The 71,106-nt window shown below is 39.8% G+C and overlaps 5 protein-coding genes and 1 pseudogene across 9 annotated transcripts in view; 2 read left to right on the top strand and 4 right to left on the bottom strand.

The window, feature by feature from the left end:
- The window catches only part of LOC140934354 (uncharacterized), a 7,153-nt gene extending 4,045 nt beyond the window's left edge, over nucleotides 1-3,108 (bottom strand). Inside the window, exon 1 of the mRNA XM_073383995.1 lies at nucleotides 2,502-3,108. Coding sequence (XP_073240096.1) covers nucleotides 2,502-2,918 — 417 coding nt within the window. The 5' untranslated portion in view covers nucleotides 2,919-3,108. The remainder of the gene's footprint in view (nucleotides 1-2,501) is intronic.
- Nucleotides 3,109-6,450: 3,342 nt separating this feature from the next.
- On the bottom strand, nucleotides 6,451-6,825 carry LOC140935670 (late histone H2B.L4-like). The gene has a single exon (XM_073385273.1). The coding sequence runs from the start codon at nucleotides 6,823-6,825 to the stop codon at nucleotides 6,451-6,453; it is 375 nt and encodes a 124-aa protein (XP_073241374.1).
- Nucleotides 6,826-8,354: 1,529 nt separating this feature from the next.
- Nucleotides 8,355-17,025, top strand: LOC140943097 (retinal rod rhodopsin-sensitive cGMP 3',5'-cyclic phosphodiesterase subunit delta-like). The gene is made up of 6 exons (XM_073392157.1): nucleotides 8,355-8,629; nucleotides 10,150-10,212; nucleotides 11,829-11,854; nucleotides 12,478-12,603; nucleotides 14,642-14,747; nucleotides 15,482-17,025. Exons 1-6 carry the CDS (start codon nucleotides 8,370-8,372, stop codon nucleotides 15,561-15,563), a joined length of 663 nt encoding a protein of 220 aa, XP_073248258.1. The 5' UTR covers nucleotides 8,355-8,369; the 3' UTR covers nucleotides 15,564-17,025.
- Nucleotides 17,026-18,614: 1,589 nt separating this feature from the next.
- LOC140943062 (uncharacterized) lies at nucleotides 18,615-35,159 on the bottom strand. Of its 5 annotated transcripts, none has more exons than XM_073392125.1 (11): nucleotides 34,636-35,157; nucleotides 31,348-31,410; nucleotides 30,820-30,949; nucleotides 28,661-28,715; nucleotides 28,186-28,233; nucleotides 26,731-26,911; nucleotides 25,360-25,628; nucleotides 24,374-24,409; nucleotides 23,444-23,506; nucleotides 22,238-22,366; nucleotides 18,615-21,628 (listed from the first exon to the last, which is right to left on the bottom strand). In XM_073392125.1, exons 1-11 carry the CDS (start codon nucleotides 34,676-34,678, stop codon nucleotides 20,867-20,869), a joined length of 1,779 nt encoding a protein of 592 aa, XP_073248226.1. In that variant the 5' UTR covers nucleotides 34,679-35,157; the 3' UTR covers nucleotides 18,615-20,866. The 5 variants fall into 5 exon arrangements, with proteins under 5 accessions (XP_073248226.1, XP_073248218.1, XP_073248242.1 ...); XM_073392117.1 differs by having other exon boundaries at nucleotides 25,360-25,631; nucleotides 34,636-35,155; XM_073392141.1 differs by lacking the exon at nucleotides 34,636-35,157 and adding an exon at nucleotides 33,935-34,189 and having other exon boundaries at nucleotides 25,360-25,631.
- Nucleotides 35,160-39,452: 4,293 nt separating this feature from the next.
- Nucleotides 39,453-47,211, bottom strand: LOC140943058 (organic cation/carnitine transporter 2-like). Its single transcript, XM_073392103.1, has 9 exons — nucleotides 46,735-47,211; nucleotides 45,236-45,470; nucleotides 44,475-44,670; nucleotides 43,795-44,022; nucleotides 43,331-43,465; nucleotides 42,249-42,331; nucleotides 41,367-41,487; nucleotides 40,581-40,647; nucleotides 39,453-40,119 (listed from the first exon to the last, which is right to left on the bottom strand). The coding sequence occupies exons 1-9, from the start codon at nucleotides 47,044-47,046 to the stop codon at nucleotides 39,925-39,927; spliced, it is 1,572 nt and encodes a 523-aa protein (XP_073248204.1). The 5' UTR covers nucleotides 47,047-47,211; the 3' UTR covers nucleotides 39,453-39,924.
- Nucleotides 47,212-52,529: 5,318 nt separating this feature from the next.
- LOC140934346 (uncharacterized) lies at nucleotides 52,530-53,816 on the top strand (annotated as a pseudogene).
- Nucleotides 53,817-71,106: the final 17,290 nt, after the last annotated feature.

Here is a 71,106-nt window from a genome sequence, read left to right as displayed (position 1 = left end):
CTTTTGGTATAGTTTTCTTCTGTGAAGCTTTGTGTCATAGCTTTCAAGTAAGACATTGATACAAATGGAAGATGTCAATAAAACTTGATCTCGAAGAAGTGTGTAAAACGTCCAAAGTAACTTCGATTCTTCGCTCTGGACTGGCAAAACTTGTTCGCTATATCGAGGTTTCGTTACATCGAGGTTTTTTCCGTATATTTTACTATTACTGAAGCAAAACCACAATTTCCGTTATGTGCTATTCAGTTAGCTTTTCAATTAAAAACTTGTTGAATATTGAAAAACTTGGCATTTGCCGCAGGTTTATTTTTATTTTTAATTGCCGTAAGACAAGATAGTATCACGACCGCAAATCATGACAAATTACACAAACAATTTTACACGCGTGTTCAGTTAATCATTTCCCGCCTTTCAGTTGTATTGCTGCACCGGCTCGTGCCACCCGAACATAGATGAGACCACAGGGACATAAATTAGCATAATAAAGCCAGATTTTGACACGTGCTTTACATGTAAACAGGTGCTGTGTCACATCACATTGAAAAGATTTCTTTAATGCACTTGTCCGTTGATTCTTGTACTTATCCGATTAATCCGGCTCAAATGAACAAACGGGAAATGAACCATGTAGTTCCTTCAAAATAGATGTCGAGTGCGCTTTGTTCGGTCAGAAAATGCTCTTATCTTGCTTCGCTTTTTCTGTAGTCATCAATAGAACAATTTGCCTGATTCCCTTTTGTGTAATGACTGAGTACCTGAGAGACGAATTACAAATTTCCCGCAATCTTTCAGAGTTAAGTTATCACTCGAATGCGGACTACATTCACATAGCATTGTTAACTGTAAATCTTGGAAAATGGACTCCATTCATCTGGTTGTTTCCAGCAAAAGTGTGATCCGTTAAAACCTTTCCGGTTTCATCTTAGTAAATGCAGTAAATGCTAGTCCGGCGTTATTCAATAAACAACAACCATTTGAGTATCTGATTGTATTTACTCCCAAATTTTCACATGTCTTGAACAATTCACCGTTATCAATCAAAGTCATAGCCAAGAATTCCGCAATTTTCATCGGTATTGTCACTTGCCGCGGGTCAATTAAATTTTGTGTACATTCGACAAATAGATTGTTATTCATGTCAGCGGGATACTGTTAACAACATAATCAATCGGATGTTTTGAGATAACCGAGTGAGAAACTTAACCAAAAATCCTTGGTTTCAATTATTGATTTCAATAGCAAATTCACCATGACACGACAATAGAGAAACAAAAGGTCGCGTGGCAGAATATAATATACAATTTTGCCTCGCTGCCGGTGAGTTTTTAAGATATACTTTTTGGGTTTTTGGTTTAGCAAATGTTAAAGGAGTTGGACGATTCTTTAAGTTAAAAATGTGATAGATGCATGCTTTCAGTGGGATATAAAACGAAAAAGCTTATTACTAGGTTTTTAAGCAGAATTAAGAAATTCCTCTGTTTGTCGATGAAAGTAGAACCTTAAAATTAACAATGATACCGGAAAAACAAATTCTTCCTTAAAATTATGCGTATCGTGATACATCTTCTATATTTTTGGTCTGGGTTTTAGTCTTTTGACTCCCTTTTCGCTCAAGGTGAACGGTGGTCGTGTTAACACAATAGCGTATATGGACTGTATAGGAAGACACAAACGGTTTCTTTCAAGCATAGAACGTTCTTTTGTCTTCACAGTTCAAAATTTTGACAGTGATACACCACAACTGCGCGGCTTAGAAAACAACGTTTCCAAAACGGAGCACAAGTTCTGAAAGGCCAATCGAGTGAAAAAACAACATATAATCTTCAAGAAAGTGTGTTTTCATTTAGCGCATGTATGTCCAAAACGTTTTTACCTTTCAAGATACAGCGCGAACTAAATTCAAATCGTTTTGATTTTACTTCAAATTAAGTTTAGAGGGTATTTTTGCTAAACCTGATTTATTTCTTGTTTATATTTCCTCTGAAGAGCTTTCTTCAGTGCCACATTTTCCAACTTAAGTTCAAACCTTGTTTTTAGTTTCCATTATTAAGTTTAGTCTAACCCGGAAACAAAGGAACTTTTAACTAATCATATACAAATAACTCGTTTCACTTGAAAAGATCCTACAAATTTTTGGGGTGTGGTAAAAGTTCCCTTAATTTACGTTATGGATAAAAAAATATGACGAACCGTAATCCACTTCAGACATAATGTCGATTCATATTCCAATGTTTATGGGCTGTGGCGATTTTAGGAGTTTTTGTCTTATTTGTTAACAGGAGTGGCTAATTCCATTCAAAGTCTTGTTTGACCCGCGTATAATCCCTGATCGAGATTACCTTCTCAAGTGAAGCTGATTTTTTTTTCTTCAAGAATATAGCCAAACAGATTGAAGGACTATCAGTGTAAGGCCCTCGATATCGCACTGAATTACCTAATTGAAGAAAACCTGACTTCCAGTGGGAGTTTGAAACTTTCAGGTGAAATAAAAGACCACAAACCTGAATCTTAAAAATTCCTTCTTCTTCGATATCGTCGTATTCTTGGTCTTGAGATCTTCCGTTCTTTGGTTGTGGCTGTAACTCATTGTTCAGCTTCTTGTCCTCTCTGCTTGTCGTCCAATAATTTTTGACCATCGTGCGGGGACTGAATCTCCCTTTACTCAAACTTTGTTGTTTCTGTTCACGGTCCATGGCCACAGACCAAGGCCGATTGCTAATCTCTCCAAGAGTTTGCCTGTTCTTCCGCGAAATACTTGGTCCTCTTTTCTGATCGATCGGCTCGCTAAGATTGTGGTAGATCTCGCTTGGAAAGGGGCTCCTTGTCTTTGCGTAGAAGTTCTCATCATTTTGAGACGTTTTGCCCTTCAGAAAGTTGTAGGCTTTTGAGAACAAAGACGTAGAACTTGGCGCCCTCATCTTATAAAGTAGTAAACGTTTTCCTGGTTCACCAAACTTCAAGAGCAAACTCAAGGTTCATCTGTAATTGATAGCAGCGATGGATGCGAAACATAGGTTCTCTGCTGCGGTGTGGAAAGTTTTTATGAAGCTGTCGAAGATATGTTCGGTATGAGAGCTCTTTGAAGTTCACTATCGAACCATACATCTGCCGAAATAAACCTCGTGTCTTTGTTTTTGTGACCCTGACAGAATGCGAATAATTAACGAGCTTTATGAATGAAAATGCAAATAAGCGCGCGAAAAACACCGGTCACGGCAATAAACCTGCCGATCTGGGAACCTCACTTAAAATTCAGTGCCCAAAGCGATTTCAAAAACTAAAAGCATTGCGCCGTACTTTTAACAGGCGTCAAAATTGCGAGCATACGCGTACAATTCTGCTAATTGAATCTGTTTAGCGAATTAGGATGTTGTGCATTTACTTAAAAAGAATATAAACAGTAATTTTCGCTTTTCTTTTCAACTTCAAATTCACTGCCGACACGTGTTCTTCTTGCGAACAACAGCGAGCCACACTTTAATAATATAGCACGTGCAATATAGGAAAGGAAAGGTTTTTTTGTTAAACATTTAGTTATTGTACACAACGTGGTTTTTCTTTCTCGTGCTCTTTTACCTAAAATGTACAATTGAAGAATATTCCATTTGAAGCCTCGGTAACACTGGTTAATCGTTCATTTCTCTACTATAGTAAGGAAAAACCAGCATTTCTTTTATCAAAAAAATACCGAACATAATACCTTTCCAACTCTGGCGATTGGCAAGGAGTTTTATCATGGAAAGAAAATTTTCAATTTTTCTGCAGTTTGTTTAGCTAGCCGGCAGGTCACTTCTGCCTCCGTCTGCCCCCCCCCCCTCCCCCCCCCCCTCCCCTCCTGCAATCTGCACTATTTTACCAAGTGGGGAACAGTATCCCGGGCACTGGCGGCGTATCAGAACCAGGCTATATTGTTCTGCTTTGCTGCCGCCTTGCATGGGAGTTCGCATAGCACAGGCATACCGGCGGAAACGACCTACGATGTTTGTTGCCGGCGGTGTATGTATACCCGGTATGTTTTTATATGTTGGTACAGTATACCATGCAGTACAGGCGACCATATAGCAAGCAGAACAGGTGTTATTTTTTGGTTTTCCGGGCAAACGAATTGCGAAGCGGGCGTGGAGCGCGGGGTACCTTTCCCCGTCGGGCGTGCATGTCTGGCGCTCCTCGCTCGCTTTTCCCTTTCCCGTTCGCTCCCCTGAAAAACGCGAAAAAAATAACGCCTGTACTATGGGAAAGATTTACCGTATTTATTCGAATAAGCGCCCAACCTCGAATTCGCGCCCACCTCGAATAAGCGCTCATCCTAAAGGCAGAAAAAGTTAATAAGCGCCCACCCCTCCCCCTTCCACTCAAACTCAAATGAGCGCCCACAACCAAAACCCAACCCCCTTTCTTCTTCCACCCAACAAAAATGAATAAGTACTAATAACAGACTTTTCTGAAGACGCAGTTTTCTTCAGAGTATTTTACAGAAACCTTGCTTTGTTACATCTTCGCGTTTTGTTATTGCCTTTTTTGATTTGTTGCAAAATAAACATACTACACTTGCTGAAAATAGTAAAAAATTTATTAAGCGCCCAGCCTCGAATAAGCGCCCACTCTCAAGGTCCAAACATTTAATAAGCGCCCAGGGCGGTTAATCGAATAAATACGGTATTTATTTATTTTATTTATTTATCAGCTTTTCTGGACACAGGCCTGTCCAGGGGAACGTGCACGAAGGGGACTCATTGGTCCCATGCAGGGTGCCATCCCTACCCAATCCCACAACCCGTAAAGGTTGATCACACCACCGGGGTCTACGACCCCTGCTCTTTTCGAATAGTGATGTGCGTTACTTTACGTCCCACAAGAACAAATCAGTGAAAGTGCTGTGAGACGGGACCTACGGGTTTTCGTCCTTATCCGAGCAGACCGGCGCTCTGTTAACTGAGCTAACCAGGCGGCGGCACCATATGGAAACCACACTTCACTCATTCGTTGGAAATATACCATGATCCTCCTAGCTAGAGGAAAAAAAGCAACAGAATGAAACAAATTCTGGTCGAGAAATGATCTTGGACATTTTCTCACTGATTCCTGTTTGGCAAGGTCCTTCACAGCCTCGTACCCAGGGCAGTTCGCGCTATCCGAGTTACCAGAGGAGGCTTGGATGTACCGACACATCTGAAATCGCCGAGGACGACTGAGAACGAGGCTGGGCCCTTCACTCATTCACCTGCTCATTCGCGTAGCGCGAATGAGCCTGGAGAACAGCGACTAGCAGGGTCTGGTCTGCAATTATGTCATCAGGGGCGGATCCAGAAAATTCAGTGTGAGTGGGCCGGGATGCTTACCAATCTAAGTAACAAAAAACAGGGGTCATACAAAAAAAATGAAACAATTTTTTAAGGACTTTTCAAGGACCACATTCGATTTTCAAGGTCCACCTACCAGGAATGTAATTTTGCACATTGTAAAAAAAAAATGCACATTCTCAGTCCATTCTAACAGGACTATAAGGCTTGAACTGTTTCCTCCACCAGCTTCTCTACATTTTTCAGTTCACTTGTCTTAAATTAATAGTTATTCTTGCATAACACAAAAAACGCTTAAAGTAAATCACTTTGAACGTCTCTGAGCTATGATTTATATTCTGTCTTGGAAAACCAAAAAGCTTTAAAAAATACTTTCCAGGCCACCAAATTCAAAGTTGAAGAAAATTCAAGGACTTGCAGAGAAATTTAGGGACTTTTAAAGGAAAAGTGTAATTCAAGTACTTATCAAGGACTCTCCCTAAAATTCGAGGACTTTTCAAGGCTGTGCGAGCCCCGTTCACAGAAAAATCGCGAAATCCGCCTATGGTCATTAAATCGTATTAAGTCACAAACCGTAAATTTCGAAAATAAGCCCCTCCATGTATAAGCCCCCCAAATTCGTAAGACAAAAAACCTTCCGTGAAATCGCCCCTCCGAATATAAGCCCCCCGGGAGGCTCGTACTTGGAAATTGCCCTCAAATACAAATTAAAACGAAGCAAAAAGGGTAAATTGCCTTCCAACTATAAGCTAGCCCAATCGATTTTGAAACGCAAACTTCCCTCCGTACATATAAGCCCCTCAAAAAGGGCCTTTGAAAAATATAGGGGCCGGGGCGTATTTTCGGAATTTTACGGTATCTGTCTTGACTGGGGTCTCATGAAGAGTAACGAGCAACCTCTCAGACCTCTTCTTGAGAGTTTTCTACGAGTTCCTGCCGAGATTTGGAATTCCTTCACCTTTGAATAAAGTTTTGTTCTGATATTGACAACCCTTGTTTTTCCGATTTATGAAAGAGCCAAATTAGCCGCGGAAAAGCGTTTTTTTTTTTAAAAAAAAGAGGAAGCAGATTGAGAATTTGCAATTGACTTTTGACAGATGTGGTGGCTCCTAAAAGAGCCGTTGTTTTTAGAACTGTCCGGAAGATCGCTTCACTTTTTACTACTGGTGTACTTGGTCACAGCCTTGGTTCCTTCACTGATAGCGTGTTTGGCCAATTCACCCGGTAAAAGCAGCCGGACCGCGGTCTGAATCTCACGCGAGCTCATGGTCCTTTTCTTTCCGTACTTGGTCAGGCGAGAGGCTTCGGAGACAATTCGCTCGAAGAGGTCGTTCACAAACGAATTCATGATGCTCATGCCTTTTTTACTAATGCCAGTGTCTGGGTGAACTTGCTTCAGAACTTTGTGAATGAAATAAGCGTAAGTTTCATGGGTTTTCTTCACGGTGCGTTTCTTGACAGGACCAACTGGCTTTGTCTTGCTGACTTTCTCTGCGCTTTTCTTTCGTCGAACACTTCGCGCCATGACTATTAAAATCTTCTGCAATTACTGTTCTAACTCAGATCAAGAAACCTCTGCTACGAAAGCCACCTGCAAAAGTGAACAAGAAGTTTCGTTCTTCTGTATTTATCGTTTTTATGGCAGAGTCTCAAATTTCGTACGGATCGAAATTCTTACGCTCTGATTGGTCAAGTTGCAAACCGATCTACCCCTGAAATCTACCATGTCGCAGTCAAAGGTCACCTTAAAGGTTTCTATTGGTGGTTTTCGATCCTTTCACATGAGGCCATGAGCTACAGGGTGTACGAACAAGAAATATGGATTTTTTTCTGAAATAAAGTTGAACAGTAGCATTTTGTCTCTTCTGAACATTCTTCTCTTTCCTGAAAACGCGTCGCTGATTCAAACCTGCTCTAACATGCAATAGTCAGCTACTGTTTTATAGTGTTAATAAAACTATTTTCCGTGACCGAAAAACGCTAAAGCCCCTCCAAAAACACAGTGATAAAGCAAAACCTGAGTATCAGGCCTTTTTGACGGGCCAAGGGAGAGATTCAGGCTAGCCAGCGAAACAAGTGAGAAGAGATGGATCTTATTCGGCGGGGTACTCCCCTACAAAAGCCACATAATTATGCGCCCCCCATCGGGTAGTCTTTTTGGTCCTTTTTGGTCTGAAAGGGGATATTCACTTTGCTAATTTTGGTCTGGAATTGGGTATGGTTTTCAACAGGACCATGGGAGTGTATGAACGTATTTATCGTTTCAGTTTCAAATGAGTAAGAAAGAAAGAGAAAGATGCGAATTCGATTTTTTTTGTTTGCGTTCTAATCTAGGTAATGATAATATAATTTCTGCTAAAAAGCCAGGTCTGAAAACGGGTACCGTAAAATTCCAAAAATAAGCCCCGGGGCTTATATTTTTCAAAGGCCCTTTTTGACGGGCTTATTTTTGTAGGGGCTTATATTCAACCTCATCCCCAGGGAGGAAAAAGCCGTGGGGAAGAGGTTGGCTTATATTCGGAGTTGATATTCGAAGGGGATTATTTGTGTTTCAAAATCGATTGGGCTAGCCTTATAGTTGGAAGTATATTTACCGTTTTGGCTTCGTTTCACTTTGTATTTGAGGGCAACTTTCCAGTTACAAGCCCCCGGGGGGCTTATATTTGGAGGGGCGATTTAACGTAGGGTTTTTTGCGTTACCGGTTTGGAAGGCTTATATTTGGAGGGGCTTATTTTCGGAATTTTACGGGATGGAATTTAGAGGTCTGGTCTGAAAACGGGCGTGGAAAATTAGATTTTTTGGTCTGAAATAGGGTCAGGATTTGGAGAACCGGGCGGCACACCCCCACCGAGAATTCTCAGGAGTACCCCCCCAGGGGGTCTTATGTAGACCTGGATCTTTTTTCTTAGCAGCAAAACGGTAAACTTATTCTGACGGCAAGAAGATTGAGACAATAAAGGAGAGGGAAAGAAAGAATGAAGAAAAATCGACTATAAATTATTTTCCCTACTTTGTACTCCCTAGTCGGGACCCAGTTTTCCTGTCTGGGTACGCGGTCACTTGACCACATGACGCATGATTTACCCAGAGTTCACCTAGAAACGTTTGCATTCTGCTCTGCTTGCTTGGTGCTACGGTTATTTATCGGTGCATCGTTGGAGGTGTCGCTGCTACTTTTTACCATTTTAGTGGTATTGACGAGGAATTCTGCTCTTGGTTGTCTAAAAGTCGTTGGATTTGATAACCTTGTGGCTGCTGGCAGCGAGTTTTTTTTCAGTATGAGCACTCAAGAGGGAAGAAAAGACCAAATACTGAAGGGATTCAAATTGTATCCTTTTTATGACTGAGGGATTATGTATGCAAGTTTAGATGTAAGTTTTTAGATTGGCTATAAGCTTATCACATCCTCTTCAACCTTAATGTAAATTTGTTGTTAATATGATATAAATTTACTTGATCAAGTTGACTTCAGCCGCGTCGGAGGATTAATGCGGTCGGTTGGTGATAATTTGAGCGTTTGGGAATTAAAGTTCGAACTTGCATATGTTTTGAACTGGCACCCAAGAACTTTCTGCAAGCGTACCGAGGTTGTTTATGTGCCAGTAATTTACTGTCTCTTATTCTATTCCAGTATTGTAACAAGAGTTGTAAGAATATTACTATTTTTACTGTATATATGTAACTTTTTTGCAATTACATTAAGCTTTAATCCAACTAAGAACTAAAACAATTTCATCTTACTCTGTCGAGTGCTTAGCTATTTTCCATGTTGTTGCGTTTGTAAGTTATATGCAACGGTGAAAATTCAGCGATCGATTAGATTACTAAGACAGACTTATCACGGCCGAACAGGATTTTTTGTGTGTCTTTTTATATTGAAATCAAGTAAGTGAGATTAATTGATTTTGTACAGTTCGGACGCAATACCAGGTGAATCTAGTGATTTATTTACTTTTAGTAGTTGTTTAGACAAGACTTAATAAAATTTTAACTTTTTTCAGCCTCATTAGAAATGAATTATCCCTGAATGAAAAGAAGTAAGAAAAATTGATTATGGCAATTTTTTAATCTTGGTTGGACCAAGTAGATAAGACTTGATTATTGCTTGTGTTTCTTGAGTGATAGAATCCACCCGGTCCGATATCTTATGCAAACTAAGTTTTGTCAAGCTGTCTGAGTTTCAAAGCTCTAGTCAGGAATCTCCTTAATAAAGGCTTACAAGCATGTATTCATGTATTTGTTGTCTAAAAAAGTAAGGTATCATGGTGCAAAGAAAGTCAGTTTTACAGCTTGCCATTTGGGCAAGTTGTTGCTAGTGTGTACTAGCCCAAGAGTCATTTTAACTAGGCCAAAAAATTTTGTGATAAGTAGCATTGATTACAGTTCTTCTGTAATTTCAATTTCTCAAAAAACTTCACTCGCCCTTTTGGCAAGAACAGAATTTACCAGCCTGATTGCAAAATCCATTAGCCCCAGGCTAACAGACACGACTTTCTTTGCACACTGGGTATCAAATTCCATCTCGTGATTAATGGCAGCAAGTTATCAATGTTATGGGGGCGTGATATGGGTTTATACTTCCTTATTCTTGTGTTGTTTTTTTTGGATAACTGGGTAAGTGATCACTGATTGGCTCAGAGAACAATACTGTGTTCTCTTGCCTCAAGGGAATAATAACTATTATTAGTTTGAAATGATTCCAATAATAAGTCTGTAGTGCCATTGGTTTGTAAACTGATGCAGAATGACAGCTACATAACTGGTTTTTTTTTAAGTTTTGGAGATAAAACAGCTTTCATTTACAGTAAGATTAAGCATTCAATGGTTTAATCCTTTACAATAATGCAGAAACTGGATGAATCTTCGTGATGCGGATAATGGAAAAGTACTGTGGCAAGGAAGTGATGACTTGTAAGATTGCTTACTGTAAAACTAACAATTTCATGAACACTGGAATTATAGGCAAATTATGATGGTGTCATGACCAGTCACATTAGAGATCTAAGACACATCAAAATTTGAACAACTTATAATGCTTGCAATTTAGTTATCTCACACCTGATATGCTTTTTCACTGTTACAAACACATTTCATTTTTATGGTAGTTTCTCGGTGGTGCAAACGGGTGCAATCACTAAATGACATGATATGAAAGATTGAAAAGACAGTGGAAAATACCAGCAAACACGAAAGCGAACCAACATACTTTTTGCAACACTAAAAAATACCCAGTTTTATCTTCAGTTATTTTTGTTATCTCTGCATCCTGCGTCCCTGACGTATAAAAATCCTTAAAGATGCAAAATAATTCATGGCATGCGTCCTGTAGGACGTAAAGATCGATTGATCGGTCTGAACATGTGTATTTGTAGAAATATCAGGCCCGTTTGTGTAATTTCTGAGGCAGTTATTATGGCTGTTGTTTAATGATGCATGTTTTGTTTAGTCTTTGTTTTGCTTTTAAATAGAAGGACTATATTATAATTTCAGTATACTGTAATACAAAGTTTTCAGATTAACTGTCTGGTTACATAAAGGCCCAAGCATTTTCAATTTCGGGCTCTTTTTTTTTTAACTGGGACTTCTTGGTTCTGGACTGGGACTCATGATGTTTAACAAGATGAGTCCCAGGACTCACTATAACTATTTGTAACAAAATCACTGTATCTTCTATGTTCATGGTTTGTCTAATATGGCAGTAACTGACTGAATAGACCCTTTCACATTGTTTTTTTGAACTTTTAATAAAGAATAGTAGGCGAATGTTCATCTGGTCCCAGTTGTTAAAAAGGTAGATCATGCTATCCACGAGATAAATCTCTATCCACTGGATAGTGTTTTATCCAGTGGATAGTGCTATCCAACGTTTTAGCAACCCAGGCCAGCTCTATTGTATTGGGTAACTTACCAAGTTTAAAGCTGATACTTCCAAAGAGAGAAAGATTCTGATCCACAAAGTTGTAAAATTTTACAGACATTTGTTTCGTGGGGGCACGACCTTGTCCCCCATTGAGCAAACATCTGTAAAATTCTGCGACTTTGAAGAGCTATATCTTTGTTAGTTTTCAACAACTCACTTTAAAACTTGGCAGTCTTTCCAGCCATGTTGACAGATTTTCACTTAGTAACTGGTCCCAATCAAAAGTCAAAAAAACCATAAAAGGGTATATTAAATGGGTTAAATAAAGCATTATGCTTCACTGAGCATCAAATTCTACTTCCTCATTTTTTTGAGCTGTGATGCCACCGGCCCTTGTTCCCCATTCTTTATGTTGTCATTTGTACTTTACCTATTTACTCCCAGAAAGGGCCAAAGTCAAAATTTCAGCAAAATTCCCAAATTTTATTTTCTAAAATGCTGGAAATGAATTAGGGCCATGTGAAAGCACTGCCAAAGAGGTTTCATTTGAATGGTCACATAACAGGATAACATCCACAGACTCAAAAGTTCAAACGGCCTTGCAAGTCTCCACCGTTCACTCTGAAACTAAAGGGTTTAATCTCTCAACTATCTTGTTTATTTGTAGGTCTGTCCCTGGGCAAGAACATGAAGGTATAATATTTTAGCATTAGGCACTGTGAGACAGAGGTGTTCTTTTGTTTGTCATGAACAACAAACCTCTAAATGTTACTAAGATGACTTCAATATTGTAACCTTTGTTTTGAGGGTCGCTTTGTTTCCTCTGGTTTTAAGAATGTGGTTGATCTAGTTTTTGCCAATCTCTAGGCTGCCATGGCTCACCTTCGTAGTTCCTTTCTTTGATGTTCTAACTGATGCCTTTTGCTGTGCTTATGAAAGGGCCATGTTTAAAGTGAGAGTTTGTGTTTACCGTGGCGGGATTAGCTCAGTCGGTAGAGCGTTTGATTGCAGAGCAGGAGGTCGCGGGTTCAATTCCCGGGGCCGGACCATTACTCAGGGTCTTAAAATGACTGAGAAATGAAGGTACTTCCTTTGCACTGCAAGCGGCGAGACCTTCGCGTGGCTCAGATCACCACATAAAATGGCGGTCCCGTCTCCATTAGGAGACGTAAAAATAGTGTCCCCAATTAGCACTTTCGTGCTAAATACATTGACACTCAAATAAAGTGCATTTTTTTTGTTGTTGTTGTTTTCTTTTATATTCATGCCTGTGGGGTTCCTCATTTAAGTAATTGCTGTTACTAATTCATTTACAGCAAGAGTACCTAAAAAGATTCTCAAGTGTAAGGCTGTGTCAAGAGAGCTCAACTTCTCCTCCGAACAAGAAATGACAAAATTCAGATTGGAACAAAAAGTGATGTTCAAAGGAAAGTGTTTAGAAGGTAAGAGATAGTGTGTGAAAAACATGTCTAAATGCAAGTGCCTGTACTCTAATTATTTCTTTCTTTCTCTCTTTGGTGTAAGGATTTTGCTGTTTTATTGTTATTCAGCCCCTTGTGGTTAGTTTGTGAACCTATTGGTGCCTGTACTTAATATTACCGTTTTTATTAAAACAACGGCGCTGAGAAAATGCTTTATAGTTTTGTGATGCTAAAGGTAGGCGCCTTGTCATTTTCAGTGAGGACAATTTTTTTAAAGAATAACAGGAACCACTTTCTACATAACTTGCCCACTGTGTGGAAACTGCTCAATGAAATGAATCTGCTACCGCTTGTGATGTCATCAGTTTTAGTGGTCAAGGACAACTTTGCCAACTAACTTGTGAAGAGTGAAGACATCTTTCAAACCATACCAGAATGAGCACAATTCAGTCAAGGACACCAGAGAAAAAAGCAAAAAACCATGTAACATTGACCTGCAAATTTCCATAAAAATGTTGTTCCACCACCTACCTACCTTTCCTTTCATCTAATCCTAAGATCCTAAAAGCTTTCCTAAAAACTTTTCGCACCAAAATGAAGCCTGCTAAATGCGCAGCAAGAGAAAAAAAATGGGGCAAGGAAAGCGAAAAAAGAGGGGAGGAGAGAAAGCAAAATTAAAAGTCAAGACTGCTTTGTCACTTTTAAACCCAAAAAACTCAATCTCGAATTTTTGTTTTCTGTGCATGCCCAAACTTCGCAAGCTAATATGTTGTATATGGATCAGAAGGCTGGGAAGTGTAGGACTTGTAAACACCTTTGTAATAAGTTTTAGCACTTTATAGCACAACAATGACGAGAAAACAGCTCGACTAGCTTCAAAACGCATTTTTCAGCAAAGTCTCCAGGGGCGAATGGGTTAATTCACTCCTAGGCTTGACGGCCAATTGAATCGATGTACAGCGCTGAGCTGAAAGTGATTTGGTCGATCAGTGACATCAATTGGCTGGAAAAGAACCAATTCCTTGTGGGTTTGCCTTGGTGAAATGTGAATTCAAAGTTACACATTTCAGGGAAAAGCAAGGTTGGATGGTAAAAAGCCAAACTGAAACACACTTGCAAAAAGCAAAAATATCCGAAGACCAAAGACATAATATTATCATAAGCTGAAGGCTGTTGTAAAATCATCTGTGAAGTGAGACGCCGGCACTGGCAAATGTTCTTTTATGTCGATTTTTGGTGTTCTTGTAGCTACTGGTCCAAATTGCTTCATTGTTCTCTGGAAAATACTTGTACGGTGGAAATTAATCTACAAAAGCATTTCGTGATCGCCAAAGGGCTGCAAAAACAATTTTGTGACCTAAGTGGGTGCATTTTAATGTACTCAAGTCTCTTTTCATGAGTTGCTTTAGAGAGAACTCTCTTGCCCAGCACAGAGCGTTGAACGAACAATCAGAGGTCCTGTGACAAGGTATTGGCCTTACCTCGTCTCTCGCCTTTTTGTTATTTTTATATGGGGATGGAAAACGAACTCATTACCCAACCCCCATGTGTCGCAGTTCATCTGGGCTTTCACCCAAAACCGTCCCAACATGGCTGAACCCACCAAGGTCCCAACTGGATATAGCTTCCAGGGTCATCAAGGCACACAAACCTCCCCACCATGTTAACCCTTTAATCCCTAAGAGTGATCAGCATCAAATTTCTCCTTGTAATATGAATGCTTTGTAGAACAGAGTGGTTATGAGAATGAATTTTCCTGATATTTTATCAACTTCTCCCCACTACTTCATTAGGAAATGAATAGGAGCAACAAATGAGAATTCAGATTTTGATCTTAGGGTTTAAAGGGTTAAGGTGCAACAGTTAGGGAGGGACTGTAGTTACTGGACAGCAGAACAAATGTCTGGAACTGGCCACTTGAATCAACAATTTTCTTGTTGATGGAAAAAATTATTGCTGTGATAGGTTCTCTGTCACTATTTTTCTACAGTAGAGTTCCATACACTGTATTGCAATTTTATTCTTTTGTTGAAATTGTTATTTTTATTCATGTCCATAGAATGGTATTTTGATTTTGGATTTGTCATTCCTTCATCTACAAACACTTGGCAGTCGCTTATAGAGGCAGCTCCTGAATCACAAATGATGCCAGCAAACGTTTTAAAGTGAGTAATCTTGTGTATGTTGGGAATCTGAAAAGACCATTTTACAGCTCCTTGCAGTGAATGTGAGGTTGAGTTTGACAACGATGAGATTTACTTTCTCAATTTGAACTTAGCTACTTTCCCCTACAGTATTCAACATCCAGAAAATGTGGATACATTTTGGCAAATTGGGCAAGACTAAATAAACGCAATTAAGTTTGAAAGAGTGCAAATTCACTTTTCAATGGTGATATAATTTCCCTAATCATAACTATAACAAAATTCTCAAATCTGATTGGCTATCAACTGCCCTGGTTTCAGCCTTGATAGGACAGTTTAATTGGACAGTATGCGCCATGCCTAAGTAATTGGATAGTACGCGCCATCATGCGCACGCTTAATGGCTTTTTTGTTCACTGCTAGCAAATATCTTGGAATGTCTTGTGTTTTGATTTTAAAAAGAGCTTTATATATCACAAATTTTGTTAAAGTTATGATTAATTGGTAACAGAACCTCGTGTCGTCCCATTCGGTCTGTAGTCATACTCGTGATTAAACAAATCGGACTCCCGCTACACGGTTGTCCGATTTTGTTAAATCACTTGTATGATTACAAACCGAATTGGACTCCACTCAGTCCTGTTACCATTACTTATACCCTGTTGGGCCCAGACTTTTGATCAAGCAAATAGGCTAGCAGTCTGTTCCTAAAAAGCTATAGTATCAAAAGCAATTATTTTATTTCTTTGTTTCAGTGGCAATGTGGTAATTGAAACAAAATTCTTTGATGGGGACCTCCTTGTCAGTACGTCAAGAGTGCGAGTTTACTATGTCTGACCATGGATACGTGACGCTTCCTACATAATAACTTAATCCATTGTCCCAGGTGTACAGTATTTTAAACAATGAAGATATTTAAATGAAGCCTAGACAGTTACCAGTAGTAATCTTTGATCTTTTTTTTTTTTCACTCTAAACTCTAAACACTAACAGGTTTTTAAAATTTGTAGATAGTTAATATGCTTCAAATGATCATAACAACAACCATTATGTGGGATCAAGGTAGGCCTTGTTGCAGCTACAGTAGAAGTTTTAGTTAAAGAGATTGAAGACGAACATTGTAAGTATAAGCATTGTGCCCTAAAAACAGTTTAATCCAAAGTCCATTAATAAGCAAGTATCGTTAAACCTCCTGTGGGTGACAACCTATACTGCAAAACAGTCATTTCTTTTTTTTCTCAAAATCGGTTTAGTCTAGTGTAAGACCCTCAACATGCGTGAAGGACTGTTTTGTAGGCTTGTGACCACCCAATATGGGAAGACTTAGTGGTTGCTGACCGGAGATGATCGCTTACGTATGAAAAAATTACCATGGGAATGTCTTCCAAAAAGGTTTTGTGGGCTTATCTACTTTATGGAAGATAATTTGTTGCATGCAAAAGATAATTGATTGTTGCATGCAATTTGTAACTAACCTTACACGGTTGTCGCTAAGATTTTGAGTAGCCGGGTAAATATAACAAGTAGGCGGGGTTTCTTTTGGTTCTAATTTTCTTCTATTTTCCAATAAAAGTAGCTGGGGGCCACACTCATAGTAGCCGGGGGAAATCCCCGGCCCCCAGCTCTTAATGACAGCCCTGACCTTATGTGCAGTTCCATGTTGTCACTAAAACATGTTGTATACTCAAAGTAGCATAGTACGTACAGCAAACATAGAGACCAGTGCCCGGTTCCTGAGAGGCCGGTTAGCGCTAATCCAGGATTAAAATTTTGTTGCATTTTTGTATTTTACCTTCCTATATGCATTGTATAAAGTAACATTTTGTGTTATCATAGACATGACTGTATCGTGGAGTAAAGACTCAACACTCTTTTGTAAGCTTGAATTTCATTCTTAGACAATAAAAACCTTGCTTAAAATTTGGCGTAATCCTGGGTTAAACTTAACCATTTTTCGAGGAACTGGGCTCAGGCCTTGCATCAAGCAGTTGCTTAAAAAAGATTGAATTTTGTGGTCATGATTTTGTATATTACATGCAGGTTGATTGCTACATACCTTCCAATCATGTAAAAAATAATCATTCAAGTTGTAATTGTAACTGTTTTTGTCACTAACTGATCCAGGTCAGTTAATAACCCCCCTTCAAAACACTTCTTATATCCGTTGTCAAAGGTATTTAAATGTTAGAACAAGAGCTGAGATTAATCTGCTTTGACACATTTTTTTTTTTTTTTATATTCTCTGGCTTTAAACCTTCATCAAGGTTCATAAAATCCATTAAATTGATAGTCACTCTCATATATTATTTGATAGTTTTGTGTTTTATAACTAAGGCCTGGTTCACATGAGCTGAATTGAATTTGATTCGGCCAGCGGAGTTGATTCAGATGCCGTTCTTTACTCTAGCCAGATTAAATTCAAAGGGAAAAATGCTAGCCTGAGAAAACAGACGACATTACGGTTTCCTCGCGAAATGATGTCTGAGAAACGAGCGCAGAAATTCCATACTGATGACGCATCACTACCTAGATCTGGGAAGTGATTCTGATTGGTCGTGCCGCGTGTGAAATTTGCTTCAGCCAATCAGAAGCGCTACCTAGATCTACAATGAGGGACAAAAGTGTTGACACACTTCCGTAAAATGGCCCCTTTTTGCATAGTGAATATACTTATCCCCTTCCCTGTTCTACCCCAACCCCTTCCCCCCAAAATCAATGTTGAATTTTGGACTCTCAAGTCTTTTTTTTACTTCAGACAACATTGATTCGGGGGGTCGGGGGATTTACGGCGTTTAAAAGGAATGAAATAATAAATGAATTAAATGTTTGTTAAAAGCACCCGTTTCAAACAAGTGTGTCAACTACTTTTGTCCCTGATTGTAGGTAGTGATGCGTCATCAGTATGAAATTTCTGCGCTTGTTTCGCAGACGACATTTCGCAGGGAAACTGTTAGTGCCGTCTCAGGCTAAGGAAATGCCTATTTCCCATTCTTTATCCCATCAAAGTAAAATCAAAACCATTTTACATGATCAAAATTAATGGATTTGGCTCAGCCCTTGTGAAGCTCACCGTACGATGTGGAATGATCCAGCGTGATTTATCCACGTGCTGGAAGTTTGGATTTGCATGATCTCCAACTTCAACTGCTTCTAGTTCGTTATGGAGAATTGATACCATTATCTTTGGTAAATTAAATAATTTAATTAAAGCCCCCCTTCTCGATTAAGCCATTCCTCTCTATTTAGTCCCCCCCCCCCCTCCACCCTCAAACGTGCCTGAAATAAATAGCCACACCCCCGAGCGAGAGGGGATTTACGGTGATTTTAGAAAATGGTCTTCAAAAAAATGTTGTGGGTACAAAGGAGGAAGGAAATGAAAAATTTGTTAGGACGAGGAGTGCTGATTTTGGTCGCTAGAAGACAAACCCGAGAATTCTCAAAGGAACCAAGGGAAGATAGGTAGGGAACCAACAGCTAACTTGAACTCGGGGCACATTAGTGAGGGGCGATTGTCTCGCTGCTCGCTGCTCCCCTCAAATTCACCCTAAAAAGAGCTTTTATAATGGTAACTGGTGTTTTCGAGTGAGAATAGAGCGGTTTTCATTTGAGTGTCGAAAAGTAATTGGTTTTGCACTTTCTACACGATGCGATTGGCTTAAAAGATTCGCGCCACCTTTTCATCCAATCAGAAGTAAAACCAAAGTCAATTGTGACGCGCTCGCATGCATTTTCCCGCGCTTTGCGTCAGCCACATGTAATTACTTCGAGGTTTGATTGGTTCAATGTATTGTCCGTGTCCTATGTGATTGGCCAGAGTAATTACTTTGGTTTTGGTTTTACGACACTCAAACGAAAACCACTCTATAGGAAGAAAAGTAAAGACAAGCATTCATATCCTCTTTTATTGCAAAACAGCAAACAGTAGTGAGTGAAGCGAAGAGAAACCAACTCTTTGTCCCTTGAGAGAACTCAACTTCTTTTACTACTACTTTTTCACTGACTAGGTTTTTTTTCCTTTTGGCTTATTTAGGCTTCCTATCATCTTAAATAAAACAAAAAAAACCGCAACTCTGACTAAATTCTACTCTATAAGCAATCCATTATTCCTACTCTCGCAAATCCATGTTTTTGTTAAAGATTCTTTGCGAAAAAACTCTTAAATTGACTTAAAACAGTCAATAACACTGAAGTAGCTTATTACTATAATTATTATTATTATAAAGTACCACTTTGTATCTGTGATACGTTTTGGCTTGGCGCCAGTTAGTGCCGAAAAAATGCAATAGCTTTCTTGTGTCAAATCCTGGTGGCGACGAAAGTAGATTAATTTACTATTTTAAATGCTAACACAGTAAAGGCAATGGCCGTTTTTATACTAGAGGGCGCATTATCCGTCCAGACGGACGATGCGTCTATGCGGCCGTTTTCACACTTGAGACGATTTATCCGCCTCAGATGGATAATCCACCTTCAAAATCCGTCAAAATTGACGGGAAAAACAGATGGATAAAGTCAGGTGGATTGTCCATTCAAAATTAAAACCGTTCTATATTTTCAAATTAAGACGTATTAATCTGTCTAACACGAACTATCTAAGGGATAATCCGTCTCTTGTGTGAATACGGCCAATGACAATCACGCTACAGATATCATGTCTATGAAAAATTTGGATCGTTAGTAGCTTGTCAGTAAAAAAGCAAAATTATTTGTTTAAAATCAAAGAGGATTCACCCTAGAAAAGCACTATCAGGCCATGTCTTAACTATACCGCATACCTTAACGACGTGTCGACAAACAAAAAAACTATCCTATGACCAGCAACGGCCGAAACAGGAACAAGTCGTTTAGCCTCACTCTGAATACCTGCTCACACGGTACCAAAGTGTAGCACAGAACCTATCCGATATGTGACGCGCTCCACTTTGGAGATCGGCGCGTTGCAGCTTCTCTCCGTTACAGAAATCGCGCCCAAATCACCGTTCTCATGCGCGAACAGAAACCCTATCCGGTATGTTTTTCGTGCTGGCGCGGTATAGTGTCAACATAAGCTACGAAACTAAAAACTACGAAATGTACCCTTACGACTCAATTAATTACAGGATTTACAAAGAAACTGGACATCATGTTCTCTTAAATGAGTGTCTTGTGAAAATTAACTACCGTACATCATTAATGGCTTCTGTAAGCTCAATTTAAAGAATAATTCACATCTTTCATATATTCTTTTCTTTTCTTTCAGCCACGATTCATCATTCCATTATTACTAATCATTCTCGGATTATTATTACTTTCTAATATATTTAGCGACATCAGCGGCCCCTTGTTGCAGTCCAGACGTGAGAATAGGTGGACCTTGTCAGTCAAAACAACACTAAGATCTTCTGATTATTGGAATGGGTTTTAGTTCACACGATGACTTCACGCAACCTGTGCGTTTTAGGTCACGTGGTACCAACGAGTTTCTCAAAAAGTGTTGACCGAGAAGGCCTGGGAAGACGCCGTACAGAACCACGCAACTCTGACCCACAATGTTAACTTTGACATTTCACAATTTTCAACTAGTAATAAGCGTTTTCTTTCCTTCCTTTTTTGAACCTGAGAGAGAACTGCAGCTTCAGGTTTTCACTGTCATGATAACGAAACAAATTTTACCTATTCTTTTTACAGGAGAGTGTCTTACAAAAGCTGGAAATGTTTCAAGCGTAATAACACCACAATTCATACTTCGTGGAAACGACGACGAATTCAATTTGTCGGTTGCCAGGAATCCTGGAGGGCAAGTTTTGATTGACAAGGAGAAATGATCTTCACCTCTTTAATAAACTTCACCACTAGCATTCTGTGACGAGAATCGTTAAGAAAAAGTGCTAGAAACCTTCACTGCTAGCATCCCCTCAGGAAAACCATTAATACATTGCGAACAGTGACTCGTACCCAATCGTCTTCGCGTGACGCGCGCGCAAGGGGGTGGGGGGGGGGGGGGAGTGATGTCACACCCCGAGGGCCACTAAGGAGAGGTCGTGAAATAATCTTGAACCCAGATCTCTTCGGCTTCGTCAACATGAGATCTGGGTACGAGTTTAGTTGTGAAAGACGACTGGGAACGAGTCACGCTAAAAATCCTTTAAAAGTTTCCTTTCTCACTGCTGCTTACATTCCTTCTCCTTCTCTTTCTTCTTCTTATCAGAGTTCCGTCTGCGTTGAGGTTGTATCAGAGCAACTGGCTTGGGTTTTGATTCTGGATTTCCCAGAGTCGACGGAGGGCTTGCTTCATTATTATTCTGTGTTTTCCTGTTAAATGTCGGATCTATCAATTCAGCAATGTTACAATCAGTTCCATTTCTTAAGCTACCGCTATTTTGCAACTCCGTGACTAAATGGTTTGAAGGCGAAGAGCTGGCCACCGTTGTACGTCTTTCCACAATCCTTTGATGCCTTGAATGTCGTGGAATGTCATCACCTTCTTCATAAAGCCTTTCCCACACAGCTTCTCTCGTATCTGGAGAAGTTGGCGATTGGATAGGCCGTATGTTACAGGCGGAATGCGATGAACTGGTTGATGATCTGTGAGAATTCTGCCTAATATATCCTTCTGTCCTTTCAAGCGAGCCATCCAGGGATGACAGCGGCGAGTGGTTAGGGGACTCTGACAGTCGGTAATCTTGTTGATGCCGCAGTGACTCTCTTTCAAGCGATGCACTCGTTGACGACTGAGAGCCATAGGAGCTTGCTTGTGATATTCGCTTCGTGGCCTTGTCTCGCCGCTCAAATGAACCATCCGGTTGAGTGTTCATGTCTCGTCTAGGGCTGGGTTGTTTCTGATGAAGAGAGTCGTCTTGCAGTAGATCAGGGATTGGTTCTCTCTGGACTGCCTCGTCATACGATGGTAGTCTCTGATGCGACTATAAAAAAATCAATCAAACCGGGAATGGTGATTTAAAATGACAATAGCCTGTAAACAGACGTTGTTTTATTATTATTTCTTTTTTCGTTCTTTTCAAAAACATCGGCGTGCTCGCGAGCGAAGCGAGCGCGGCGGTCAATAAATCCCGTGCGATTTATATTTTATTACCCGCGCTCGACGGACTTTGAAGAGAAGATAGAGGGTGTGAACAGGCTAAAATCACAAAAGTAGAGATGGCACTGAATGGCAATTTGAGTTGACCAGTTATGAGTGCAAAGATCAGAGATCTCGTAAGATACATTGCTAACTGAGAATCCCCGGAAACAGGATGACAGGGTAGATTATTGACGAAAACAGTTGGAAGTTTTAATCAGAAAAAGAGGTTATGGAATTTCCCGCGCAAAAGGCGGAAAGCACGAAGGGAGCATCGCGGGAAACAAACTTGAGCGTGAGCGAGCGTGAACTCTTTTACCTCAAAACACAACGATGGATATACTGCCAGACATTGCTTCTCTCACGCTATGTATAACTACGACTAAAACTTTAAAGCTTTACGAAAACCATTACTTGCAAAATGTCATCACTTGTTCAATGCAGCACGTCTCACCTGAAGTTCTCCTGTGCTTCCGCCAGCAGTACTCTCAGCGGGAACTGTTTGAGCTCTTCTCAGCTGTCTCTCTCTCTTGAGCTTCTGTAATCGAACGTACTCTCTTCTTTGTAACTCTCTTGCGAATTCCTGTAATTATAACATTTAGCACTATGTTAAGTATAATTTATTGTTGACTCAGCCAAACATTCCCTTAAAAACCGTTTAATTCCAAAGAGTGGCATGAAAGCGCTGCTAAAGAGATTTCACTTAGATGGTCACATTTAACATAATAAGAAACACAACAGGAATGTAATACTCATTAGCTTTTAATCGAAATAGTCACAACATTTATTACATCCACTGACTTTCCAGTTACAAATACCTCATATAGGAAAGTACCGTTTATTAGCTTTAATTTATCTGAATGGTCAAGCATTTTGGGGTTTCCTTCAAGTGTTATCTTCACTAAATCTAACTTAACCCATTTTGCCCCTGAACCGGCCGTTACCACCCGTGCGGATCCACGTTTCTTCTCCCGCTGGTGACGTCATCATTTTTAACGGTCAAGGACAACTTTGTCCGCTAACTTGTGCAAGATGAAGAGATCTTTCAAACCATACCAAAATGAGTACGATTCGGTCAAAAAACCACACAACGCTGACCCGAAAATTCCAATGAAAATCTCATTCCACTACCCCGTACGTTTCCTTTCACCTAAAAGCTTTCCAAGAAACTTTTCCTAACGAAATGAAGCCAACAAAATGCCCAGCAAAAGGAAAAAAAGAAGGGAAGAAAAGCGAAAAAAAAAAGGCAAAACTGTTGTGTTACTTTTAAACCCAAAATTTTCTTCAAATTTTGCTTTCTGCGAAGGCCCGAACTTCGCAAGCTAATATGCTGCATCTGGATCAGAAGGAAGCCATAGGCTGACCCTGACCGTGAGGAGTCTGAGAACAAAAAAAGGAGGAGAATCACTCCCCGTTCTCTCCCCATTCTCCCACTCGTTCTCTAAAACAGGACAGTGAAGCCAGCGGAGGAGCGGCTTACGCTGCCATGTGTGCGACCTGCAAACGATTTTGTGGTAAGTTTTAGCGCTTCATAGTTGGACAGAGGCTAGAAAACGGCTCCCCTAGCTTCAAAACGCGTTTTTTCCTACGAGCGAATGGGTTAAGGCGTTTTAGGACTAACAGAAGTTTGGATTTCTTTAAGCAATCTGTTTATTCTTACCCTGTCCTGATATTCTAACGCCACTCTCCTATCATTTGCGGCCTGCCGGTCTTGTTCTAACATCTAAAGAAAAAAGAAATTGAAGATTGAAGATCTCTGGAACAAATATGCAGAATTTATTATTTTCACTTTGCAATGTTCTTTCAACATTATTGCTGGTTTGCACGTGACGTCACGGCGGCCATGTTGGAGGGCAAGAACAAAAACATTATACTCTCCTCTGGGAACTAAATTCTATTTTCATCTAAATTCTTCGAGAAAAAGTTCTATTGTATTGACCCTTAACATGGCCGCGTTGTCACGTAGTTGCAAACCAAGAATTATTATCTAGCATTATAGATCAATGGTTCAAAGAGAAAACACTGCGATTAGGTGATGAAAACCGCCCAAAACATCTGGTCAACCCTTAACCCTATAAGTCCCAAAATCCACATACAAGTACTCCGGCCTCGTCTCCATACAGAGACGAGTAGGGAACTGGAGCTGAAAAGCGTCCCGCAATTGTTTGTGGGATCGTAACTGGGCAAGCGCCGGTCACCTATTGGCCAATTTCTTTTTAAACCCGGAAGTCTTTGCGAAAGTTAACTCAGCCCATTTTTTTCTTCTCGCTTTTTAAGTTTTAAAGAATTGGTTGGGAGAATTTGTTTTTAAAAAGATAAAAGCATTTTCATTTGGATGATCACTGTATTATTTCTCATAAATCATTTTCTCTTATGATGTAAAGGTACTATCAGAGGAGAAAACTGATGCTGATTACTCTTAAGACTTCAAAGTAACCACTAATACTAGCATGCAAACTCTGTACACTGTTCTCTACACATTTTCTATGGTATTGCTGATTATTTCCTTTTTTCTCATGACCCTTAAGCCTGATTGTGCAGTGTCACTTTAAAGAGAAATTGAATTTTGATCACTCTTAGCACACATTACCTTTTTTTCCTCTTCCTGCAACTTTCTTGCAAATTCCTAATAACAGAAATGACTATTTTAAAACACTTAATTTAATAGAAAATTGATAACAGTACAGTACATGCATAAATACAACAAGTAGGCTGGGAATCAAACAGCTAGGGATTTCTTTTGGCCAAAATTATTTTTCGTCTATTTTCCTATGAAAGTAGCTTGGGGCCTCGTTCATAGTAGCCGGGGGAAATCCCCGGTCTCCGCCTCTTAGTGACAGCCCTGTGCATGGCATGAATGAGACTCAAATTCTCCTTGCCTGGGGCTGTTACATCCTCCTCTAAGTTTATGATTTACTGGGCTCGAAAAAAACTTGAATTCCAACTTTCACATTTTGCTTGCCCCAGGCCACTTCTTGTTTGTCTTAGTAAATGATTTTGTAAGAGGACGACATACCTAGAGCCTGAGCTTTAAAAGTTACTTTCCCAGCAAGAAAATCCACCTGTCCCAGACTAACAGACGGGACTTTTTTCAAGACCTGATTTAATTTAGAGATAATTTTCCTTAACCTTTGCACAATTGGGCCCAGCGAGCAAGAAAAATTACTAGCGTAACAGGAAAAATACTTGTCTCACATCACTAAACAAGCCCTGGAAACTAACTCAAAAATGGGGTAATCCTCGGTGTAAAAACCTGTGAGGTTTTTCTTTGCTTTCTAGCCATTATTTTCCTTGGCTTGATTGTGTTGACTTCTCACTGGCGTCATTGTGTTCATTGTTTTATGTCACTTGTGAGTTTCACAGGTTTTTACACCAAGGATGAGCCCAAAAATGGGTGTCACTGGTATGTAGATTTTTGACTATTAACTGCTGGGAAAATCATAAGCAAAATTTTTGGAGTTGTAGCAGTGTGAATTTTGAGGGAAAAACATCACTTACCCTTTTTTCAGTTGGCATGGCCACTCAGTAATAATTAATTTAAGTAATTTATAGATTTTTTCGTGTTCAATTACAAACCTCATCCTGCTTTTCTCGTGACCTTTTGTGTGCCTTCTCGCGCACCTCCACATCATCATTTTCATCAAACAGATCAATTGCTGTTCCATCGGCCATTATTATCCTGTCAGATTCCAGTCTCCCTCCTTCAGCTGGTGGGGGAAGTTGTACCACAGCTGCTCCATCTCCCTGATAATAGCCATTCTCTGAGCCTCTACTGCTGTTGCTTCCTTTTCCCGTCAGTTTAGGATGAGGTCGCATGTCTTCTTTTACAGGGGGACTATTTCTTGCTGCTAACAGAGCAGAAGATGGAGGTTATTACTAATACATTTTTTTACATAATCCTGTCACTGCCAAATTTAGCCAAAAGCAAATTTTGACCAAATTTTGAAAAACAAATAGCACTCTATGAAAGTACAGGCAGAGAGCTTTCATTTGAATGGTCACATCATATAATTTCGTCCACAGACTCAAACGTTTAGAGTCACCTTACAAAACTCCATCAAGTACTCCAGCAGTGAAAGAGATAAACTGTAAAGCTAAGGTAACAATAGGGCCATTTATAAGATAAAAAATAAGATGTGTCTTACATAGGACGTGTCTTAAATAAGACGCGAACTTTCCGTATAAACGGCACATTTCGTCTAAAATAAGATGGCTTAGCTAAGATGTGTCTTATTTTAGAACAGCCCTTAACAGCTGTTCTTAGATAAGACGCGTCTTAGCTAAGACGAGAAAAACTTCGTATAAATGACCTTCGCATCTTAAATAAGACGCGAACACATAGTACGCATGCGTTAATTTTTGGCGCGCCACGTTGAATTGCCGTTGCTACAGGCAACATTTACATGAAAACAAGTCAAGGACAGAAATAAGACGCGAACCATTTATACGAGCTGTTCTCGTCTTAGATAAGACATGCTCGTATAAATGGTACAGTTCGCGTCTTATTTAAGACGCGTCTAATGTAAGACGCGTCTTATTTTTCCTTGTATAAATGGCCCTATTATCACAAACCAAATACTTTTAATAAGTATTACCAGGGTTGTCACTAAGATTTCAAGTTGCTGGGTAAATACAACAAGTAGGCAGGGAATCAAACAGCTAAGGGTTTCTTTTGCCTCTATTTTCATTTGATAGTAGCCAGGGGCCATGTCCATAGTAGCCCTGGGGAATCCCTGGCCCTCGCCTCTTAATGGCAGCCCTGCATTACTATTGTTGCTACTCCAAAAGATACACTACTTCTGTATGAATAGTTCCACCACAAACTTGAAACCACATGTACAAATCATAGCTAGAAGAGTTGGGAAGGCTACTACTTTTACCTCTTTTTTTTTCTTTTTCCCCAACCCCCTGGCCCAATTAGGTACAAAACTGAAGTGTTTGCCTTACCTGTTTGTGTTTCAGGAGGGTCATAATGATTCACATGGTTTTCGCCATTTGTTGTTAAGTGTGAAATAGCATCATTAAGCATTGTATTCTCTTGCTCTTCCTGTCGTTGTCGTTCCAACCGCCTTTGCCTTGCACGCTCCAGTTTTAAGGCTTCCTTTTCTTGCATCTGTCTTGCAATTGCCTAAATAACAACAAATACAATACAATAAACCATTGTGGTTATAATTGAATCGCCCACTTTTTGGAACTAGTTCTACACAGAATAAATATAAAGAGATCACAAAAACTTGTGCAGCTCGTTTCAGGTGTTCAGATATTGTAGGCAGCACAAAAAAGAGCATAGAATGGGGCGGGATGGGGGGGCGGGGGGGAAGTTGAAAGTTTTGGAGGGTAAGAGAATGCCTGAAGTTTTTCAAACCTTCAAAGAATGGAGTACTCTACAAAAGAATAACTTAAGGTCTAGGGCACGTACATGTACATGTTGTAGTTATTTTTTTATCTCAGTTAATTTTTATTTTTCCATTGTTTTGGAGTATGGTAATGTATGGTAATGAATTTGAAACAAAGGAAAAACAAAAATTAACTAAAATAGAAAAATTAACTGCAATATACACAGGTATGTTGTTGAAAACTCACAGTTCAGCTCCATGCCCTCTCCTGAAACACTTATGGTTTTAAATGTGAGAGTTCTCCCCCACAAAAATTTACAATGAATTTGTACTAATCCAAGTATGGATATTTCTTAAATCCTATAATCTTGGACAGAATAAAAATAATGGCATAGCAAACCCCCCATACTCTTGAAATCAAGAATGAAGGGGGCAAAAGCCTAAATGCATCATTTTTCCATCCTCGATTTTGGAGGTGGAGGGGGATCTAAATTTTCACCCCACTTTGTCCAAGATTACAGTACATGTACAATGTATTTCTACTCAGGAAGTCACCTAATATTTGAAGGGGTGCCTGAAAAAGGCCTTAAGTAACTTGATCATACAACAAATTCTCCCTTGTTTCAAAAACCAAACATGAGGTAATTTGAAAGGGAAATCTAGTACTTCAATCACAAGTGTCTTGGGATTTTTGCCACGCACTCCTTCCTTTTCCACAAGTTACGAACAGTGCCACAATAGCTAAAAAGAACCATAGGTTCACAGACAAACTAATATGCAGAGCTAATGACCTTATGTTTAAGTACAGCTTTATATATATCTAACAGCAATACTAAATGCTTACTAGCAATACTGTTAATAGACAGCTGCCTACTTTTCAAATTTTACCATTTCAGAGTTTGTTTCGACTACATGGATAAGCGGCTGACGATACCCTTGCAATAAAGGAACAATGCTGAGTTTTATTATTTAATAATTGTAGCTATGGGCTGGCTTATATTATATGCATGTTTACATCCACAGCAGACAACAGAGTCAAATAAATGATATGTTCTACTTGGCATACCTCATCTCTAGTTTCAGCGTCCCTTCTTCTTCTCTCACACTCTATTTCCTGTAGAGACAAGTAAACTGTTAAATTTTCATGGAATTGAGATGTCTAGCTTATAAACTACACCTGCCCTAGAACTGTGATCTTTAAAGTTTGCATTATGGATTGAAACAACAAAAACCAAACAATCACAAAGATATTTAATATTTTTCTGAATCCATTTTGCACCTTACATACAGTTGTACATTCATTTTAGCGTGTGCACTTCAATTTATGCTGAAATAATCTCACACCTCCTTGAATGTCGCCTAATTATGTTTGCATCCACTGTTTTAGTCACGGAGATCATTGCTCATCCTTTCACGCTTACCGGTGAACAACACCCTTGATTACTCTACATTCAGAATATACTTGCTCAGACACATACCTGAATGTCCGAGTTTTAAGAAATTAAATAACCTAATTAAATAGAATGTTCCATAGTCCTTACCTCATTTTGCAGTTTATGTTGAAGATCTATGGCTAGCCAGTGTTCTGTTCTTTCCCTGAGATAAAGATACAGTGTACATAATTTAACATACACAGTCATGCAAACTTAAATTATAATTTTAAAGTCACTGCTTTTGCAAGACACAAACAAAACACCTCTGAAATATGCCCAGTTCTAAGTAAGATGGAGGAAAAATCATAATATTATTCTGTTTCTCACCAGTTTGGGTTTGGCCTGCAGAAACAAACGAGAGACTTCACTTTCATTTTGAGCAATGATACACGTCTGGTCAAGCAATGAAGCTTAACATGTGCGTGATATTTCAGTTTTCTTATAATATTGCCGGAATTCAGTGATATTGCATAATTAAGTCAAACATGTTTTACATAGTTAATAATTCTTGTCTTTTAATAGCAAACTGTCTGCAAATCAATCTGCTCACAAGTTGTATAAATTTTGATCCCTTCTTAATAATATCCACTACCTGAATATGATTATTTCTTCTTTAACTGAATAAGATTTAATGTATGTAAAATCAGTCAGAAAAGTAGTTAAAAAATCTTATGTTTAATTCAGAAACACTGACATTTTATGGCCCTGTAACACAATGGTGATGTCAAGTATGAGGGCATGCTGAAAATAGAGAGTTTCTGTAAGATTAAAACAGATCCAAGCTATAAAAAAATAACAACTTTTTTCACTCTCCTCAAGGAAAAAATTTTCAAATTAAGCCACTGTGACTTGCTGTAACATGTTAATAATTTAGTGCACGTTTTCATGCAAGATCATATATATATAATTGACATTTGTGTATACAAGGAAGTCTAATATCACTAATTGCTGACACCTAAATATCAAATACTATTTAATATCTGCTGAAGAGAGCTTGAAACCAAGATAACCTTTCTTTCTCAGACCTCAATACTTGCAGGAAATCACAAGAAATGATTGTCGATTGGTTATATTCAGAAGTGAAATATCCCTTACTCACAGTAATTACTATTCTCTTTTGCCACGTTTTCATCAGCTAAGTCGAGAAATTCATTTTACTCTGTGCTCTAAACTGAAGTTTAAATTTCTTCCAATAAACAGTATTTTATTGCAAAGACTGATTGTTGACCTGTGATAAAGTTACTTTTGCCTGACTATCACACGTAAATTTTTAAGGTAAAAGGCTCACAGCAAGAGAACACCAGAAATATTTCTGGAATGTCACTGCACAGTCGGTGAGGAAAAAGCCAATCAGATGTGAGATAACTAATCCATGACTAGCACCTTAACTCATAATGGTTTTAATTCAAACAAGTTAAACTTTGAAATTGCACAATAAATTAAAGTGTAAAACGGAACCTCTGTTTAAGCATATTGCCAAATTTCCTCAGTCTATGAAGTCACAGTGACCTCAAAAAATTGTTCCCGAATCCTGATAGCAGATATTGTTCCTTGCCTCAATTGACAGACGGCAGTAGTTATAGTCATTGTATTCACCGGAAATAGATTATTACACTGCAGTACTTTATGGTTTTATGGTTTTGTGCTTTTGCTCATGAGTCTAGATCTCCACTGTTATACTGTCAATAAAACAATAGTTAAACCCCCATTCTACAGTTTTCTTACTTTATGCTTGAAACTGTCAGGTGCCAATCAAGCAATGCAACCAAGGGAAGCATTGATGACTTCCTTTGTTATACATTAGAACTGAAGAAAACACAGTCAAACTCGATGTAAGGACACACACTTAATATGGAGACGAAATTTTTATGAACAGTTTGCTTTTTCCCTAGGAAAAGAAAGCCCTTACATTTCCTCTAAATTTGACCCTCGGACACCCCGTTATACAGACACTTTCTATGGCCCCTCAGTGTCCGTATTAACAGGATTTGACTGTAGAGTTATTTGTGTCTTGCCTGATTAATTTCCATTTTTTAATATACATGTAATAATTTTTGAAAAAACAGTCACTCTTACATAATAACACAATTTGACTGCATACAATTGGTTGTAAAAAAATGACAAACCATAAAAATGCCTCAAATCAGTCGGTTTGTTTTGAAGGCAAGAGAATTTGCATGAAACTGTTTGAATCCATTATTAACGCCTCTGTTCAATGCACAGCTAGTCTAAAAAATACACCAATGATACATATTAGTTCAACTCACATATTGTGTACCATATCTTCGGGAAGGATTTGAGAATGTTTTACTTCTTCTAAATATGTAATCTTTGCAGCTTTAACATCCTCACGAACAGTTTTTCTTTCACTCCGGTTTCTGATGTAGTGATTGCCAACTACAAATTAAAACAACCACATTGACAAACATTAAGAAAAGTTACCTAAAACTCCACTGTGTTTCCCCAATTAGAGCCAAGAGGCCCTAGAATGCTCAGACACTTTAATAAGGGCTAGGTACATATGTATGTACAGCGACTGGTTCATAGCTATCACTACGAACAGTTTTGCCAGGCAAAGCTGACGTGGGAGGGGATATTTTGTAACCAGAGCATGTTGAGAGTAAGGTACAATACAATAATACCAAGCTACAATGTAAAAGCTGATTTATAATGACAAATAGCAGATGAAAATAGCTAAGAGCTCTAAATTTCAACACTATACTTGTTTTCTAGTCAAAATCACAATCATACCCAGCCCACTGACATTGTTAAAGTTAATAAGAAAGATTAATTACATTCTTCTTCTTGCAGGCGATGAGCAAGGGACGCATCTTCACGCACCATGAAATCCTGACAAACTGAAAAACAAAAATAACTCTGTCAGGACAATAAAGCGGGCATAGCCTATGTGTATGTTACAATCTTCTGGCATTGAAAATCACAGTGATCAGTTTCAAATGAAATTTAAGGTTTACATTCAAGTTTATATTTATGTACCCAGTTTGTTTTCTAATTTTGTCATTTCTAATTTAGGGTTATTACGCGTAGGATAATAGAATCACATCAAGTTAAAATCATTTTAATAATTAGAAATTTCATGATTTTAAGCTACAGCTGATGTACATCCATAATTGGGTGTAAGTTTTTCACAATTTGACAGCCAACATGCAAATAGACACAATCCCACATAGCTTTAAGGTATGGCTGCATTGGTCACCATATATAGCAAGGAGAAAAAAATTTGGGGACTAAAATGGCAGCAAATTTGGTTACCTGTGTGTGACTGTCACGTGCCAAGTCGAACTATTTTTATTTTGAGTCATGTTTAAGGTCTTTATAAAATTAAAGAGACATGCAGGTAATTCAACTTTCACTGGCCCTGATGCCCAATTTAGTTTGCAGACAATAAAATAAATAGATTAACAGGTTAATCCCATAGCTCTCCCTGTAAGGGTGCCAAGAAAATCAGCTTTACAGCTTGTAGCTGTTACTTTATGTAGCCTGCCAATAATAATATTTTTGAAAAATTATTTTGATGAGCAGGATATTGATAATCAATTTATTATTATTATTATTATTTATAATTAATAACACTAGTGGTGAATAAATTACTTGTAGTTTTATTTATTCATTGTAATAATACATGTAATTGCAATGATTTCATGTTGCCAGATCAGCTTGAAAAAGCTTTTGATCCAAATGAATTTGTTAGGAATTGAAACCAGCAATTTGTTTTGCAGTACTTCTGTAATTCGAATTCCTCCAAAAAAACTTCACTTGTCCATCCGGCAGGTCAAGAAAAGAATATATTTTGACTAGCCCTATCGCAAAATCCACTAGTTACAGGCTATCGGACACTACTTTAATTTGTTTGTACGTACACAGCTCAGCTTTGTACACCGTGGGTTTCATTAAAAGCTGGAACCTGGGTACTACCATTAGCGTACTCTAAGCACGGAACATGTCCTCAAGCCCCCACAAAAAGTCAATAGTCTAGTTTCAAATTCACTATGACCGCTGAATAAAAGAAGTAAAGATGCATTTTTTACTGGCTTGGCCTCCATCTGAAATAATATAATTATATTCACAAATTCCAACAAGAAGAAGACCTGTTTATCACTCTTTCTATTGGGTATTTTCAAATTTCAAACACTTACTTGCTGAAATTTGTGAATATTTTACTTTATGTTGCGGCTATAAACCCTGTGTGAATGTATCGTTAATATCTATATTCATCAGCAATATTTAATTCGAAAAAGGACCATTCTCAAACCAAATTTCTATCTTTCTCTGCCTTCTCAACCTTGGGCACCCTTCTACTTTACAAATAGTGAAAACCTGGTTGCACTACAGCTATACAATTACCCACTATCACAAATATTTTGTACATAATATAGCCCAACAGTGTTAAAACAAGATAAGACAGTAAAACAAATCACATTACTTTTTTTAAAAAAAACTTCTATTATGACAGCTTTATTCTTTTTCAAGATCCAGATTTAGGGGAAATTGCAAACTTCCACAACATGAAACTAAAGGAGAAAATTATCTTCCAAAAAAATTACTAAACAATTTTAGTCGTATCCATCGAAATCAGCTGTAAAATTGTAGCAAACAAATTAGCAGAATTAAGTACTAAATTGATCAGGAGTGAAATTTCATATCATGTTTTGAAAACAGCTTTTAAAATGTTTTTAAAACAGGGCTCGTCACTGTACAAATTATCTTTTGTAGCTGGACCTCATAGGGAGCATACATGTTGGAAAAAAGAATATTCTCAATTCTAATTTTCTCACGTTTTTCAATTGACCTTGGCAGATATAAATAATCAGCAAACAAAAGATCTCGTCCCGGCTTACCTCACACAAAAGAACGTGTGAAAATATTCAGTTTACTTTTAATGTCAAAAGCTCCAAAATTTTATTCTAGGGCAGAACATGTTTTCTGTTTTTTTCTTTTCGATAGTTAATGAAACTAGATTGTTTACAAAGTTGAACTGTTTGATTTGGAATTTTTGTCTAGTAACTTTAATTTTAAGTCTGCTAATGCAAGCAACAGCCCGCCTAGTACAGAGTAATTTCAGGTTGGAAAAAATGTCTTTCTTTTAAAAAAAATATCTCACCTATAATAATTTTACGAACTATGTCTAACAATGAGCAGACAATGAGATTTACAAGATCACGACCTGGATCAGGACAAAATTCGTCAAAGAAGTATTTTACTTGAAAGTAAAGATTATTCGTTTATGTGACAGAACAGCTCAAATATCGATTTACGGATTCCATTTTGCCGCAAAAGTATGATACCACGCTTAACCGACAAACAGACTCCAGCTAGGTAGGCCTTTTAAACAAATGGGTAAGTAAAGTAAATGATGCTCACTTGTAAGATGTTTTCACAAGAAGATTACAGACAGCATGTGGGCAAATTGTACCATTCCAGTTGTCTCAAATTCACAGCGCTACAGAATAAATTCCTAACTTAATATCTACTTTGCTTAGCAACAACTCCGAGTTCTGCAATGATCTTTAACGCAATTTGTTTAACAAAAGAGATTAAAGCGACGCGATGAAATTTTATTTGAAAGATGTGATCAGTCAAAGATGGCGGCCGCTAGCTGACATTTGAGAACACAATGGGATCTCGTCTCTTCTTCCATAAAAAATAACTGTTTCAAAAATGCGATACATACGCCTGAAGCTTCTAAGAGCCACTCAGGTAAAGTTTATATCGGTTTTGTGGCCCAAGATTTTAATATGAACAGCAGTAAACTCAACGCATGTAACTGTCTAAACTTGGATGCCCTCTACACTTCGATTTATATGGTAAATTTGCCGACGATTCAAATGATTCGATGTCCAAGGTGTATAATATTATGACATTTCCAGTGGAAAAACTTGAACAGTAGATACGACAGGAATTTTTTTATTTAATGTGTTCTTTCCTCCACTCTGTACAAAACAAAAGAAAAATCTACTGGAATAAATGGCCCTTTGACAAGCTAAAATCAAGCTACCCTTGGTCATGTGAAGTAAACAACGTTTTCAAGAGTATTTCTGCCCATATTCACAGCAAGATCTTACCTTGACGCACAGAAGGAACTTTCGATTCGTCTATATCAGCCATACTTTTTAAGACAGGTATAAACTGGCATAAAATTGGATCAAATCTAGGCCATTGCGATCAATATCAATCGGTTTACTCAGAAGCCGTTTCCTGTTGTTATCCGGGACTTCGGTAGTTCAGGAAATAAAGATTTTTGATTGGATGAGAAAACAATTGCCATTCACATCGAAGACAATCGAAGACATGTCTCCGAAGTGGCGGAAATGCAAACACTGCTTGCGAAGCGCAAAGAAAATAAATAATCGCTCCATTGCACCATTTAATTGCTACAATAAACGTGCCAAAAAATATATTTCACAAGCACCCAAGTCAATCAATAATCAATAACGTTTAAGACTCCAAATTTGAGATGAGTTAAAAATAATTCCGTGTGCAAAACCGTTAATCCCCTTAGGCGATAATACAATGGGAAATAAAATTTTCGACTTGATTTCTCGACGTGGTTCTGAAATTTTTAATAGGGATGATTATGGAATCGAAGCTGTTCCCAGATTAACGAAAGATGTTAAGAAATTTTGAGAGTGTGAAGATATTATTCCGGTTTTAGAAGACAAATCGACAGCGACCGGAAATAGGTATCTTTCACGTTGTTTGTTTACCGCACGGTACAGAAATACGGGAAATTATTATAATTTTATCGATTGTATCGATATGTACTCGAAAAGGAAAACTGCCTATGACCTCCGTGGTTGCTAAATTCATAACTTTAACTGAGAATAGAATTTCTTTTAGCTTAAAATGGCGATAACTGTATTGCTCAATGAATCGTCATTCATGTGTGTCTTGCAAGGATGGGGGGAGGATGACATAATCACGCTCTTCTAATACCTCTCATGGACACACCCAACACGAACAAATAGCCTCTCAGTAAAGAAGGCAAAAAAACTTCTCGGGGTGTTAATACGTAACAAAGACGTAGGCTTTGAAAAGGAAACTGAAGATTGAGTAGTTCAAATATTTCACATATCTGCTGTTCAAGAATCATACGATGTCTCGTTCGCAAGGGCACGCGGGCGCCAAATTTGTGGCCGTGGGGTCGTGGCCGGGACTAAAGGCGTTAGGGACATGTTTGGAGTTAAGGTAGGGCCAGTATCAGAGACAAAGGTTGATTACAATGACCAGAAGAAAAGCTCTACTTATTTTCACTATAACACTATCACCACCTTTTAACCACTATCGCGACAATAAGGCTGGGCGTGTTAAGGAAAACAGTCGTTGTGAACTAAAATGGACACTCTCCAATCCGACAGTTTTCTCATGGACGTTATAATACCCTTAATCGGCTTTTGCACTAACAAGTTCCGACAATTATACTGCACGCTCAGCAGTTGTAAAAACTCATCGTGACGAAAAGGAGGATTAGGAATAGGAACTGTCTGAGAGCGAGAGTTTCAGGAAAGAAATTCCCTCATATCCTGGTCTTGACATCTGGCAGTTTCGTGTCCTGAAAGGAGAGTTAGTCAATCAAACCCACTGGAATGGGAAATCGGGAATGACTTCTACCTCTCTCCTCCGCATAGAGGCTACCGCTGGGAAGGTGCGCGGGGGACGATGGGAAGAGGGAAAAGGCAGGAAAAAGCCTCTCTTCTCTCTTCCCTTTCCATCGAGCCCCGCACGCTTTCTTTTTCTTTCTCTTCAGTCTCCCCACGGCACAAAGAGGTCTCTGAAGAAGAGTAAACCTGCGACTCATTGTTTGTTAATCATTTCCCTCCTAACATGGACAATGCAAAAAAACAAACAAACAAAAGTTCCAACGTTGTTTTGGTAAAATCCTAAGAAACAACTTGAGCACCATGCCATTTGAAAGGTAACACCATAGGATTCGCTGGGAAGGGGTTAATCGACCGTTATCTTCCGCGTATCTCGAATTTTTTCCACTACACGTTTCATTCCAAAAATATAGTTCAATCTTCACGATTCTGCTTCTACGCGAAGAGATGCACGTCCAGTAGAAAGCTTAAAATCTAGCCAAAACGCTTAACGACTGACTTAAAGGCTAACATTGAGACATTACTCGTACAAAAAGTACTTTAAATAATAATAGTCCATGTATTTCCTTGTCGGTGCGTTATTGTAAGACTTGAAGCTAAACGACATCGATCATCAAAGATTTTTAACAGTCAGACTTCCCCTTGTGGACACCGCGCCATAGGCGAATCTTTATTTACACTTTTTGCCTCATTAAAATATGCTTATCACTATTTGATGACGCTAATAAAATAAAAACTCTGAATATTGAAAGGGCATAACAGTTTCAGTTATCTCTGAAAATTTGAGCCCAATACAACGAATGGTTTCGGAGAAATTGTCTTCTAAAACCTCGAAATTTTACAGAGAATGTATGGCTCATTAACTTTTTTGCCACCCAACAATTTCGCAGTTTTTGATGGCTGATATTTCCTGCAATAATGCTGATAAAAAGCTGAAAATTGCACAAATTGCTTAACTTAATCATAACCAGCCCTTTCAACTTTAGCATTTAGTTCATATATGCAGCCACCGCTTCTATGTATGCTAATGAGGAAAAATGTAAACAATGACGTCAGGAAAGATTCGCCTATAACGGAAACCCCGGTAATAAGGACAGACAAAATGAACAGACGTTACAGATGTTTGACTGACATACTACCGCTATTACGAACTCTCGCTAATGAGGACACTAACTCCCGGGGGGGGGGGGTACTTCAGGAATTTCTGGGTGGGGATGTGCCGCTGGGACCCTGGAACCCTTACCCTATACCAGAGCTAGTTCAGCTAAATTTTGCTACCCTATACTAGAGTAAACTCCCCAATCCTCCATATCCTAGAGTTAGTTTCCCTAGTCTAGATAAAATCTTTAACCAACTGATCACTTTCCTGAAAAATGATACCCTATTCTAGACCCAAATGTTCTGATTTATATACCCTATCCTAGAGTAAACTGCTTGAAAACCATACCCTTCACAGCGGCACATACCTATATGGCCCATATATGGCACTACCCCCCCCCCCAAGGGCACTAACTCGAGGTCTCTACAGTGTCCGTTAAAACTGAGTGAAAGTTGACTGTAAATGGCAATATCTGAAAATCACTTGGAACTGCTTTGTAAGGCGCCTATGAATTTTGGGAAGAACGAGAACTGGCCCGACCTTTTATTTATCGAGGCTAACATGATGATATATATTAATCCTCTTTAACTTAACAAGCTTCTTCGCTACTATACGAACCCGCCTATTTACATATTTAAATCGCTGTTCAATGCCTTTTTAGAAAGAAAAGTTTGAGCTTAACTTATTTTCTGTCGCCGCCATTTTCCAAGATGATCATGCTGCAAAGTATTTTCAGCGAAAAAAAAGCTCTTTCACTTTAGGCAAAATGAAAAGATAGTAACATTAACTCTGACTACAGGTAATCATTGATTATGGACCCGCCCCGCGTTCGTCACTTACTGAAACGAAATCGAGTCGAAAGGAGTCCAGTTTCCCGGCCGAGTTGCTCCTTATGAAATCAGGGGCGGCGGCTAATTCGACAGTCGCCCCGATATCTCGAACATTTGTGGCTTTGTACCACAGGAACACCAAGATAAGGATGCATTCTGACGAACGCGATTACCGTGGAAGTTCTCCTAACGGACACTCTCGTAAGCGGACAGCTATAATTACGGCCACTTTCACAAAACCCAGTCTTTCTCAACCCCCACGGACACTGAGGGAGCCATAGAAAGTGTCCGTATGAACGGGGGGTGTCCGCATTATGCACCTATCAATGTTAACCCCGTGGGGGGGGGGGGTGTGCGGGCAAAGGGTGGGGATTTGACAAATTTTAAATTTTTTTGATCAAATTCCCCAGGGTGGGAAACGAAAGGTCAATCAAAAGTGTCAAAAAAGCCCCCAACCCTGGGGAAAAAATCTTAACAAACAATACTATAATACTGCATAAAACGAATTAAAAGAACATTTCAAAAGTACGTCCTTACTAAACATAAGCTCCGTTAAATTACTCGCTGTAATTAAGTATTTTCTCTCTCCACTAGCTAGCATCTCTTATTTTGAACAACAAAATCACTCTAGGAAGATTGACCGTGCTATCATAATATAAAAAAATATTAATGAAACGTAAAATGCTTTATAACATCTGCTCAACATGTCGGAACAGGTCGGATCAGTGACCTGTAAAAAATCCTCTGACTTTCATGGTGGAATTAGATTTCAATCGAGTTTTACAATCAGATGGGAACTTGAAGATAAAAACTTTCTTAAAATAGACATTATCTGTTTAGATGACAGTTTAAAATATCGGATTATGGCGATCAAAACCAATGAAAACTTCTCACCTTTCTCCAACAGCGTGACTTTCAGAAAGCCTCGAGGGACGGACTTGGCATCCGCTTCTGAATTGATATCCTTCTTCTGTCGGTCAAAGTCAAATGTCCCGACCCCGGGGCCGCTTCGCACGATCAAAAGCCCGACAGGGCGATAGTCTCAGGCATCAAATCCCCGCCCCTTTCCCGCACTCCCCCCTCACGGGATTTACATTGATAGGTGCATTAGGCGGGTTGAATTTAGAGACAGGTTAAGGGCTTTCCCTCCCCAGGGACACAGCAAACTGTCCGTAATAATGTGGTGTCCGCAAACCTGCAGCCAGATCCAGTTATGGACGCCTTTTTCGCGTCCCGAGGGTTTCCGCTTACGAGAACTCCCACTGTATCTTACACATCCTTGCTTATATTTCGACTTACAGTCAAGCCAGGTCAAGCGTACCCCCCCCCCCCCCCCGCAAGATTCCCTCAATGAATTTATTACTCGAAAATTGAATCCGTTGGTAGTTGTAGATTTCAGATTCATCGGTGCATTCTTGCATGTATGATGAGCCGTGAATTCTCACGCAAGGCAGTTACGAAATTTCTACCAGCTCAGTTCCCCTGAATTTGATGAAAATATCTTCTAAAAAATTTAATCCATTCAAAGATTTTCAATCTGACCAAATACAGAGAAGTTCTCGTAAAATATTCACTACTCATTACACATGCAGGAAGGCCGAAAAGAATTTGACGTCAGTCACGGGAACGACTAACGGATTCATTTTTCATATAATAAATTCATTAATAGAATCTTGGGGGGTACGCTTGACCTGCCTTGACTGTAATGGTAAATGAAATGCCGCTAATTGAAAAGAAAACGCCTCAAACGTTTGAACGCGCTAGAAGTCTAGTTGTCTGGAATCCTTTTTAAAAAGGTGTACATCAAGAAGAAGAGTCAACTGTCCTCTAAACAGACGTGTCGCCCCCAGCTGGTTCTTTCCTTTCTACCAGTGGTATAAGATCTTTGTCATCTGGAGTTGCTTCTCCAACAAAATTTGGGAGTGGTTTTCCACGTGTCTCGGGGAGCAGAATGGCGGTGAGACCAGCTGAAAACGACGTAGCACCAAACACGATTGCAGGGACGACTAACGGAGTGCTGTCCTGTAATGGAAAGGTAACAAACGATCGTCACCGAAAAACCGCGGTTATAATCCCTTGCACCATTCCCTATGATTGCAGGCTTATCATCTATTTCGACACTAACAGCTTACTTAGGTCAGTAAAGACCCTCCAGAAATAACCCAAGGGTACTAGCCTAGACATAACCCCTTACAACATTGTATCAGTTTTCCCAGGCCTTATGGCGCAGATTTTATAGTACCTTCAAGAAACTTGTTTCATGGAAAAGCGAGTTTCGGTTTTGAAATATATGCCACTATTTTAACAGGGTAGTTTTGATTTCACTCTCTTACACAACAACGTCGAGACGAGCGAAGGGCTACTCGTCAGTTTTTGAATGGTTGCTAGAGGCCGGTACAAATATTGTCACAGGACGCAAACTAGTTTCTTTCTAGCTCCTAGTGTAGGACAGTTCTTAATGCTTTTCTTTTTTTTTTGCTCACCACTATGTAAGGAGCTGCCATTCCTCCAATTCGGGCGCACAAAGAGGAGAAACCAACTCCAATGGTCCTGTTAATGAAACAAGACAAAACAATAAACCCTCTTCTTCGCCAGAAAAACCTCGTTCCCAGGGGACGAGTAGGATGGAAACCTAAGAACGGGGCTGGTAAACCGGTAGATACATACCGTCCAAAAGAATAGAAGGAAGCCTTTTGTTAAATGTATTGCACTAATTGCTTGTTCCCTGAAACGTTCTAAAGAATTAGGCGAGAGAATTAGACAAAAGACCAAAGCATTTGCCTTTTGGTAATCATCTCATTGACTCTCGAAATCTTTTCTTTTAACCGTAATGTATAAATATTTTTTTTGGAAAAAATTGATGTTGATCATACTTGGGCCTTAAAGACTTAACCCATTCACAATTCAACCGCCAGTTGGATCCTCTTCCCTTGCAACGCTTTTGACGCCGATGAGTTTTAATGGTCATAGACTGCAGACAATTTTGACATTTCACTTATCTTGAGCCGGCGGGTGGGGGAATCTTTCATAGCATGCCCGAATGAGCGCAGACAAGAGAGTATAGAGCTCTATATCCTCTCCTGGCGCGAAACATTCAAACATGGTGGGAAAAACGCAAAAAGCCATGTTAAGTTGACCAGAAATTCTGTCAAAATGATTCCTTCAAATTAAGGTCGCCCGTTACAGTAAGCCCTCGATCTCAACGATCTTAAGGAAAAACAGGGGATTGTAAACAGGCTAGTGTCTTCCACTCCATGTTGTGTTATTACCTTATGACTGTTGGGTACAGTTCCGCGGTGTGTATATAAATCTGGTAATAAGCAGCAGAAATAGTAAACTTTCCAATCAAGGCCAGTGCCATGATGAGAGCTTTATGATCATCTTGCTTTCCTGAGGAAAAAGATAGTGAATTCATTCAGAAGCATTTTTTAATCTCCTGGTTGGTGCAAATTAAGTACTACAAGGGCAATTTTGTTGTCGGTTTTATTCGTTAATTCTAATAGGGTAATAGCGAAATGGCATTTCTCTCTTTGTTATATAAAAACTACGGTACAACCTCACTTTTCATTCTCGCATACATACCGAGGGTTGGTTTGCCCCTTATCGGTGGGCTGGGTGGGGTAAGAAACGTAATGCGACATCATATTTTGGGGCAATGGAAAGAAAATTTGAAAATTGTTTCTACATCTTTCGCTTCTAAATGGCCGTGATACCCTTCGAGCAAGCCCTCCAATCCGATTGGCGAGCAAAATGAGCCGGGGGAGAACGCATAAGCAAGCGGCAAACCCCCGCCCATCGCTCCCGTGTTTCCTTTCACGTGCTTCTCGCGCATGACTTCTTGTAATGTCCCCCAAATGAAGAGCATGCTCGGTGGCTATAGTCTGCTACACAGCCGTTTTTAGTGTCGTCACGCAACGCTCCTCCCCACTTAGTGGAGAGGAGCATTGCGTGACGACACTAAAAACGGCTGTGTAGCAGACTACGGTGGCTATGGCCGTTATGCAGAATTTATATTCGAAGGTACAGGTTCGACTGTGTTTAGATTGTTTCCAAGTATTTAACTGATAATGTCTTTCCCACGGTCAAGATTATAAGCATGGCGAATACGGTCTGACTAGATCAGAGTGACTGCAGTTACTTGAGCATTCTACCTGATAGTTGTATGAAGAAAACACATATCAAAGCCACTCCTCCAATAATATAATAAGCCACCAAAGGAAAACGGCGGTTCACTCTGTCAGAAAAAAATTAAACAGGGCGATATGAGAAAAAAGACAACTAAATTGTAGTGAGGAGGACGAGTAAAACCTTAGTTTTTTGTAAGCGATAGTACAACCCTGTACAAAAGGCGACCACAACACATCTAGAACGCTATGATCTAATCGACGGATCGGATCCCACTTACGTCTTCGTCGTTTACGATCTGGTTAATCGGAATCGTAGAAAGAAGGGGAAAAAAAATAGCAAACCCGTCACATGGTGAGGGTATGAGCATTTTCATGGGTATATTCTTCCGCGTCTGTTTCTATAACAATGCTTATGAAAATCTAATTTTCACTCTCTCGTTTTCACGAGGTCGTAAGCGACGGAGTTACAAGCGGTGTCCTAATGGAAACGTATTGATTCTTGCGCTTATAACTCCACTTAGGACTCCGATTTCTCATTTTCGAGTGCTCTTGCGACTCAGACGCCTGTGAAAACCAGCCTTGACACTGAGCAGCCAGCTACAATGTCAGGAACAGTGTATTGATCATACCCCATATTACCCTTCGGGATTGTCGCGAGCACAGTTTTTCCGACAACCTGTCTCGAAATAGCTGTATATAAACATGCGAAAGCTCACAACAATGTTTGTCACCACTCTTTGTGTTTTATATTTCTGATATGGTCATGTTGACAGATGGACCCTGGCCCGTTCCCAGTCTTCACCTATATTTTTAATCCACGGGAGGCCTTTAAGCGTTAAAAGAGACGCGCGACAGAGATGCGCGCGCAGGTCCTCGCGCTGCACTGCCTTGCTATTCTGCCATACCTTTGTCTACCCCAACGTACAAATCATGGATAATAGAAAGACTGGATAGGAAACTGGCTGACGTGGTCGGTTCCAACACGGTGGAAAAATGTGACGTCGCATTATCGAGAGCCATTAAACCCTACACCCACCCTACAGACTATACTAACAAAAAGCGGGAGCTCCTGCAAAAAGAGAATATCACGGAGAGATTTTTCTTACTTCTCTACGAGATAGGTGGCGAGCAGGTACGCAGGAATTTCCACCAATCCGGATGCAGCAAAGTTCAAGTAAAAATTTCCCGCCAAATTGCCCGAGTTGAAACCGAGCCCGTAATACACCATGCTGGTCACGCACCTGTAAAGAAAAGAGAGATAAAATGAGAGAATATTTCTCGCTCAGCAGCAACTGCCATGGTTCATGTAGTCTGTTTTAGTAGCTATGCGCAATTTGGCGTTTGCGAGCCTCAAAGGACCAACTATTATATTTTGCTTGTACAAGAGCACTTGTTGAGAAAACTTGACAAGAAAAATCCCCAGACGTTTGTACGCTGTGGACCTGCCGGCTAGCCGGTTTCTGGTTAAGATTCTAGTTAAGAGATGCGGTGCGTCTAGACTGATATCGTATAGAAACCCAGCTCTTTACTTTCTTATTACTAGTGTAGACAGGGTCCCTTTTCAACTTACCAAGACCACGCCTCGATAAGAGTGATTCTTATCAAGTATCGATTACTAAACAGGTGCCACAGGTGATAAGTCTTTTTTCTTTCCTCGGGTTTTCCTTCTGTCTGCATCCCTTGTACAGCTCCTTCTGGGTACTCCGTACCATTTGTTTTTGCCATTTTACGCAAGATTGCTTCAGCTTCTTCCACTCTTCCTCTAGCTGAAAGCCAGCGAGGCGACTCAGGAATAAACCTATCGTAAATGAAGCGAAAATAATGTCGTTAAAAGGGCTCCTTCGTACTCTCTTGCCTTAAATAACTAACTTAAGGGTTATGGCCGAAAAACGTACGTTGTCTAGTTTTGTAGATTCGAGCTCTATAATTGCGTTTCCTCTGACTTTGCAATATACTCCAGTGCATTAAATTTTAGAAACGATGATATTATGAACTAAAAAAATAGTCATTTGTGCAGACGGTTAATTTTTAGTTCGTGTTCGTGTACATTTAATGATAGGTCTCCGATTCACATTGACTCTCGTTCTCTCTCTAAGATGACACCCATAAAACGAAGTTGCCGTTTAGACATTCGAAAACTGACGCCGTTTTAGAACGGGGTTTGAGATCCAGGTTTGTTTGGCTCAGGGGGTGGGGTGGGGGAATGGAGAATTTAAACATGAACGAGGGAGTATGAGGGTCTTCCCTTACCAGTAGTAGGCAATGAACGGCAGGTTAAGAAGAGTGATCACTAAGCTGAAGGGTTTCCAGTCTCTGATGAAGAACGCAATCAAGGCTTGCACAGCAATCCCAACACCGTAGGCAACCTGCGATAAACAGTTAGCCCAGCGCCGCCATTTAGGAGTCGCCATCTCGGTCATGAGCAGGAAACCGGCGATAAGGCATCCTGTAAAAGGAAATTCAACACAGAGGTACAAGGCCTTAATGCTTCACTCTGGTGATAATTATGAATAATTACGGAGTTTTCAGCAATGATTTGTTGCTGGGGGGTTTCGTTTGATAGAAATACAGCGTGACCCAGCGCACTAGCTATCCTTAAATGAAGGAAAAATCTAAGTGCTGGCAAGAGAACATAAAAGCCTGGTGCTGAATGAGTTGTTTGCAGGGGCAACATTTTCTTTAATAAGCGTTGGACGTTGTCTTGATTAGTTTTATGATGCTTATTTCCTTTAACTGGCCTACAACTTGTACATTGCATCAAAGGAAAACTGGCTCCTCCTTAATTCCTGACATTCCTGCCACCCGCCTCGAAAATAACAAACAGAAGGGGAATGGGAAAGAGTCTCGCCCTGTATGGGATGTGCACATGTATACATCCTGCACAACCTCTTGGGCCGGAGTCACGCAATCCAGGAGGCGAAGAGCGTTGCGTGACTCCGGCTCGAGCCCGGTAGGAGAGGTTGCGAAGGAGACTAATGTATTCACTAATACATGTAAGTATTTGATCTTACCTCCACTACATATACCAAGAGGAACCCTAAGCACAACATACATGGTGAAGTTCACGGAGAAGCTTTCTATCAAGGATGCAATGAACTGCACAAGCATAGTAATAAGTAAGGTCATTCGGCGCCCATATCTGTCGGATACCCAGCCGAAAAAGTACGCACCGAACAGTTTTCCCGCATAGAATATGGTCTTCGTGAGTGGCACATATTTCTTTGCGTCGTCGCATAAGATATCCCACTGAAAGGAAAATAAAAAACATAACTGATTAAGATTTACCTGCAATTCTACTCATGGTTCTACGTACATTTTCCGGGTTACAATGGTGTAGAAATACTATAACAAGAGAGGAATTTTAGTAGTCCTTGCTTACTTACATTCTTACATTTTCTATATTTTCATGACTGTTACGCAAGCGTTTAGGGGTTAAGTGTTTATTGAGGACTCTCATATCTACAATCTTGGACAAAATAGTTACAAATTTCCTTGCCTGCGAAAACAACCGTTTCCCCTCGCTCCTCGCCGAGGCGCGGCGTAGAGCGAGGAGAAACGGCTGTTTTCGCAGGCTAAAAATTTCCCTTCAAGTATAAAAATACCCTGGTAACATACATAACGTACGATCGACTTTATTGCGAGTAATTTTTTTTCCATTTATTTAAAAGTGACATAGAAACCAGATTTGCATTTATCAAATATCACCTTTCATATTTGTCACGTCCATTCACCAATAGCCTGCGTAACTGGCGGTATTGTCTTGGTGCGCGATTAAAGTTGTGGTGACGGAGCCGTGATCAAAAAAAGGGAGTGGGAACGACGCTTTGAAATACCTATTTCTCGCGGCTTACGCCGCTCGTGAAGGCTTTGCCGCCAAATCTCACTCGACTACTACACAATACCTCCAGCTACGCAGACTAGTTCACCAATATCACGACAACAGATAATCTGAACAAATCAAATAAGGGCACAACTTCTTAAGCAAATATTTGCACGTAATAATTCGCTTGTTTGTTTAAAACATGCAGACAATAGATATGATGTGACGTGAGTTTTACTCTGAGTCAGAAACTTTATGCATTTACAGAGCATTAGGGCGATGTTTTTAAAGTTTGTCTAAGTTACGATCCGTAAAAAGCGCGGGTAAGACAGAGGAACGCACGGAATTCACCCTAGTGGGGATTTTCATAATTTCTACCCAATTCTGTGAAGAGAACGCTACAAATTAAAGCTATTGATGCAGTTGAGCTTCTCTGAATAAGAAAACATTGGAGGAAAGAATACATACCGTACTCCTTCTGGGAGAATAATAACTAATTACGTGATCAGATGGATAATCTACTCAACTTACATTACTGGGTGAAATCACGCGATACATAGCGGTAGCGGGCCTTATCATTTCCTCATTGTAACATTTTTTTAGCTGCCATGCAAAATCGGTTACCCCTCTCGTCTTTTTCTCTTAGTATCCAAATTTTTCAAAGTCATGTTGAAGTAAACAGTCACTTACGTCAGTAACAATGGATTTGTAAGGCGTCTTGTATCCAGCATCTGTGCAAGTTTTGTTTTGCCACGCAGCGCAAAATGATTTCCCTCCTATCTCCGGCTTTTCAATGCAGTAAATCTGGTCTTCTTTTGGTTTTGCAGCAGCGAAAGCTGGGGCGTAAGTGTACCATGCTTGGGGAACGGCGGCGAGGAAGAGGAGGACCCATTGTATTTGTTGAAATCGTGACCATCCTCCAAGTTTTAAAAGCAAGTTATCAAATTCTGTCTTTTTATAAAGCCTGCTAAAGGCATCTGTTTCTTCCCCGGACGTTGCCATTCTTAACTTTACAACTTATTTCACCTTAGAAAAAACCTTATTTGAGAAAGATGACAAAGTTCAATTCAGTGATTACAATATTTGTTTTCTTCGTCTGGCTTCAAGTCAAAAATGCTTCTAGACAACGCTTTATCTAAAGTAGTTACTTAGGCTATTGAAAGCCGTAACATAACTGACAACCAAACGCATGGAGACAGTCATGAGAACCAATCAAAACTCGAACCCTTGATATCTTTAGCCGGCGTTTAAACGCGTTCAATCAATTCAAGTCACGAATCACTCATGATATTGACCTGATAATGGCCCCAAGCCTTGGACTCAGGGAAAGTGGCGCGAGATTTTTTGACCAATCACATATCAAAGACATGCCAAGGCAATAATTCAGAAAATTTATCACACTACATTGCTTATTTGCCCTTCGACACTAGACACATTGAAGCCATGTTACACTATTTTTGTACAGCATACATTTTAGACTCTCACAGATACCTCTTGCTTTGTCACGTACGAAGAAGACCTATCGCGTCGCTCCCTTGGATCGCTCACAACGCTCACTTCGCGCGCCCACCCCGAGTTTTACACCGCGTATACCTGACAAAAGACGGTCGATCAGGTGTAAGGATACTTATTAGAATGGTTTTCTTAGCTTTTCTAGCTCCTAATGAAGGTTAGTTTTGTCTAACTGAAATATTGGGCAAATAAAACCCATCCATAGCTGTCCGATCAGCCCTGCATTCGTCTTATAGTGGTTTTCATTGTGATCTGACGCATCAGAATAGATACAGACTATCAAAAGAGCCAATCGGGTCTCAAAGAAAACACATATGACGCGCTGCATGCGTAAACGCAAGTCACGATCTCTTTGTTTTTGATTCGACTGCGGCGTGACAGTGACACAGAGGATTTCAATGTTTCGCCAACCGGATTCCGGAAGCCGAGGAAATGCGAATTCGAAATCCGGGTAAATTTTGCTCGTGGAATCCGGAATTCTGGCCTTTGGAAACCGGAATATATTTATTTTATTTTAATTATTATTTTGCCATTTAAGTTAGATATATGCATAAAATTAAAAGAAAAGATGAGGCAAGGGAGCCCAAGGAAGGCAAGAAGGCTTATGAAGAGGACCACCTTTTAAAATATATCACCTTATAAATAAATAAAATACTGGCATAGGCAAGACAATTTAACTAGGCACATACAATTTCTTTACAACTTCAAAAATAGTCATTGAATAGGATAAAAATAAATACGGCTGAACGCGTCAGTGCAAAAACAAAAAAGAAAAAGTAAGAAAAATAATGTAAAAATATACGAGCAAAAAAAGGGAAAGAAACGAAAAACTACACACAAGTATTAAGAGAAGTAAGACCCTGGTTGTAAGACCCCTGGTTGTAAGAACCCCTGGTTGTAAGACCCCTAGTTGTAAGACCCCTGGTTGTAAGAATCCCTGGTTGTAAGACGCCTGGTTGTAAAAACCCCTGGTTGTAAGACCCCTAGTTGCAAGAACCCCTGGTTGTAAGACCCCTAGTTGTAACACCCCTGGTTGCAGGAACCCCTGGTTGTAAGACCCCTAGTTGTAAGACCCCTGGTTGTAAAAACCCCTGGTTGTAAGACCCCTGGTTGTAAAAACCCCTGGTTGTAAGACCCCTAGTTGCAAGAACCCCTGGTTGTAAGACCCCTAGTTGTAACACCCCTGGTTGTAGGAACCCCTGGTTGTAAGACCCCTAGTTGTAAGAACCCCTGGTTGTAAAAAACCCCTGGTTGTAAGACCCCTACTTGCAAAACCACTAGTTGTAAGACCCGTGGTTATAAGAACCCCTGGTTGTAACAACCCTTGGTTGTAAGAACCCCTGGTTGTAAGGCCCCTAGTTGTAAGACCCCTGGTTGTAAGAGCCCCTGTTTGTAAGACCCCTGGTTGTAAGCACCCCTGGTTGTAAGACCCCTAGTTGCAAAACCACTAGTTGTAAGACCCCTGGTTATAAGAACCCCTGGTTGTAACAACCCTTGGCTGTAAGAACCCCTGGTTGTAAGACCTCTTGTTGTAAGAACCCCTGGTTGTAAGACCCCTGGTTGTGAGAACCTCTGGTTGTAAGACCCGTAGTTGTAAGACCCCTGGTTGTAAGAACCCCTGGTTGTAAGACCCCTGGTTGTAAGAACCCCTGGTTGTAATACCCCTGGTTGTAAAAACCCCTGGTTGTAAGACCCCTAGTTGTAAGAACCCCTGGTTGTAAGACCCCTAGTTGTAAGACCCCTGGTTGTAAGAACCCCTGGTTGTAAGAACCCCTGGTTGTAAGACCCCTGGTTGTAAGAACCCCTTGTTGTAAGACCCCTGGTTGTAAGAACCCCTGGCTGTAAGACCCCTAGTTGTAAGAACCCCTGGTTGCAAGAACCCCTAGTTGTAAGACCTCTGTTTGTAAGAACCCCCAGTTGTAAGACCCCTAGTTGCAAGAACCCGTGGTTGTAAGAACGCGTGGTTGAAAGAACCCCTAGTTGTAAGATCCTTGGTTGTAATAACCCCTTGTACGGTATGGTATGGTATGGTATGGTAACTTTATTTATACAAGGTATTTCCTTTAGGTGGATTTACATTCAAGTATAAAAAAATTAATTACCCAACTAAATGAGAATCTAACATAAAAACTAAAATGATAAAGATGAAAAGAAAAAAACTTGCTTTGCATGGAGGCCGTGTGTAAAAATAACACATCGCTAATGAAATTATTTCACAATCGATATTAAGGTCCCTTAATTTTCCCGTAAATACATTTGGGGATGTCAATTTTGGAACTCTGTTATTGACAATGCATTATTGTTGCTTTACTAACTACGCGCTGATGGACAAGTTTCAACCACTTTAAATTTTGAAACAATTCACTAGTACTGCAGTCATAATTAGAGAAAGTTGGAACGCGAGCGGCGAACAGTTTCCCCATACTACCTTACAGTAATCAAAATGTGGCTGTACCAGTGAATTGTATACGTTAAGGAGAATCCAAAAGGGAGGAAATACCTAATAGCTTAATCGCACTTATGATGCCAGAAGCAATCTTCTTAGAGATTTAATTAATATGACACTCCCAAGAAAGATTGTCTTAGTCGTGTTTAGTGTAAATTTGTTCGATGCAAGCCATATACGAATTCTATCTAAATCTATGTTAACAGAACGCTCTATTTCTTCAACGTCATTGCTCGCATAGGTGATACTAGTGTCGTCAGCATACATTCAGGGATGTTAGAGACAATTCGGAATGTCATTTATATATAGTAAAAACCAAAGTAAATAAGTAAAGAACTGTCATTTAATAAAGTGCAATAAACAGCAACTAAAGAAAAGTATCGTGTTTCGAGAGAAAAGATAGTACACCGTATATGAAATATATTGATAAACAATCTGAATTTCTCTTATTTCCTACAATTTACTTTGGGAAAACCAGAGTTGATCATTTTCTAAACAACGTTCCCACGGGTTCTTTCTATAGACTGATAGTTATTATTAGTTTCCAACATGTAAATAGGCCGAAGTGTACGTTCCCATAGCGTCTTGTCCTCTTTCGTATATCCTCGGGGCCAGTTCGGGACGAATCGGTTTACGTCGGAAAATCGTCAGTCAGTTCTTACCCATGGTGCTCCGCTGCGAGCGCTTCGCGCGCGCGAGGGCTCCGCTATCATTCAAAGTTAGTTTAAATATCATAGGTGATTCTGGTGGATTTTGTAAATCGCAGGAAAGTTGCAAAAAAACTATCACTTGAAAATATTGTCAATGTCCTTTTTTTCTTGTTGTGCAAACAGCGGCATAAAGACTCGTTTTCACTATGGACGGAGTCGGAGTCGGAGTCGTAATCAGAAGCGTAGAGCTTATGATCTAGTGAAAACAGCATTCCGATTCCGCTTATGATCTAGTGAAAACCGGAGTTGGAGGCAGAAGAGGAAGAACTAAACCAATCACAAAGCGTGGGAACCTGCATTATGATTGGCTTATCCTTCCGCTTCTGCTTCCGACTCCGAGAATCTGGTTTTCACTAAATCATAAGCGGAACTTAAGCGACGGAGTCCTAAGCGGAGTCGGAAGAAATGGAAACGTTCTGATTCTTCTGACTCCGATTCCGTCGCACTTATGACTCCGATTTTTGATTTTCACTCGGTCATAAGCGCTTTTTACGACTCCGCCTACGACTCCGACTCCGACTCCGACTCCGTCGCTTGTGAAAACCAGCCTTAAGATAGAGGGTACATATACAGTCTAACCTCTCCTTACGGACATCTCTATAATACGGACACCTCTCTATAACGGACAGTTCGTTTGGTCCCAGAAATGCCAAAAATCATACATTCCCTACCTCTATAATACGGACACCTCTGTAAAGCGGACACTTGGTTCTGTCCCTTTGGTGTCCGTATTAAAGTGGTTTGACTGTACAATGTGTGAGTGCAGGGAGTCTTCAGTTATTCAATAAGCTTAAATTTTCGAATATTTCCTAGTTCTTTCCCCAAATGACCTTTTGAAGGAAAGAAGTATTTTTCAGCCAGTTCTTAACTATCAACAAACACTCCTCTCTTAGCAAGCACCAAAGCCCTGAAAAGTTACATTGGGCAATCTGTTCTACAGCTTCTCTTGTATGTAAAGGAAGAGTAGTGTGATGGGTTGGCACGCTTCTCCCACATAATCTACTGAGGTTCTTCTGTTGTGCTGGTGTTAGAACAAATTCAAACCATGCGTCCAAACATTATTATCGGTCTGATTACGGTATTGTAGAACAATTCTTTTTCATTGGAAGGTAGTTATCCATCTTATTCAAAAGGCCAATTTTTGGGCTCGGTTCTTACAAAGCTGAAAACATACCTTTTGCCTAGTCCCCAGGGTGTGGCATTTGCACACATTTTTAAGCCCCACAGTGGGTTTCTTGTATGAATCTGCTGGCCTCACCGTGGGGCATTTATGCATTTGCCGCTTTCCGAGGAAAGAATAACAAATGCACGACAAATGCCCTCTCCCCCGGGGGGAGGGCACGCTTGGAATCGATAGAGCTATTAAAACACACAATTCCCTGCTAGTACTGAGAGGTCCCTCGCGACTCGTCGTGAGAGACCTCTGCTAGCAGAGAAAACGCACAACATAGTAAACACAGAAAAACCAACCGCAACCAGGCAAAAAGTACACTACTCAGAAAAAAAAAGAAAAAATTTGGTTGCTTACATTAGATGGAATACTTACTTGTCTTACATTCGACATTTTCCTGTTGAAATAAATTTATTACTATGGCTATGTATTACTGTCACGCATACTTTGATCTGATCCTTTTAATACTTCGTTTTATGTTTTTCAATTTTTCTTTCTATTCCGCTTCCGGTTTCGCTTCCCGTTCGGTATAAATATAACATATTGTATTATGACATAAGCTCATATGACTTTTCCAACCAATCAGCAAACATTGTGGCTCGTTAGTATGCGAAGTTCATTCACATTTCAGCTGTAGTAATTCGTTACGGAGTCTGTTGTTGTGGTTCTTATCAACCGCACTTGTAACCATCACCTCTTTTTCTTCCAAAAAGTTCAAAGAAATTGCAATCAAGCGTCAGGAAAAGATGAGCGAGAGACAGATAAACCTGCTATCTGCCTTCACGTCCTGGGATCGCTGCAGTAACATGTGTGTTCAACTCATGGAAGCGTTAAAAGACGCAGGCCTAGACGTCACGGTTCTTGCTCTAGAAGGTCTTTCCCGCATTGAAAACGACGTAAAATCAGATCAGTTCCCAGGAAGTGTGGGTAATAAAGTTCGAGACGTTCTGCGACAATGGCGTTGCGAGTCGCCGTTAACAGGTGCATATTCAGGAGCATACAAACGGGTACCTAAATTTCTAAGAAGTCTCACCATCTTCACAACGTTTAAAGTACCCCTATTTATCGACGACTTCGGAAAAAAGGAGCTACTGAACAATTATACAGATAGCGAAGACATCCATATCAATGAAGAGACAGCGATTTTTCACGTCACTCACTCGCAGGAAGCCGGAAAGATAGTTAAAGAACAACAGTTGAAACCAAGTGACAACAAGAACATCATCGAAGGAACTTGGTTTGGACTTGACGAGTCGCCTAGCGTCTATGGTAGCGAAAGCTTTCAAACAACGTTCCGTGACTTAGGCGTTAAGGGGCTTCGTCAAGGCGAGATTGTCTCTTACAAGAATGAGGTCAATGTGATCCTGTACGCTGAAGAGGGTACTACGGAGTTTAAAGGTTTGAAGAAACCAACCGATGAAGCTGTGAAGCAAGAAATTCAAACGCATATATACATGTATCCATATTTGTGCCAGCCAAATTCTTACCCTCCCCTGACGAATTTAAGGAAGTTATTAGCGGTCCTAAAAAAGTTCTTCACGGCCCGTTTTGTGTCAGGAAGAAGCGATCAAACCACCCGTGCACAGAACAGAACCAAATCATAAGATGATACTCCACGTCCATGAATATGAAACTGCTTCTGTATCGTATACATATACATAGATACATACATATACTTTATTTGACCTCGAATTTAAAGTAGCTAAAGATAAGCTAGTATCTTCGAGTTACAAGTATGATTTAAAAAAACTAATAAAACAAGAAATTATAACATTCTAATATTTAAGCTTTTAAAAAGTGTCATAGTGACCATACTGTAGAATGTTGCGCTTGAAATCAGGAAAGTCAGAAGTTTTAAACGAATCTGGAAGAGAGTTCCCTAGTTTTGAAGCCATATACGAAAAGGAGTGTAGACCATAAGTACAGTCGACTCCCAATAACTCGAACCTTCAACGGAAATCGAAAAAAGGTTCGAGTTAACGGGAGTTCGAATTATCGGGAGCTCGAAGAAAATAGCCGAGAGTAAGGTAAAACACCGTTTTTACTGCACAGTGAACATTTTAATCTCATTTAATTGTAGAAATGTCAAGTGAAACTTAAAACATGCTTCAAGATTATAAATCAGAACGTAACGTAACAAAACATAGCCTAAATAGAGCATGCGTTTTACTGTTTTGAGAAGAAAAGCTGCTTCAAGTTAGCCTGTGACAATCAACATCAGCCTCCACTAGTAAACTATACACCTACAATACGTCAATAGGAAATCCGAAATTCAATGTTTCGGACGCCCGTATACGGCTTTTTTCCCGACTTTTTAAGGGCTCAAAACATGGTTCGAGTTATCGAGGGTAAAATTATATAGAAAATGACCTGCGGGGAAACGAAAATTGGTTCGAGTTAGCGGGAGTTCGAGTTATCGAGGGTTCGAGTTACCGGGGGTAAAATTACAGTGAAAGTATGACGGAAATCCAGGGGAAATCGATTTTGGTTCGAGTGAGCGCGAGGTTCGAGTTAGCGAGGGTTCGAGTTATCGGGAGTCGACTGTAGTATTTCTTGCAGACGTGTATATCGTCGTATATCTGGTAGATGTTAGCAACATCAATCATTGTCGAGATAAAGAAAACATAGCCTGCAGTGCAGGCGTATTTTTGGGTGGGCGAAACCTTGTTCGTGTTCGAAATATTGTTGTAGCCGCCATCTTTGATTTTATGACAGTGGAAAATTGGGGAGCGTAGAAATAGTAACCCTTACGGTAGGTGCGAGGGCGAAAGAAGGAAAGGAGGGAGGGGGAGGGGAGAAAAAAAATACGGCGTTTTCTCTTCTCTCTCCCCGCCCCCTCCCCGCTCCCTTTGACTCGCCCCATCTCCTCCTCTCTTCGAGAAGTTTCAACATGACGCTTTCGCGAGCAAATTGCGCGCTCAAAGAGAACGCCTGCACTGCAGGCTAAAGAAAACAGGAAAAAGTTTTTCGCAAATTTTAAGCGTCCCCATGAAGGTGTTCCTTTTGACGAGTCGACACAACCTGTGGCATTGAAATACTAACATTCATGAAGCATTATTGGTCTTGTACACCTTGTTACTTGATTGTTTATTGTCTATTACCCAGTCTATTACCCAGGGTCATTTTTGATTTGGCAATTTTCTCGTTTCCCGAGCCATTTTACCCTTGTTACGGACCAGAAATAGACCTTATTCGCAATGCCCGCCGTCTTTGCACGCCCCTAGGAACTGATGGGATAATAGCGATCTCACGTGGTTTCTCAGGGGACAAACAAGTGATAAAATTTGCCAAGGCAAGAGATCGCGGTCGTGTTTGTTTATTCTAAACAACAGAAATTGAAGGATTTTTTATCTTAAAGGCGATAATGGCAAATTGTAGGTGGAAGTGATCACTGGTACATTTTTGGATGCGGTAGCGACCGGACATGTCCTCGCAGCAAGCAATAATGACGTAAAACTTGTCGAAAACGTACATTTTGCGTTTCTATTAAACCTCGATCGCGATTTCTTGCATTGGCAATTACAAATGTTATCACTTGTTTGCCCTCTGAAACACCACGTGACATTCCTTATATCTCATCAATCCTAAAGCGCGTGCAAAGGTGGCGGGTATAGTGAGTAAGACCCTGTTTACATGGAGTGGGGGACCCCGGTCTAGTGGGGTAGGTTTCTTTTGTTTTGTGTCCCCCATGGCGTGAAAACAAAAGAAACCAACCCCGCTAGACCGGGGTCCCCCACTCCATGTAAACAGGCCCTAAGGCCTAAGGTCTATTAAAGACAAATATGCTGAAATATTTCTCTTTGAACAGCTATGGTGGTGAAGTCATATGTAGCTACAAAAAATCCCGTACGCGTTAACTTTTAATTCCATCGTTAAATGTAAATCTCTTATCATCAAAACAGCTAAGTGAAATTTACAAATTTTATAATTAAACGTTTCAATTGTTAGTTTTTTACTTCGAATGGCTTTTCATACATAGTGATATATTTGCTTAATTTGTTTTTAAATAATACGCCTTTGTTAGGTTTATGTTTGATTGTCATTTTCCACGACTGCCATTATTTGCCCTAAGTATGAATACATCAGGTAGATATATGGATAGGTAGATAGATAGTGTTATTAAAATAATCAAATTGCAGCCAGCAGGTTAAATTGCTTAATTATTTACAATATTATAAAGGGTATATAATTTTGGTAAAAGACTAATTACAATTTTGTTAATTAGGAATAATGACACTAAAAAAAAAAGAAAAGAAAAGAAATATAACATATCTGACTCGATGAATATGTTAACTGGTTTACACATTAGGGCCATTTATACGAGGAAAAATAAGACGCGGCTTACATAAGACGCGAACTGTACCATTTATACGAGCATGTCTTATCTAATAAGACGCGTCTTAGCAAAGCCGCGTCTTATTTTAGACGAAATGTGCCGTTTATACGGAAAGTTCGCGTCTTATTTACGCGTCTTATTTTTCCTCGTATAAATGGCCCTATTAACTGACAATACAAAAATATATTTGCACGACCGCACATGGCCGGGGCTGGTATGAACGACTTTTTGAAGCGGTTTGTGGCCTTGCTGTTTCGGAGGAAGAGGGCAAGCGAGTTTGTGCTGACCCGAGGATATACTATTAAACAGCTTAACACACTGATCGCTACGTCTATCTTATAAAGTGCTGAGACCAAAACTGACTAAACAGTGTTTGTATGCCAGTTTGTGAGGCGTTATTATAGACAGCAGTCTTTTTGTAGGAACTCAAGGTCCTCACTTAGATAGTCGAGTAGACTATGGTGGAATATGGGTGAGCAAATTCTAGTACCGTCTTATTACTGTACAGCAGAAGTTGACAATATCTTTACAGCTCATGCCAGCTGTCTTTAGCAGAACCGAAAAATAGAAACGCTTATTTGCTTTCTTAATTGTTTCATTTATACCACCGTTCCACTTGAGATCGTTAGACATTGTTACAGTCAACCCTGTCTTACCAGACATCTCTCTAAGACGGACACCTGATGTTAGTCCCTGCCGTTTTTCAGTCATTTTACTGTAACTAATTGCCCCCGCAGGGATTTCGCCCAGAGGCGAAATCCCGAGGAGGCATCCTAGTAACTCGCGCAGTATATTAAGGACAGTACTTACAGTTCAAATATACAGTCAGTATACTAGAAAAAATCTCGATTTGCTCGAACTGGGGCCGCGAGGAATCGGTAGGTAATGATGACGTTTCTATTGTTTGCGCCCGCAAGTACGAAATGGTTAGGATGACGTAAAGACAGAAAATCCTGAAGGGACCACTCAGGTAGATTTTGTGACATCTATTGTGCAGTCACACTTCGATACTCTTTTGCGTTACGCAGTGACATTCTGTGGAGCAGTTGTTTTGAAAGTTATGGACCAAAAGACACTCGTTAAGCGCAGGGGAGGTTATAAGGTGCGTTTAACTGTGTAGATATATAAACACTTGGAGAGTTTGCCAGACACGAGTTCACAAATCTTTGATTTATATTGGAAACCTTGCCAGACACTCTTTCTCTCTATTTGACCGGAATAAGACTCAGCCCCAAACAAGCAAGACGCGTGAACAACGGCTAGCTTATCACTAGCAGATTGATGGACATTTACAGAAATTCGCCGACAATCAAATTCTGTGCTGACTTATTCCCTGTTCACAGATGTCCTTCCGTTATAAAGTTTCAAATAAGACTAGAATGCGCTAGCGTGAATCGATCAAACGCCCTTTTAATTTCTAAGGGTTACTTTCCGCCAAATAAAATAAACTGAATGTAAAAAGGGAAAGAGAAATAGCGAAAAATTCAACTTCTAATTAAATCTTTTCTTATGGTTTAGAATAAACTATTCTCGAAACTGAGAATGTTTTGATCAAAGCTGTGTAAATCTAGCTGAAACTGTGCATAGAACCTTGCGTTTCCTGTATTTATCTCACCTATTGTAAGGAATATGTTAGCCTGCGTAGCATGGCGGTTTTGGTTGGGCGCGCTAAGTAATAAAGGCGGGCGAGGGCAGAGAAACCGCGAGGAGATTGGGGCGGAAGCAACTTATTTTTCTCGCGGCTTCGCCGCTCGTTCTCGTGCGCTTCGCGCGCGAATTTCGCGGCTACGCCGCTCCTGCGCCCGGCTCGACAAAACCGCCATGCTACGCAGGCTAGGAATATGTGTGAAAATCTTCATTATGAATCGGTATATTTCAAAGAGCTACACAACCAGCAAGAATACTATTAACCGACAATATACAAAACGGGAGCAGCTGTAGTGTCAACTATTACTGGTTATACTCTCTATAAGACGGACACCTTTCTAAGACTGATAACGGACACTACTTTTGAAACCGTTAATGGACACTTGAAAAGTGCTTTATGCAATGAAAATACCTCAAAACGGAAATGTAGGTGCTCTACATGAGTAAAGATTTCCAGCTAGCAATTGGCTTTGTATAATAGGCTATTAGAGCCAATTTCTTGCCATAATATCTTGGTGTTTTTATTCAGGACAAACTAACGAAGAATCAGCTGCCACAGTTGTACATTCTTATTAAAAGACTACGAACACAATTTGGTTTTTCTGGCACAGTTCTTTAATGGTTAGAGTCATACATCCGAGATCACTTTCAGAAGGTAGTGATTGGATACACAGAGTGCAGAATAATCTTTCAGGACTCATTCTTATAGGGCATTTCTTTTAAGCATTTATTAGCATTTTTATCGCATTTTTAGCCCATTGTAGCATTTCGTATTTTTTTAAGGACATGATGGATTTTTATTTCTGTAAACGCATTAAGGCAATGCATAATGCGTTCCAAAAACTGTAATTATTATTTAAAAAGGTTCTATAGCTTCTAAATTGGATTACTGAAACTCTCGTTTTTATGGATCACTGACCCAACACTAGCGTGCGAATACAGCCGTTTCTCCTTGCTCCACGGCTGTATTCGCGGACTAACCTAGCACCTTATTCCAGTTCTTTCTAACTTGAGGCGGAGCGCAAATTATAAAAGGATTTATTGCCTGCGTCGTAGGCGCTCTAAACCCGTTGTATAGAAATACAAATAGTTCAGACGAGTACGTGGGCCGGCTGCAACGCAGGCTAAGGATTTGCGACGCTGAATAATGTCGCAAGCTTGCAGTTTATTTTGCTTCCAAAGTGAGGCCGGAAGTTGCTCGAGATATAGACTTTCAAAAAAAGTCCTTCGACGGATTTAATATGGCGCGGGACGAAGGACGGCCTCTCGCGACTTCGGGTTGGTCCCTTCACGGCCTAAAAAGGCTCGCTCCGCTCCCCAAGAGGCAGTTACCATGGTTTCGTAACCGTTGTGATAAGCGTCATTATCCTTTTTGTTTGAAAGAATAGATGTTTTTATACTTGTTTTTGTATTGTGTGTTATTGCTTTTCATAAAGTTTATGTTGCGATGTTGTGGAGATTGCGCATGTTCATCAAGTTTTGTAAGGGAGTGTACTGATGTCAGTCACGTTGCTGGAGAAGGTGTGGATTTTACTGTACATAAGGAAAGTGTTGTTGTAGAGGAAATAAAGGAAGTGTAACTGAGATCTCGTCGTGCGCAATTCATTTGACAGAAATTGTAATCGAAACGTGGAATTTGACGAAAAGTAATAGCATGCAGGTTCTTCATAACAGAATTTGAAACAGGATACTGGCGGAGATGACCTCTCGTGCTAGCAGACTTCTAGCCTGCGTAGCAAGCGTTTTCCGCGCGAGTTCGTCGAGAAAGTTGGGACGAGAGCAAAAAAATTGCTCTCGCTCTAACTTTCGCGCAATAACTTGATTGGAAACGCTTGCTACGCAGGCTAGCAGACTTCCGGTGAAGAAGTTAAGGCGTCTGTTACTCATAAGGAGAAAGGTAGGGTATTTTTACGGAAGGGTATCCGGAAAAATATAATTTCTTACTATTCCCCGCATTCACAATTAATTCCACAACCACGACGCCGAAGTGCACGCTGTCTTGTCGTTGGTATATCTTCGGGACCAGTTCGGAACCAATCGGTACAAGTCGGAGAATCGTCGGTAATTGGTCGTTTGAAACACGCTATCTATTTGACATCTCCGTCATGATGGCCACCATGGCAGACGGATTAAAAGAAAGAGAAAACCTTTACAAGTTGATGATAAGGTAGAGTAAAGTGACTAAATGTGTTGTTCGCAGTTTTCGTAGCTTAGAAAACGTTGGCCAATGGAATCTTGGAACGGGAGAATTAGGAAAAGATAAGGTTAGCTTTAGATACTGAAGTCAGATTGTTTCTTTCAGTAAAATTACATGAAGAACAACTTAAGTCCAACTTTACTGTGTAATATAAAAGTGAAATAGAAAAACTCCACTGTGATGCTTTGAACCCAGGCAGGAGCCGATTACAGAATTTGCATACCAAGATGGCTGGACGCGTTACCACGTTGTCCGTTAATTTTGGCCTCCTGCTCTGCCTGTTTCTTATCTTGAATGGCATAAAACAAAACAAATCATCAACGAAGCCACTAAGCAATAGTAGCAACCTATATTTTGCTTCCCAAGAAGCTTGCAGGATTAAAATTCAATCTTTTCACTCTCTGGCACGGCGTCCAGCAAAACACCAAGCAGTCGGAGCTTTCCAGAAAGGCTTTATTACGTGCAAGCTTATACTTCATGGCTCTCTAGCCTTGGCTCTAATAGCGCTTGCCGGAGATGTTGAACTCAACCCTGGATATAGGAGTTTGGAGGATGTTAGGAGTTCACGAGGATTGAGGCTTGCTCATCTAAATATTCGAAGCTTGAGGAACAAATCAGACTCGCTGCGCCTGGAGGGTTTGGATAACAGAACGATCGATATTCTTACACTCAGTGAGACTTGGCTGGATGACTGCTATGAAGACTCTCATGTTATTATTCCAGGATATAATTGCATTCGCCTGGATAGGTCTGGAGCCAAAGAAGGTTTTGGTGGAGTAGCAATCTATGTAAAGGAAGGCTTGCCGTTTCGTGTTAGGAATGATCTTTACTCAGCCGCAAATGAATGTCTATGGATTGAGCTATCGCGCACTAAATGTCGCCCAGTATTGATTTGTTGTGCATATAGAGCCCCCGGTTTTGACTTTGCGAACTTTATTTCAAACTTGGAGATATCTATGACGAAAGTTAACCTGGAAAAATGTGATTTCGTGCTTCTTGGCGACCTAAATGCAAATATGCTGCCATTTTCAAGAAAGAAAGAAAAACAAGAGCTTAAAAAATTTGCAACTTCACACGATCTTACGCAACTCATTACTGAGGCCACCCGAGTGACGGAAACCTGTCAATCCTTGCTTGACGTGATTTTAGTGAACAATGATCACCGCATCAATGACTCCGGTGTTGTTCCTGTTTCGCTGAGTGATCACTACCTCGTCTATTGTGTTTTAAAAGCAGGTGTAATTAAGGCACCACCGAAGACAATTGAATACCGCTCTTATAAAAACTTTGATGCGAACACCTTCCTAGCGGACTTGAATAACGTCCCATGGCACATCATTGAAAACGAGGAAGACATCGACGACGCCGTGTTTATTTGGAATCACTTGTTTTCTGAAATAGCTGACCTGCATGCGCCCGTGAAAAGGCGAAGAATACGAGGTGTTCCGCTCCCGTGGTTGAATGATACAATCAGTGAGGTGATGAAGGATCGTGATTTTCACCATCGTAAAGCCGTGAAAACCAATTCTGCTTTTCACTGGGCTCGCTATAGAAAGTTAAGAAATAGGGTCAATCGTGAAGTCAAGGCAGCAAAATCCAAGTATTATTGTGACTTGATTTTAGAGGCTAAAGGGGATTCAGGAAAGATCTGGAAGGCGGTGAATGAGGTGTCTTCGCGCAAGACTAAATCCTCGAGCCCACAATGTATCGTAGTTGATGGTGTTGAACACACCACCCCAGCCTCTATTGCATCCGTGCTCAACTGTTATTTCTCATCCATTGGCAGAAGTCTTGCAAATAAAATATCAGCTGCTGCTATGTTCCCAGTCAGATCGGCCACGATGCTACAGTCTTTCTCGCTTGACGAAGTTGATGAGAAAACAGTACTCAAGCATCTGCTTTCTCTAAAGACAAATAAAGCTATTGGCTTGGACAACATCAGTGCGAGACTTTTAAAGTATGGCGCGCGTGCTATTTGTCCCTCGATCACCAAGTTACTGAATCTCTCTATTCGCACTGGAAATTTTCCTGAAATATGGAAATGCTCGAAAGTGGCTGCACTTTTCAAAACTGGAGATAGGAGAGATGCGTCAAATTATCGCCCAATTTCTATTCTGCCAACAATGAGTAAAATTCTGGAAAAAGTCGTCCATTCCCAATTCTATGACTTTCTGAATTCAAATAATCTCCTTTCAAGCAAACAATTTGGCTTCCGTCCCAAACTGTCTACAACATCGGCTCTCACCAGTTTTGCAGATGAGGTCCTATTGCATATGGAGAGTGGAGAACTGTGCGGTGCAGTGTTCCTAGATCTGACCAAGGCATTCGATACCGTTGACCATACGATCTTGCTATCTAAATTGTCGGCTATCAATGTCTCGCCCAGCACTCTACAGTGGTTCAAGTCTTACCTGAATCATCGTAAACAGCGGACTGCCTGTAGCGATGCTGTGTCTGACCCTCTCCCGATGACCTTTGGGGTACCACAGGGGAGCATTCTAGGACCGCTTCTCTTCTTGGTTTATATTAATGACCTTCCGCTGGTTATAAAGAATTGCGAAGTGACTTTGTATGCTGATGACACGGTCCTGTACTACTTTGCTAAAGAGCCACACCTGTTAGAAGAGGCACTAAATGATGATCTCTTGAAAGTTGCCCAGTGGTTACATGGAAATAAGTTAACTTTAAATCTTACTAAGACGAAATCCATGATTATAGGCAGTAATAGGAAACTTGTTGGTATTTCCTCTTTCACGTTATCTATTTTTGACACTGATATAAATTCTGTAAGTAGTTTTAAATATTTGGGAGTTATGTTGTCTTCAACTTTCACATGGTCCGACCATATTGAGTATATTTCATGTAAGGTTAATAAAAACCTTGGTCTTCTACGTAGGATTAAGTATTATTTACCTTATGATGCCCGGTTACTTTTTTATAATAGCTTAGTGCTACCTATTTTTGATTATGCTGATTTAGTCTGGGGTGACAAGGACAATGTCTCACTTATGAAGGAATTGCAAATTCTCCAAAACAAAGCAGCTAAGTTGATATTAGATAGATCACCTCACTCCTCATCCACCGATGCATTGATTGTCTTGAGATGGCTGAATCTTGAAGAACGTAGGAAATGTCATCGATGTATATATGCATACAAGTGTATTAATGGCCAACTTAATCATTCTTTGGACATTGTAAGAAAGAGTGATATACATTCCTACAATACGCGCAATAACGATACTATCAAGCTCCCCAAAATTAAATATAATTGGGGAAAACAACGTTCGCGGTACCACTGTTTCAAAGACTTTAATGAATTAGAGAGAACTGTAAGAAACTCAGCAAGTTTTCCAATTTTTAAGAAGTGTCTTTTTTCTGCTTTTTATAATTGAGTACTTGTAGTGTGTATGTTTTAATTATTTCTGTAACTGGATTTTAGCTTGAATTTTTTTTTTTTTTTTTTTTTTTTTTTCATATATATCGATTTTAGCTTAACCTTTTTATATTTTAATTGTATTATATAATATACATCTCGTAATTAGGACCTCTATGTAAACCACTCTTGTGATGGAGCATCCTATTAAAAGATTGTTATTATTATTAACGTTGCCAAAAGATCTTATAGGAGCAATGAACAGTGGTAGGTGAAAAAAGCAAGATGGCGGCTTTTTGTTTGGACCCCACAGAAGAAACAGCAAGATCGATATCACAGACGTTTATTTATCTTTGCTGTTTTTTCCCTTATCTATATACCTCAAAAATTTGTCATGATTTTTAACTTTTAACATTGGACCTGGTGGTATTTCCATCACATGGTCGATAGTTTCTGTGCAGTATTAACCCGTTTATGATGAATTGATAGCTTACGTCTTGGTTAATTGACTACTGATCTTCGATTCCCCCCCTTCTTCACGTATTTTTCAAAGTTACTTTAAACACCATCAAGGTGATTTCGATGGATTTTGTAAATCTGAGAAAAGTTACTTAAAGATATTGTCAAAATGCAATGTCTTTTTTTTCTTGTTGTGCAAGCAGCTGCATAAGGTTGACTGTGCAATGTGTGGGCGCTGAGAGTCCTTACTTCTTCAATAAGCTAAAATTTTCGATTATTTGCTAGTTTTTTCTCTAAATGACTTTGTAAGGGAAACAGCTGTCCGAACAGCCTTGCCTTCATCTTATAGCGGTTTTCTATACTCTAACGAATCCGAATAGACACAGACAATCAAAATTAAAAGAGCCAATCGGGTCTCAAAGCAAACACATGTGACGTGCTGTATGTGTGCAAGTGTGCGCCAAGGTCACGATCGAATTCGACTGCGCTGTGACACAGAGGATTTCAATGTTGTTCCGCCCCAAGTAAGGGAATGCGGATTCCGGAATTCCGGAAATTTTTGCTTGTGGAATCCGAAATTCTGGGCTTTGGAATCCTCACGCTACAGCGAAAATCTGAATTTATCGAGACCCTGAGGAACCCACGGTAAACGTCCATCATACATCAAATGACAACACCCTATACACTTAATGTCAGATCCCGAGGGAAACAGTTAGTTTTGTTTTCCCGAGAGTCCTGATGTTTCCTGAGACGAAGTCGAGGGAAACATCAGGACTCAAGGGCAAACAAAACTAACTGGTTTCCCGAGGGACCTGACATTAAGTGTTTTGTTATATTCTAGACTTTCACTTCAACAGCAACAAGAGAATAACCGGAGCGAACCCAAACAGTCGACTCGGTACTTATAGCCACACATATTTAATTCTCAAAACCTCTGAATGAATGATTTACAAAGTACCTTCCTTACATTATCTGCATCATTTTCCTCCACTAGCTGCTGTTTTTCTTCTGGAAACTTCTTGGATAACTTTAAAAATCGTTGCTTTTTAGCTTGAGGCTTCGTGTTTGTGTTGTTGTGTTCATTCACGAAAAAAGAAAACTGGTAGGACCTGGCAGTGTTTTTCCCCCGGGGGGGGGGGGCACTTGGGTATTTTTTGGGTGGGTATGTGCCGCCCGGGACTCCAAATTGGCACCCCGTTCTGGAAAAAATTTCCCCTAAAATTGATACCCCGTTCTAGAATTCGCCCTAAAACTGATATCCCGTTCTAGAAATGGGCCAATTTTTTATACTCCGTTCTAAGGTGCAATAAGAGTACAACGGTTTGCTTGTTAACGCATTGAACCGTATGTTTAAAAGCAATCTGTCCTTGAATAATTTCAAATGTCTGCTTACAAAAATGGAGCTTTCGTGCGTTCGAAATATTATACCCCGTTCTAAAAAACGCCTCTGAAATGGATACCCCCGCTCTAAATCAGGAGCTTCAAAATCACGACCCCTTTGGGCGGCACATACCCGTATAGGTAATGTATGGAAGTACCCCCCCCCCGGGGGGGGTTTCCCTCCTTTTGTCACGCCTCTTTCCACCATGCTTTGATCACGTGCTGTAATGTAGCCCGAGCGGGGTACATTGCTTAATGTATCACGATCGGGATACATTTGATTTTAGTCAAGGCCACGTGACCAAGAATCAACCAATGGCAGTCCCTGTTTAGTTGAGTAAAAGTCTAGGAATAAAACATTATCACTGACCAATCTTAACTGGCTCAAGACAGTACCGTCGAACTTCTCCTTACCAATACCATTTTATTGCTGAGAGTTCTCTTATGTAAATTAAAAAAAAATCAACTACTGGATCCTACTGAAATTCTGTGGAATATTCAACTTGTAGCTAATTCAGTTAAAGTTCCAAGGAGCAGCCGAAGTTCATTCAAATATGTTGAATTTAGGAGTTAGACGTAAAACGTCACATGCCGTTCGTACTTCAGCTAAATTTAGCGCAAGTCAATCGAGTTTTAGACCGGTTTTTTAAAGTTTGATACTTCTGAAGCCATGAGTTAAGGACGGTAATAGTTTCTTCAGATTTTTATGTAAACTGGTGCAGTCTTGATTAACTATCTGCGCCGTTTTTGTTTAGTCGAGGGAATAAACACTTTGGTGAGGTGTCCCTGCCTAGACATAGACATGGACACTTTATTTTACGTGGTAAATATGCTTCGCCATACACATATCCCACGGGTAAAATTATTGCAGAAATTAATTTTTGAATTACTAACTGCTAAGGTTATGAATTAGCTATAATATAATTCAGCTGATAATTTAAAATACTTTTAACCTGAAATTATGACATTAAGACCAAAGTCAAAAAAGTTTTACAAATTTAAAACTTTAAACCACGTACCCCGTTAGCAAATTCCTTCGTTCCAGCTTAAGCACGCAAATTGTCCCTATTCCGCGCGGCCAGACGAGTTTTGACTCGGCTCCAGCATAACGCTTTCGTGTCACGTGACTGAACACCTGTAAAGGATCTAAGCAGTCCGAATAAAAATCACGGTTTCGATTCCTTTCTGCGCGTCCATGATATCTCATTATGAAAATATAAAGATGATATCTTAAAAGTGCGTTTTTATTGCTTTAAGAATCAAAAATTATTTTATGATTCTAATTGGCAGTTCTCTCCGACAGCAAGTCTAGACTGGGTTTGTGCCGCAGGCAAAGTTACCAACACAGCTATTGCATCATTGAAAATGTTTCTCAGTTAAAAAGGAAGGCTGTGAATCAATTGCTGTTGTTTTCAAGTGATATGACAGCTGATATGATTATCGTATTATTTTTCGACGACCAATCCGCAAAAGTTATCGGTTGTGACTCAAAGCTGGCGCAGTTAATATGCAAATTTCAGCTTTAGTCTTTGGGAGTCATTACGGAGTTTAAGATACGGAGACTACGGACTACGAACTACGGCTGGACGAGCGTTGTCCTTTGTTTGTAGCACTGGATATAGAACGTTAAGATTGCACTACAGACAGTAGACTACGAGAGAAGAGGCGGAGAGGGAAACAACACGCAAAGATTTTCTTGTTTTTATCACAGTTCACAAAAATACAAGTCAGTTTTGCATGTGATCTTATCTTTAGAACAGTGAACAAATTCTTCCATACTTGAAGGAAGTAATTACGTCGGGTGAAACTGGTAAACAAAGTTTTGGTTACACAGGTTTTATTTTTTCGCCCACGAATACTTATGTCAAATATTCAGTAAAGAAATAGATAGAAATAGTAACAGCTCATTTATTAGATTTAGAAGATGGACTTCTCCGACTACTGATCTGATGTACTTTGAAGTATTGAAATGCCGAGTTTCGATTGTCTCGAAGATGTTTACATCATTTTCATTCAGCAAATACGATACAAAAACTCGCATAAACAAAGGTTACACAAGTAGAAAAACACACTAATCAGTTCGAACAAACATTGAAACTTTTCAAGAGCGAAGAGAAAGTAAATTACCTGCATGATTTCTCTTCTCGTCAGCCGTCAATCTGAATTCTGCGTATAAACAGCTAAGTTTATTTAAATATGAGCTTAGCTAGATAAAAATGTAGTCACAACGGTGGATTAAAAGCGTAAATCTGAGCAGAAATTAGACACAACTTACATATTTCGCTTCCCCCTCACTTAAGGCAGGTGAATTGAAACTTTTTTCAGGGACCGCGCAGCAAGTTTTCGAATGGGGGGGCTAAAGAAGAATGCGTGAAGGAAATTTTTGGGGGGGCCGGAGGGGGCATGCTTGTGGATTTCTATTCAATTTCTCTAAAGTGACGGAGAATGCGAATAACGATAAAACTATTGATTTTTTTCCACATCTTCAGTGATGTTGCTATCGGGTCTGAAAATTCACCATCACTAAATTGAAATATCATAAATTGTTATGTTATACTACTGATATCAACCTTTAATTACTATAAATAAGCCAGAAATCCAACGATTTTGCTTGAGCTGCCTTGAACTCAAGGCTATATAATTACTGAGCAATTATTGCACGAGGCTGAGTATGATATGAAGAGTTATGCAGATCGAGGGGGTTATCCGCCAAAGCCGAAGGCTTGAGCCCGGTGGATAACACCCTCCGAGATCTGTATATCTTCATATCATACGAAAGCCGAGTTCAATAATTGTTTAATTATTCATTCAAAATATTTACACGACAAAACAAAACGGTAACTGAAAATAATTTAGTGAATGAAAATTCAATTGTAGAACAGATTCAGAAAAAAGTAGCAAAAATTATGCAGAGTTTACTCACCAGACAAAGAAGGTTTTCCATTTTGTTTGGAAAAGTAATCAGAAATTTTAAGAGATCTCTTCTTTGCATTACTAGTGGTATGTGAAGTCTCGTCGTTCGTATTTATGTTGCCGTGTACCATGTGCACTTCTTTGTTCGTAATAACCGCCGGATTGAATGTTCCTTGATGACCAGAGCTATACACAATTCTGCGGTTTAAGTACTTTCGATGACAAAATGTTTTTATAAACAGACCGCGTTCAACAAAACTTGCAATTGGAATGCTCAACGAGCCGTGAAACCTGCCATCAAAAGACGGACTTCGCGCTGATCGAGCTAAAATCAGGACGCACAATAGCAAGAGAAACAATAACTTCATGATCTTCCAAAAATCAAGGTTGAAACTAATAAACAATTTGTTTGAGAATCGCCTTATAAACTAAACCCAGTTATTACTTTGGATCGAAATTGACCAATTACGGAACAACGCGTTTTCCTGAGAGGTCCGCAGGAAAAAGAAGCCATTTAAAAGACGTTTACTTCTGCTAGGTTAGAAGCGAAAAAATATTTTACAATTGTAACGACTATTGCTTCATTCTGTCTGTTTATCTGAGCGTTTGTCTTTGCCAGTAACTCTGGTCACTTTCGAATTAACGATTTTTTGCTATTTTTCACCCCGTTACTGTTGTTAAATTATTTTCTGTTCAATTTATTTTTATTCTTGCAAAAAAGTCGGGGGGCTAAAGCCCCCCCAGCCCCTCCCTCTGCGCGGTCCCTGTTTTTACGAAAAGACGAGATTATTGAATTACCGAGACGGCAAAAATACTAGCAACTACGTGGGAAAAATGAACAGTCACGTGGTTTTGATCATGCGCAGTAGCATGTTTAACCGTAGTCATAGTCCGTAGTCGCCGTATCTTAAACTCCCTATTCTAATTATGAAAGCCGAATAGTAGTTGCTACAAAGTACAACCAAAGGATGGATAAAGATGAGTAACATAGACCTACTATCTACCTTCTTGACGTTCCGCAGTTGCACAGAAGTCTTTGAAAAGGTCATAGAAGCTTTAAAAGACGCAGATCCAGCGATCGCTGTTCTTGCGCTTGAAGGTCTCTTCTGCATTGAAGAAAAGGTAAACTCAAAGCAGTTCCCTGGGGTTCCAGAATCTCAAGTCAAAAACATTTTGCGAAAATGGCGCTGCGAGTCGCCACTAAGTTGGGGATATGAGACAGATAGGGCGCCTAAGTTTCTCAAAGGTCTCACAATCTTTAAAACCCTTCAAGTTCCCCTATTCATCGATAATTACGGGAATAAGGAACTATTGAGCAGTTTTAAACCTGAAGAGAAAATGGACGTCAGAATTGATGGAGACACACCGATATTTCACGTTACTCACCAGGAGGAAGCCGAAAGGATAGCTAGTGAGGGTAAGTTTCAACCGAGTGATAACAAGAACATTATCAAAGGAATTTGGTTTGGACTTGACGATCCGACAGATTGGAGCAGCGTCTATGGTAACAACAGCTTCGAAACGACGCTTTCAAAGCTAGGTGTTGAAGGGCTACATCAAGGCGAGGTTGTCTCGTACAAGTACGAGGTCAATGTGATTCTCTACGCCGCAGATGATGATGGGTGCAACTGGAATGGATTGAATAAACCAACCGATGAAGCTGTTAACAAAATAAACGAAGGAGCATATGTAAAGGTATCCATATTTGTGCCAGCAAGATTCTTAAATGCAATCTCTGATAAATTTCATGAAGTTGTTAGCGGTCCTACTAAAGTTGATCACGGTCCATTTTGTGTCAGGGAAAAGCGATCAGACTATGAGTGCAAAGAACTGGGAAAGCATACATGAATGAATGAATTAACTTTCTTTATACACGGAAGTAATTTCAATATGCAAAATTGCTTTTCAAATTAGCGACCTCGCTGAGCGTTTGCGAAAAATTAAGCTTCAGGAACTTTCAAACATTGTACATGAATGGAACGGTCATCTAGTAATTTTTAGCCTTCCTCAAGCTATAGAAACTTCTAGGCAATTTTTGATTCTCCGAATAGATATTTTACATAAAATAGTCGTTGCCATTAAGTGCCCCTGTACTGAAGACAAATATGCTGATCCGTATCAGTTTGTCCACAGCTATGAAGCGAAGCCATATGCACGTACAGAATTTTATGCGTGACTTTTGATACAATTGTACAATATACATCTCTTATTATCAAAACAGCTTAGTAAATGTTGTTTATTTTTAAATTATTAAATTATTTAAATTATTAAAATAATTAAACGTTTTAATTGATGGTTTTGACTTCGAATGGTTTTACATATATAATGATATATTTGTTTAATTTGTCGCTAAATAATACGCCTTTGTAAGGTTCATGTTTGATTCTTTTACCTTAGACTGTTCACAGTCCCCTATTTTTCTGTGAGATCGTCGAGATCGAGCGCGTCTTACTATTAATGGCGGCCATCTTGATTTTCAGTCGTACCGAGTCTAACCTGGGGAAGAGTATCAAATCTACTTAGGGGGCGGGGGACGGTTTGGGAGGAGGCGAGAAATATATTTTTCTCGCCCCCCACCCCCTAGAGCTATAATCCCCGACGCCCGCCCCCTCGGTACATCTAAAACCCAAGATGGCCGCCATTAACAGCAAGACGCGCTCGATCTCGACGATCACACGGAAAAATAGGGGACTGTGAACAGTCTACTTTTACCTGGACTGGTATTATCTATCCTTCAAGGATATTGATACTTCATTTAATCTCAACTAAAACACATTCCGCGCAAGGTGTATATACCGCCAGCCTCTTCCTTGAATTTTCAAATATATTGCTTTTTGTTGGATTTATCAGAATATCGAGAATGATAATGCAGGGTCGTAACGAGGTATATTTCTTCATTTCCCGACTGATACCACTGT

Source organism: Porites lutea, chromosome 1 (assembly GCF_958299795.1).
Source record: "Porites lutea chromosome 1, jaPorLute2.1, whole genome shotgun sequence".
Classification (NCBI taxonomy): domain Eukaryota; kingdom Metazoa; phylum Cnidaria; class Anthozoa; order Scleractinia; family Poritidae; genus Porites; species Porites lutea.
This window is presented reverse-complemented; position numbering and strand designations above follow the sequence as displayed.

Excerpts from the sequence above, each read along its gene's own strand:
- LOC140935670 (XM_073385273.1), bottom strand. The coding sequence starts at position 6,825 with ATGGCGCGAAGTGTTCGACGAAAGAAAAGCGCAGAGAAAGTCAGCAAG.
- LOC140943097 (XM_073392157.1), top strand. The coding sequence starts at position 8,370 with ATGACGCATGATTTACCCAGAGTTCACCTAGAAACGTTTGCATTCTGC. Across the intron at positions 8,630-10,149 it reads ATACTGAAGGGATTCAAATT|AAACTGGATGAATCTTCGTG; the intron begins GTATCCTTTTTA and ends ACAATAATGCAG. Across the intron at positions 14,748-15,481 it reads ATGCCAGCAAACGTTTTAAA|TGGCAATGTGGTAATTGAAA; the intron begins GTGAGTAATCTT and ends TCTTTGTTTCAG.
- LOC140943062 (XM_073392117.1), bottom strand. The coding sequence starts at position 34,678 with ATGGCTGATATAGACGAATCGAAAGTTCCTTCTGTGCGTCAAG. Across the intron at positions 28,716-30,819 it reads GAAGATATGGTACACAATAT|GGAAAGAACAGAACACTGGC; the intron begins GTGAGTTGAACT and ends TCTTTATCTCAG. Across the intron at positions 28,234-28,660 it reads AACATAAACTGCAAAATGAG|GAAATAGAGTGTGAGAGAAG; the intron begins GTAAGGACTATG and ends TTGTCTCTACAG.
- LOC140943058 (XM_073392103.1), bottom strand. The coding sequence starts at position 47,046 with ATGGCAACGTCCGGGGAAGAAACAGATGCCTTTAGCAGGCTTTATAAA. Across the intron at positions 43,466-43,794 it reads CTTATCGAGGCGTGGTCTTG|GTGCGTGACCAGCATGGTGT; the intron begins GTAAGTTGAAAA and ends TTTTCTTTACAG. Across the intron at positions 40,648-41,366 it reads CTGTACCCAACAGTCATAAG|GACCATTGGAGTTGGTTTCT; the intron begins GTAATAACACAA and ends TTTCATTAACAG.